The sequence below is a fragment of the Dysidea avara genome, chromosome 2, assembly GCF_963678975.1.
Source record: "Dysidea avara chromosome 2, odDysAvar1.4, whole genome shotgun sequence".
NCBI lineage: Eukaryota > Metazoa > Porifera > Demospongiae > Dictyoceratida > Dysideidae > Dysidea > Dysidea avara.
The window spans coordinates 45,396,273-45,468,361 of NC_089273.1; the positions used below are offsets into that span (position 1 = coordinate 45,396,273).

Below are 72,089 nucleotides of genomic sequence, written 5' to 3' on the forward strand. Positions count from 1 at the left end.
GCCGTTCTCTATCTTGCGGCACGAGTGTTAATTACGATAATTTCATACAGACTGGCAATAAAATTGAGCTACAAACCAAAATTTGATACTGGTGATCAAGATGCCAAAAAGATTTACGTTTTGGAAGTCGCAGCAAACGCTTATAAAAGCATTAATGAGTGTCTCACTGGGTTGAAGGAAGCAAAAAAATGCTACCTTGAATCTGAACGAAACGAAAAAGAATCCAAAGATCTTTTTGAAAAAATTGACGAAGCAGAACAAATAGCAAACAAGAAGTGGTCACAACACCTTGCTGCTCATGGCGATGAAGTGCAACCTTCCTTTCGTAATTGGATTGTAGCGCTTTATATTATTCCACGGGCTGAGACTATAATCATGATAATACTTTTAACATTATCTTTAACAAGTTATGATCCACACCCTCTAGGGTGCTTATCTCCTATTGAAGTCCTCTACAATGACACACAAATGGCTGTTACTTTAAAGATATCACAAACTGTAATGAACTATCAACAAGCCTGTGTGCTGATATCTGTGATGACATTTATATTGTGGGGAATTCTAAAGACTGTACAATATTTCATGCTACGATGCAAGAAACAGGGAACTGATACTTGCAAGAACAGAGAGGGTTGTGAAAAAGGATGGTCATTACCATGGAAAAGACGTCGACGTGAAGATCGTACAAGTACTATATATATGAACACTTTGTCCCCCATATAGCATCACACAGAAGTATGTGGCTATTGGTAATAAACATTTCATGATGCTTATACCTTTGTAGTTATTTGTTGTTGTGAACTACATCAGTAATTTCCAGATCTAGCTAGTGGAATATTGTTGTATTTGCATTAATATAAATAAACCACTGTGCATGTGTATTATTGCTGGCAGAGCCTGGTCATACAAGGATACCATTGTGTATACAGTGTTAGCATGTGCCTGCCTTAAAGTGTTGTGCAATGGATGCAACCAACCCCAGACTCTTCCTGTGACATACAGTCTCTGTGGCTCATCAAGCATGCCTACTTGATGTTGGTGCTGTACCTACATACATATGCAACACTCACTTAGGATGATAGCAGTTTATTTGAAATGCATCCCTTTAAGGATATTGATATTGCCTGTTAAAGATTTTGCTCAAATCTTTACCAACTAAATTTATGCTGCCTGCTATATATATGCCAAACAAATCGTTTGCATATATGAGAGAGAATTGTAAAACATGCATGAAACAATTGGTGTGTGGTTATAGTGCCTGACTAAAATGCCTTACGTAGTATTGCAGTTACTAATCTAAGCTTCACATAAACCATTTACTTTCTGTCAGATGATTATTGTATGAGTTGGCAGCAGTGTGTAGGATGTCACCTACTCAATAGTTTTCATACATATTTAATTGAATTATTCTATAGTTATCCTGCTAGTCTGCCAGAACTGATCTGTCAGAACTGATCTGTCTAATCACTTCTTACAGTATCTATTTACAAACCTAAAGTAGAATTGGCTCTACCATTTCATTGGAACTGTCAGTAGATAGCTACTAACACCATGCAAGCATTAAGCTGCCAACTCTAGGAGAAAATAGGTTGATCTGATCCACTACTCCTGGACCTTCAATATTCTATCTGTTAAACCTGTTACAGTGGTAATTTTCATGCCTGAAATAATATTTATAATTTTTGAAGTAGCTTAGTATACTGTACCACCTACCAAAATGTTCTTTAAAATCAATTTACAAACAAAGTAATCTCCTGAGTTAGCATTTTTTATACTTGCTTTATTGGAGGTAATTGTATTACATATTCATAATTAACTATCATCTATGCTTTCCCAGTCTCCATTATTCTGTGTACATTTAAGACTAGTATCCAGTAATCATGTGTGATTTATTTTCCCATTTGAAACTATGTTATTGATCAACTTCCTAAATGTTGGAGATTTGTCAGGTAAAAACTATAGCCTCTATGTCCCAGAATTATTTCATTAGTAAACTCTTGGCCAGCTAGGATAGTAGGCCAGCACCTTATAGCAAACTGTAACACTTAAGTACCTGTACATTATAGTATATATGCTTCAATTGTTTTTCCAAGAATCATTTTTTTGGATTCTTTCCCCTACAGTTAACCACTGTTGGGTCATGAATATGGATAGCTACCTGTTATTATGGTAGACTGTTACTATTTTTCTTGTGTATAGGTCACCAGTAATACTATTTACTTCCTTTGCAGATAACCTTGTCAGTAAAATGGGTGCTCAGGAATCAAGTGTACCACCCTTGATCTACTGTACACATTAGAGCAATCACAATTCTAAATATATTGGTTTAATGATCACAGCAACTCAGTGGTGGAGCCATCCATCTTTAAACTAAAGAATTAGAGAACCCATTGATTCATTCAATATCACGATGCCCAAATAAACCAGTCAAATATAGGCTAAGTATTAAGGTGTACAAACAGCATTTTTTTAGCGATATTGTCTTAGTATGTACACATTGAGGCAAGCCCTGAAAAATCAGCTTTAAAATGTAGAAGTTTTCCTCAATATTGCAGCCAACTAGATGATTGAAGGTGTGAAGAGCAGACATGTGTGGTTTGGCTCCATTGCTTTTCTATATAAAAATGAATGGTGAAAACTTTGATTAGTCGTAGTTAAAAATGCAGACATCACAATGAAAAATATTATTAGCAGATCAAACAGTACTACAAAATGTGTCAAATTCCATCCTTGAGTTGTTTTTGAAGGCTCAACTTAACATGTACATAAAATGGCATAGCAAACATTTTCACTTGTTTGGATTTCACCTGTTAACTTTGAGGTTGAGTCATTGAGATATTTTCCCGTTGATGCACACCAAACAGCTAATCTATATACATAGCGAAATAATATGCATACAGTATTTTGATGATATAATAACATAGTTATACCATGGCTGCAAGGGATTTTGCTGATTCATACACCTGAACCCCAAGGGTGGTAGACCCAAGGGGTAAGGATGTATATGATCAACAAAATCCCACTGGTATCTGACGATCGATTGTGGTATCAGTTGCATGGAAAAATAGCTCTCAGACTGTTATTCCAGCATCATTTTGTTTCAACACATGCCAGGAACTTTCAATTGTGGGATTGATTTTAGCGCATAAAGTTTTTTGAATACCACTTCACTATTGTGGCAGTAAGTAACTAAGTTAATACATTCAGTTAAATACTTAGGACTATAAGCTACTCACCTAGTTGTCATATTCTTCTTGTTTCATGGTCTGCTCAATGGCTGACACTCCCCCACGCAGTGGGTAGAAATATGCATCCACACATCGCCAAGCAATCGTTTCACAGATCATTTATCTTAGAATGTTACAGTAGTTTAGTTACTGTCAAATAATGAACTTGGCAACTATACTGAGACTTGCCTATTGTGTAAACTGAAACCCACAATGAAATGCTCTGTGTCCCTCAATAAAACGAGTCAAAGCATTTTGTATCTTTGAGCTGGTTGGGAATCAAAGCCATGAGCAAACCGTGTTCCCATAATATTACCCAGGTAATATCTAGATATTTCCCAGTGAATATGTGAGTTAAACCCTGAGTGGCGCCTTTGAATTCCCACGCTAAAGTGGTGCGTATATAGTATACAGCAAGGTGAAGTCCATTATCATGAACATCAAACTGCACAAGAGACAAACTAAGCTGAACAACACCAGGATAAATTTCTTCACCGCCAAATGATCAATCCTTGGAACTCATTACGGTGCCAGTATTCAACTGACTTACATGATCATTCTGAATTACATATAAATGAACAGAAAAGATATTTTCCTACACTCAATAATGTTAGGTATAATTACAGTATGTGGCTTTAAATGGTTTTGAAAAACCTGTGCAATACTGTATACAGTGCAAAGTTTAAACTACAAATAATGTCAAAGTTTAACCTGAGACAACAGCTCTGAAAAACAGACTCAAAATTGATTATGACTGAGACAAAACTGCAACACTTATATTGTGTAACCAAATTATTCTGTTCAATGAAGATCAGTCAGTATTTCACTATGAAAAGCTACACATTCTGTACATATGTGACATTGCCAAATAGGCAATCATATTGTATGTATAAAAAGTACACACCAATCATTATTCTTGTTACACACAAGTAGTGTTTAGGTCATAAATGCATTCACAACTATTACATCTGCTACAACCATTATCAACCTGTACAAATATAGTCTGAAGGATAGTTCCAAGAAAAAGCCTATTGTATTATTCATTTTCCTGGAATCATTGTTGTGCTATTTTGTGGACTATGAATAATAGACATTGGCAACCACTGGTATGCCAGGTACTTTACCTTTGAAGCAGTATACAACCTTCCTAATACTGCTGTACATATATGGAGATATTGATTTAAGGCAAGAAAACTATAGGGCTGGCACTGAAATCACGTAACTGTTCATATCATCAATAGCATAAGAAAGCTAACCCTACAAATAGCACTGAACTGTCTTCATTCAAAGCACAAAATATTTTATAACATGATATGGCCACTACTGTACTAACAGTGTCAGTACACATCTCTAAAATCAAATTCTGAATGGGCTTTATCTAGCCATTTTTCTCATACTACATAATAAGGCTATATGTACAGAGAGCTGTCAAGTTGAGCAATCTGGAGATTCTTAATTAATACCAAGATGAAACCACAGCATGCAATCAACTGTCAAATTATAGCCAGCAGCTCTTATTTCCATTATCAGCATGATTTCCCTGTTATCGCAAAACTGTTGAGAAGTAAGCAATACATTTACACTGTATATATAGTAGCTAGCTGTTATAACTACAGCTACATTTGGATAAACTGTGCTTAGCTATAGCTAAGCATTGTATGTGTTATCTGAACTAGCTTATCCTACCTGGATACTATGACAAACTGTCCTTTTGTATCTCATCCTACGAAACCATATTATGAATCTTGCACCAGCATACTGTATCTATATCTCTGAGCTATTCGGCCTATTTTATTCCACGGACTGGACTGGACTGGACTCGTGGACTGAGCTGGAAACAGCTTTTAAACAATAATCCAAGAATTATCCATCTCTTGAACACTGGAGACACCACTATCAAGCTACAACTGCTGCTGCTGGCTCTTCCTTACAAATCAAGACACTAGCGCATGCACTAATTAATTAGAATACACTTACGATACATGCCGTACTAGCAGTGATACAGCGTGATAAAGGCTATTCTTGTAGCGTAGATGCTGTTTTAGCACTAGTGTTACAGCTGTAGAGATGAGCCAGTAATTATTCTTAGTAGGTAGCTAGGTGGCAACACCAGGCAAGGTGATGGGGCCTGTCACGCTGCAGATGGTCCCCCGCCGCAAGTGGTCTGGCCGGACCAACTACCGCGCCTCAAGTAGTCTGGCCGGACCATGTAAAGTTGCTGCAGATGGTCCGCCCTGCTGCAACTGGTCCCCCCAATGAAATCTCCACCATCAACTTCCCAGTTCAACGTCTTGATCAAAACTCACTGCCCTCCACGAAATACGAGTCCTGAAGCGAAATTTGAGTAATGCATGCCACCTATTAGTAAACATATAATTCTGAACATTGCATTATTTTGCACGTCGTTCCTCGTGCAACGCGTTGTGGGCACGTGTCCCTTTCATTTAAAAAAAATACAAACAAAACAGCAGTCAATCAAATACTTTAACTGAGTAGAACAGTCACTACTTTTTTCCCGGCCGGGATAGATTGACTGCCCTTGCCACCACCCCCAGCACTAGGTGTTAAAGTACTGGACAGCTGGAAAGACCAGCAATCAAACAAGGCCACTAGACTCCAAGCGACCCCCGGAGTAGGTCAGATCTATATTTGATATTGTTGGACTGCGATTCAAAGAGTGATGACATGACTTAGTGTCATGTAGTCATCCACATGCAAGATGCATCTCTGGAAGAGGCTACAAATAAAGCTTCTGGGAACTTCGGTGTAACTTGTAATGCTCAATTTACCACCTCCACCTACCAGCATGCTCGAGATACCAGATATCATTTTCAAGAATAAATGTTCATAATTACTTTCCGGCCACCACTAGATTATGGAACAGCCTGCATGCCTGATAAAATTGTTAAATTAAAGAGCATATAAGATTTCAAAACTGTCTATTAATGAGATCATAACTAACTTACTTAAAATACTTACACTTAATTTAGAGTTTTGCAACCTTGAGTGGCCAGTACAATCTTCACAATGAATGTGTGTCAGTGTTTTGTGAAGTATTGTTGTGAATATGGTGAAACCTTTCTTATACAACCATGTAGCACCCACGATCCTGTGCAAAATGGTGCAGTAATTTTAATAGCTGCATGGACAATAGCTGCTTAGTTGCATTTTAATAGCTGGAATGAATCTTAACTCACCAACTGAATATATGGTTGAAAATTAGAAATCTTTTTTTCAGTTATGTAGATTCTCCAATTTAGAATCTGTTATTCACTTTAATTCTTTGATTTTGATGTGCTTTTCAGTTACTTGGAACAACTGATTGCGACAACCAGCAATTAAGGATTAACATTTTAGGACTTATACTTATGTAGAATATCAGGTACAATTACAGCAGATACTGTATACTCAGTAATGTTACTTAGCAGTTGTCAGTAGACTTGTGTGTGTGGAGCTAGTTGAGGTCACTGATAAAGACAAGCTGATTGAGTAGTACAAGATATTTTTGGGACGAAAAAGTGGTACTGGAATTTATTTTATTTTAGTTTCAAACTATTGTGATGATGAGTCAGTGCTACATACTTTCAAGCTTTACATTTCTTGAATCCTGTAGTACTTGATATATGACATCCTCTTCTTTTGCATTATACTCCTTGCCTGTGCAGGATATGGTCAGTAGCTGTAAAGAGCTCAAGTACTTTAGTTATAGCAGGTGAAATTACTATTGTTAATTTGCAGTTCCAGTTTACAACTGCTACATATTGATTCAGATGGCATTGACCTTCCTGGTGACTATATATGACTATGATATCAACTCATTGTGGACTGCATAGTGTTGTGCAAGAGATCAGTGAAGGTGTTACTGTACTTGTAGGGAAATCCGGCTCCTAATGTAATCATGCTTCATGTCAATGGTATAGGATAACCTTTCCAAGAACTTCTTATAACTACATTGACATTTCATGTATTAAGCCATTATACTTTTCATCATCATTTAGATAGCACTGTAGCTGTAATGTGTGGATGTGGGTACATTATGCTCAGTTATCACAGCCTATAAACCTCCAGTAGCCTCTTGCTTTGCCAGTGGATTGCACCAATCAACTTCAATACTGTGAACACTAATAGTTAGGTACTAATAGTGGTATCAGCTAAAGTTTTGTTATTATGTGTGATTTATCTTATCGGCATAAAACTACATTGCAAGTTTTATTGTATAATTATGTACTAGCTAGCTATAGTGTTTTTACCCCTAATGTTTACAGAGCCTGATCCACACTGTTAAAACTCAGGTGGTAACAGCACACTTAAACAGCAGCACACCCTAGGGGTGCAGTCACACTTTCAGGATATGGTGTGTAAAGCACATAACTGACATAAGACAAGCAGTGTGACTGTACATTGGTGTGTATGACACCAATATTTATACATGAAAAGCTATTCTCTGCCATTATAGATGATTCTAGTATTTAAAAGAGGTATTTTGTGGCATCCTTTATCATTGAGGGATTGTAAGAAGGATCACAAAGTATCAATTTCATTGAATTTATGTGTTTAAAATATAATTATGACAATAAAATCATTTTATGCTAAGCCATTACACACAGGCAGTTCAGATCAATGCACAAAGCTGGTATATATGTTTGTATCAAAAAAATTAATTTCCATTAGCTCATCGCTAATTCAATTATATCATCAGACATCAGAATGTAAACAACAGTAAAGGGATAAGCAATACTATGTACTAATGATCAGTGGGGCCAGTACATATCGTGCTGTAGAACATGTAAGCCTTGGTTGAGTGAAATTAAAACCCACAATGAAACTCCATGCTTGGTGATATAGGTTTTAAATACATTTTGAAAACAATGTCTAAGTAGAGATGTTAAAGTAGGTAAGTTGCTAACTGACACATAGTGTTGTGTACTGTTTGTAGATTGTTGACATTCCAGGATTGTAACACCAATTGGGAAACTGTAGATGATGCAGCATTTCACAAATAATACTGAGATTAGTACATTATTTCACTACTGGGATATTACCTGTTGTGTGATGGGGTGCAGTTTGTGCCCCGCATGCCCTATTTTCACAGGCCTGGTCACAAATAATTAAAATTGTTTGGCTAATTGAATCATACATGCATACCTGATTTAGAATTAGCTCCACGATTTTATTGGAACTATTTGTGGATACTAATACCATGCAAGACTATCAATATTTCTACAAGAGATTGCTCTAATCCACTACTAGAGACCAGCCTATTATGTTCATTTTTAAACTTATTATTCTATGCTGCACTGCTCAAATTTTCCCCAATATTATATATGCTCACTTTATTTCATTGCGCTGATGTATACAGTAACTTAGTAACATTGTCATTATACTTCACTTTTAAGCTATATAACTCAATAATGGCAATTACAGTTGCTAGTAGGTTGCAAATTTGTTTATGCACACAATTTAATAAGCCTATGGAAGGTGCTTGATTGCTTTATTAGAATGAATGACTATTGTATTGGAGTATATTGAACAATAAATGCATCTGTGTCTGGTCTACAGACAAAGTTTGCTGGAAATTGATATTATTTAGCCTATTATGCTAGTTGAGGTTTCCTGGTGCCTATTATGCTCTACATTATGCTGGAATAATAGGCTGGTCACTATCCACTGCTCTTGGACCTTCAATATCCTACAGTACAATGGTAATTTCATGCCTGTATTATAGTAACAACTGTAGTAATACTGTACGTATATGTATGTATGTGTATATAAAGTAAAAGTTTTATTATTAAATTCATACAAATTTACAATGATACAAGTATAAATCAAGGTTAGAAGTAATAGTATTCTGAGAGTCCACTGGCAACCTGTGCCAGTGGCCTGAGTAAAGTAGTTAATCATAATAGCAAGATACTACATTACAATGTGTGAAAAAGGTACCTTTTCACAAAGTGGGTAACATAATACATTTTAGCATGCTTTGGCATAACAGTGTACGTAGTAGACATCCTTTCCAAAATTCTCCATCCAAAATACCCTTTCCATAGTCTCTGGTTAGAGCATGTTACTTAGTTACAGAAATGACTGTTAAGACAGCATGTAATATTTCAAAATTTGAAGGACATATTAAAATGGCTAGAGGAACATATAATTATGTGTATGTGCAAGCATTATCAGAATCAGAAATAATTAATTTCAAAGTGATTCCAAAGGTAGTCAATGGGATTCTTCTTGATGGTAGGTACATAAACTGAGATTGCAGTCAACAAGTTCCAAACTGTGGTTTTTAACTAAGTATATACCACCTAGCAAAATGCTCTGTAAAACTAATTTTCAAAAAAAGTAATCAAGTTAACATATCAGTCCTAACTTGGAAATGTTCATGCTTGCTTATTGGAGGTAATTATGTCACTGAATATTAGACATTTACAATTAACTACTGTTATATAAACAAGCAAAAGGAAAATTAGGAATTTTAAGTTTTGATAAGGATTATTTTTAAAAAGGTAGCAAAACAAGGGAGGTCACCTACACCTGCAAATAACTATACTAGTGGACATTTATTCCCTAATTCAGTCATGGTATAGACTGAATTAGGATTTTACGTCCACTAGTATTTCTAGTATCTGCAGATGGACTTTTATCTGTGTCATAAACCACAGTAGTAGTTCATAATAGAAATCACCTATGTTTTTTGCCAAAATAGTAATAGAACACTCACCTAAGCACCACCTTAGAAAGCTCTCCCAACCACAAAAGGAGCCCTAGAAGTTAATTTAGAAGAAGTATAGGTCTGCTAGAAGACATGAAGTCAAAAGGAAGTAAATAAATTAAAAGTATTTTAATTAGAAAACTGAAATATGCCATTTTGTTCATGTCTTATTACATAGCATATACATCATATAAAAGTATAAAAACATGAAAATTAAATTGTGCTGGATCTATACCATAGATACAGAGATGTTCAGTCACAGATTTTCTTAAAATGTGACAGGAGCTTACACTCTTCTGCAATTTAGAAACCAATATTGTGGTAAATGTTCAAAGTCTTAATGTGCTTAAGTAGACATGTGGAAACAGACCCGAGACAGCCAATCACAAGTGGCATTAATTAACATGTACATTCCACATTCTCTGTACCTCTATGATATCTTCAGATCTAAGTATCTCTCATACTTCTTGTTAATCTTTTGGGTCAGTCTGCTGTCATCAGGTATGGCAATGTCAATTATAAAGACAGTCTTTTGTTGATGGAGTTATGTTATGAGATATAGACATCGGTCAGTCTGAATGGCACAAGGTCTTCATAGTAGCATTCTCCAGTACAGATGGCGTATTGTCATACCACCATTTATCTTTCACAAAAATTCTTATACTGTAGTTTTGCAAGCTCGTAGTGGGTCAGTCTTACACTATCGTGCCTTAATTTGTATTGTATTTGGGCAATAACACTACAACTGCTCAGAATATTATTCACTGACTCAACACGACACCCACACAGACAACACTGGGTAGAGCCAGGCTAGTGAAAAATGTTTGCTTTGATACAGTTGGTAGATATGGCCTTGTCAGGGCCACAGGGGCTGCCATAATGAGACCTTCGATCATTCCTTCTTTAAATCACCATTGAACAGCCACCTCCATTGTTGTGATACATCAATGCAACCATCGATCTCCTTTACAAACTGACCATGCAATGGCTTAGTTTTCCAAGTATCACAGTGATCTTGTTTCCTCTTTGCTTTACACTTAGATGGGGATTATAATGGAGAAGACCTCTGCGAGCACTATAATAGGCATTCCAGTATCCGAGATTTTTTAATAAAAAAATTCTCCGTATATTCCCCAATAGAACCCTGGCACAAAATGACAACTAAGCCATTTTGTGACAACTAAAATGACAACTAAGCCACAAAATGACAACTAAGCCATTTTGTGCCACCTCTAGCACTTCAACATCTAGTGCTAGGGGTGGTGGCAAGGGGTGCTGGTTACCCCGGGAAAAAAAAAAATGACAACTCGTGTTTAACTTGGGATTGTTCCGTCGTCCGAGCTCCAATCAGGATGAAAATCGCTATGGGGTTTGTCCACACGCTGCTCATCATGAAAATCTTAGTTTTATCGTTCGCATTACATATAAGTAAGTTCTGTGTTGTTTTGTAATCTTTTCAAACCTTGTAATGTATGTAGAATACTTTAAAACTTTAAAAAACGTACTGTCGGGTGGAAGGTAGTCACTGGTGCTTACTTTAAAGTGCGTAGTTACTTCACTCGGGTAAGCGATTTTCAGCTCCAGAGCAATTTTCTGATGGCTGTGTCATCAGGTCAAAAGTATAAACCACTTCAAAGTCGGCATAACAATGCCATAATTGAAACCACAACTCCACCTTAGGTATTGTTGCATCATTGTGGCACCTCCACTTTAGTTGTTTACCTTTATAAGTTGCTAACTTGATGTTTTTACCAACTTGAGATAGCCACTTGCCTATGGGTACACACCACTGTATTGAGAAGTGTGCAGTAGGTGAAACATATTTGCTCACCACAAAGCATACAAAGATCGCTGAGATCCAATAAGACCTGAAGTTACTCTCATTACATGTACAAATTTGCAGCTAGGAGCAACTGCAGTTTCAAGATAGTCCAGATTGCTAGAGGGCTTCCTGATTCAAGTGTGCCATTTTTCCTTGTAAAATGTATGGGGAGCCCTGGAGAAAAAATGTACCTTTTTTCAGATTTTAAGCGCTGTGCATTCCAAAGTAGCTAATTCCAACCCAACAAACTATATATTTCTGAGATCGACAATCAATACTCTATCTATTGAGCATATAAAAAGCCCGCTTTTTCAAAATTTAAAAATCAGTCTGGAATGCCTAACTATAAACACTGTTTGTAACAATGGCTCTTTACTGGAAGCCAAATACATGGTCAAAGTATGCTGTTCGTGGAGTACTGTTTCCTCCATCAAAAGAAACCCACAACCACCACTTTGTCTTGATATGTACAGTCTGTCAATGTTGTTATTAACGTTAAAGCATCTAAAAGAGCAAGTAGGTTTCAAGTCGAAATTCCCAACTGGCAGTAACCACTTTAATATTCCAGCAGTACACTGTTAAAATGAAATGCTATGGTAGCACCTCTAGGTACAATTTTTTGACCGAAGCAGTCAAAAACTAAAAATTTAGCACTTTTAGGTGCTACCATAGTATTTCTAGGTGCTACCATAGCACATCAGTTTTAACAGTGTATAATGTAATAGCAGAAATGCCCACAGTTTGATGGCTGAAATTAAATTTTGTTCACTAATTTAAGAGCTGACTTTAACAGTGTCTGGAGTATGCGGCAATGATGAATTGTTTCACACACTTTTTTCTCAAGCTCAAATACTCCTAGGTATTTGTAAGAATCATAAACATTCAAACCAAGTATAACAGTATCTTCAGAAACATCATTACAAACAGTCAGGTTTCCTCTGGTTAGAGAGGCCATTGCACATTTATCATGCCAAATTTCATGTGAATAGTATTACTATAAACAATTTAACTGTTTTGACAAGACATTCCAGCTCACTCCTGCATTTAGCAAATAGTTTCAGGTGAATAGGCCTGAGTCAAATATGCTCAAATTATTCCCAAAATGCTATCAGGAATTTCCCAAAATTTTCACATAATTATTATGTTCTGCAGTGTTCCCATAATGCTTGTACTATGCTCCTAGGTTAGCAACAATTCTTGCAATTATCTTGGAGCACTTTAATCAGTGAATGCTCTATTAGAGTATTTCACTACAAAGTGACTGTTCTATTAGAGAGAATTGATCTAAGAAGCTATGCACAATGCATTTGAGTGCTCTATTGCGGTTTGCAGTTTCCACTGACTGCTCTACTAGGGAGTATCAATCTGTTTTCATGAAATCCAGCTCCACAGTTTGAAACATCCACCTAATATGCTACAATAGACAGGAGTGATTGGCATCAATATACCCAGGTTGTACTCTTTCTCATTCATTTATATGAGTGATAGGGATGCAGCGATTATGCCAGTATAATTTCGGGAATAATAGGTATGTGTGGGAATCAGGAATTATGCTAGCATTTTGAGGTGATTATAAAGCCATTACAGTAGGAAAATCTGCAGACTGCACAATTCCGTTAAAAAAGATCGAGATACTCTAATAGAGCAGTCAGAAACTCTAATAGAACAGTCACTGAACTCTATAATAAAGCAGTCACATTGAAATGAAATACTACAACAACCAGCTAAAGAATCCAAGACTATGTAAAGCTTAAACATCAATGAAAACGGTCTGGTGCAGCAATAAACTGGCATTATTAGCCAATTATGGTGGCATAATTTTGGGAATAATGGGCAATTCTCAAAAGCATAATGGGTGATTTATTGAGCACTGCTCAAAAGCATAGTGCTCAATTTTTGGAGCATAATAGCCTCATGCCTAATGAGTGAATGCTGTTTGTTTATTCGATCCAGAGTGAATCATCTCCTCGATGTATTAGCCAAATTCATTGCCTTGTATTGTGATTTCATCGTATTTGCATGGTTTCATCTGATGTCTTGAACTAATTAGTGGCCAGTCTGTGTGGCCAAATGACCATGTTACAACCATTTGTAAACTGGTTTACAACTGATTTGAACACTAGCAGCAGCCTTTGATCTGCCCACACACCATATATACTGCAAACATAACGTGACTGGACCTGCAAAAACAGGGCATGTGTACACAGACTGCACCTCTAATAAGTGCTGAAATTTGTAAGGCCACAGCATAATAGTACAAAAACCTATGCATCATGAAAATTTGAAAAAGTAGGTAAATCCACATGCCCTCTTTCTACAGGCCATGTCACAATTATTCTAATGATACAGACTTAAGTATGAAGCAGTCCATTGTCATGAACATCAAATTGCACAGAAACAAACCAAGAATGGCACTTCAGTTTTCACAGGATAGATTTTTTACCTACAAAATGATCAATCCTTGGAGGCATCAGTATCTGCTAGACTTGTATTGGATGTGATAGAATATTCTGAATTACATGTTTTTCAGGTATACAAATTATTTTTAGAGCAAATGTTAGACGGGAGAAAAAGTATTATCCTAAGACTACATGTTAGTTTCTGGCTATATGTGGCTATGCAATAACAGGTAAACCATGTTGATAAAAATTAATGATATGAACTGCGCGCTGGTTATGAATTTGATAGTTGGTTGCATGTTGTATCATGTAACATGGGTACAGGTGTTAGGCAAGAGTTGGCTGAGATGCCAACAAGGTGAATAGTGATCTTAAACATCATAATAGCTTTCTGTTCTTCTCTACATTCAGCAAGGGTTGGCCAGTTAAGGTTCGTTAGCATTAATTTTGTGTAATGCTGGCATAAGAAGAGAAGTTAGTCATCACAAATCTTGCTGCTTGTCTCTGACTTCTTTCTATCATATTAATATCCTTTTGTTTAATTTCAGGTGGGCATGTTATGCAAGTCATGTTGCAGAAAATTAAACCTTTGGTTCTGTTAGGCTTGTTGGTAATTTGTTTTATAGTTCAAACCAAGTAAGATTATGACTTATTGTTACACCTAAGTATATTTATCATGGGAAACTTCCTTATTTGAATTTTATAATTGTTTAGAATTGAATGTATTTTGTTGGTTATTCTGAGAAACTCACACTTTTGAGGGTTAAATACCATTTAGTATCAGAGCTTATGACACCAACAAATTCCAGCTATATTGCATAGATGTCTGACCATTCCATTTGTCATGAAAACATGTCCCGATATTGGCCATCAAAGCATAAGGAGGAAGCCTGTAGGCTCAGCTAGCATGTCTATTGATTTTAGAATCAAAGTTCATAATTTCTTATCATTAGCTCTATAGCATCTATGGCCATCATACCGTAGCATTTTAAACTTTTTGGCATAGAGTGCAACACAATAACATGGTAGTTACAGTTGTATTGTATGAGTAATGTACAGACTGGGCTTAGATGTGTTTACAATTGCTTGTACTGTAGCTTTGCTTTTACCAGCTTCAAACTACACTTTACCTACCCAAAAACATTCAACTACACTATGCTACAGTATAAAACCATTAAATACAAATGTGAGGCTGAAGAATGAGCCATAACACTATTTATCTGCCTCAAAGTTTTTCTGATTGCCTTTTTGCTATGTATCATATATATATATAGCTGTGTGTTTGGTTTGCATATGGGCACACAAAAATTGCCTACATTTTCAAACATTCACCACTCATAACGTTTTGTTCTATTAGGCTATGATCATACAATTTTCAGACCTACTTATAACACAAGTTATAAAAAGCAAATATTTTATTCTAATACTGAGATATGACCTGTTGTGTTACCGGGTACATGTACTTTGTGCCCACATGCTCTGTTTTCACAGGCTTGGTCACATATTTGGCTGTTCTTAAATAGTACATAATGTTTCTTGTTTGGTGTGCCGCATTGGTGGTGGTGGTAGTGGTGGTGGTGGCCGCAGCCGCAGCAGCGGAAGAAGAAGCAGCAACAGAAGCAACAGCATTATACATTTGTAATGAACTCATCTTATACAGAGTACTAGTAAGTACTGTCACAATGTATTATGCACTAGATACGTAGGTTCCCTAACTAGTATATGTACTTGGTTACATTATGTGACTTTGTCTTATAGTATGTTCACGTTGAGCTGAATCCTCAAAAACATTTAATAATTCATGGATGCAATTACACATGATCTTGAAATTTGGCTCATTTGTGGCTCATTTGTAGTACTGCTTGACCCGCTAAAAATATTTCAAAATCCTTTTTGTTCAAATGTTTGACATAATATTTATGGCCAATTAAAATTTTCACAATACATTTCCTATGGGGAAGCCATATAACTACAGTGTCCATTACAGTTCTTTCCCGAACTTGTAATGGAGCCAAACCGTACGTGTCTGTTGTTGACACCTTTGCTGTTACCACTAATCATCTGGTTGGCTGAAATATTAACTCTCTTGAGAAAATATCCACTTTAAATTTTTAACTGTTTTTCAGGATTCAACTGAACGTGAACATACTATAGTAGTCTAAATAAATCACACACTTTACCAATGCTCTGGAAATCTGTACAGTACCTGTATTTGGAAGTGAAATTGAAATTTCCATTCATATTTAATAAACAAAGTAGTTTAATGCAATAAAGTGCTAATCAGTACAATAAACAACTGGACAACAACAAAAACTTTGTTGAGTTTAATACATAAAATAATTTAGATCCACTACAAACTACACATGTTTAACTATAGTCAACATATTATGCTACTTATGTGCACTGCATGTGCAAAGTCACACAATCACTATCAAATTGTTTGTATATCAAACTTAAAATTTTGAGTTGGCGGGTCTGTAAGTTCCCTCACACTCACTGTTGCTGTATCTCTATTGAAATACAAAGCAAAATTTGTATTTCTAGCAATCATAATGACACCATTTGAAATATTGAACAATGAGTTTGAATCTGCACTCTGTGTATATAACAAAAGAAAACACACATCATGAAAAGTGTCACATATGATATACATAGTACTGTATGTGCAAGTTGAGTTGAGCCCTGAGAACACAGTTAAAACTGGAGTTTTTCTCAAGAAAAATAACATTTCAGCCAACCACACGATTAGTGGTGACAGTAAAGGCATCAAGAGCAGATATGTATGGTGTAGTCACATTACAAGTTTGTAACAGGGGTGTAACAGATGACATAATTTATGGCTTCCCCATACAAAGTGTATAGTGAATAATAATTGTAATTAGTCATAAACATTTTGTCAGAGATAATATTGTTAACAGGTCAAACACAGAGTCAACACAAACACAAATGGAGGGATTGACTGGAGCAGACTCAAATATTATTCAGATCACTCTAGACTTCACGTAAGCTTTAAGGAGTTTTGCAAAGAGCATAGTGTTTAGATTGAAAAAGCCAAACCACCTTTTCATGTGTATAACTTCATCAGACTGATTGTGTACATATTCATAAACAGAAATGACAATGTCTCACTCTTTTATATTAAGAGCCGAGATTACTATTACTCTACTCCATAGGAACAGACTTTTGCATAATTTATTTTAGCTGTGCTTTAATTAGGGTGTCCAACCTTCTCTGTACTACAAAATAGCCAAATTTCAAGACCTAATATAATTCCATTCAGTAGTTATTAAATGTTTTTTAGGACTCAGATCAACGTATAAAAATAGCATAGATTATGGATGTAAACATCTATTTAACTATATATAGGACATCTCAAGTAAACTACGTATATTAGTAATTCCCAAGGGGGAGGTGCTATATTAGTAGGGGCATCTAAGTAGTGGAGGCCACGAAAATAGTAACTGGTCGATACAACTAATAGTTAGCTAGTACAGCATGCAAAGCACACTCAGCACACAAAGCATGCTCTACCTGGCGACATATCCCCATAGAAAAAATTTGCAAATTTAACTTTTTGAATAGAGGAGTTTAGCATAAGTGGAAATATTTTAAATGATCTGTTAATTGCTGTTGCGCAACTACTGGATGCTGTGGTTAGCCATAAAAATGTACAGAACCATTGGGAAATGGATGATCACGGACACTAAAACCTTTGTTATCAGGAAACAAAAGGAGATACGCTAGTCTTGTAAACAGCACCTGAAACTACATTTATTTCTACACCTTTTGGTGGTTGTCTGCTCATCATAGGGTATGTGGTTAGCTAGTTACAAGCTTCTGAAGTTGAAAACGCCTGGCAAAAAAGTGTTCTGGCATCGAGGAAAGCAAGCAGATGCTTGTTTCTATGTTTTGATTAAAGAACAACAAGCATTAGGATCACCTGGATAGTGTTAATATATAGGCGTGCTAAACTTCATGTTTGCTTGTCGGCCCGTCTAGTCGATTGTAGCATTCATAATCCATGGAATCAATGAAATTATCTATTACCAAGCTTTGCCAAACAGTTCTGAGTGATTTTCCAGTAGAAACTCAGAAGTATCAGCCTTGGAAAGCGTTGTATTGTAAAAATCTTTAACTTTACAGCTCCATAACTCGCTAACCCTTTATCCTATTAACAGCAGACAACCACGAAACGAAAGGGAGTTCCTATCTATGTACAGAAAATTGGAACATACCGTATACTTTGTAAGCAACAGAGGTTTTATTGTCGGTTATCATCGTTTTCCCAATGGCTTCAATACATTTTTATGGGCATCCAGAGTATCCAGTAGTTGCACAATATGCAATTAATGCTAATTGCATTCCTAGATGTTTATACTAAACTCCCCTATTCAATTTGGTTTAATTTTTGCAGAACTTTATTGAACAAGCAAAAGTGTTGTGAGCCACTTTCACTAAGTGATATCATCATATACATACTAAATTGTGACCAGAAATTTCCTTAAATCTATGTTACAACTGCTTTCAAGTTTGAACAGTTTTTTTATTTTCATCACGAAGGGCAAATACTTATGGGAGAGAATTGCTGTTCAATCTGTGGCTACTGTGAAGCATCTTCTTTAATAACTTGGAAGGTGATGGTGTATTTTTTATTGTTTATGCTGGAAAAGAAGTAGGCCTATGCCTAATATGCTGGCATAATTGTGAGAATAATAGGTCACCAATTTCATGAGAATAATTCTGGAATAATAGGATGGTTACAGGCATAATTTTAGAATTGTTGGACGTCCACGGGAATAATGAGTGGAATTAAGAGGTGTGCTTATTCTTGATTAGCTAGAAAAATTTACTAAACTACTAAGAATGATAGATAGCTGGCATTATTATATGAGTGCTGGCTGAAAGGAGCTGAAAAACTTCTAAAAGTTCGATATACTCTAATAGAATGCTCAAATACTCTAACAGAGCAGTCAGTTCGTTTCGTGTTAACAATCTGCAGACAGCATCAGAGATTTAACTGCATGATTATCTGCAATTCTGAAACTTGTACACCTTATACCAGTGTATCTTCTTTAAGTCTTTCAACAAACATGTTGATATCATTATCCACTAAACTTAGCATGTAGTTTTAGCTACAGCTTTAATACACTGATAATTAAAACCTTTTGTTAAACTCCCGATAGCTATTTTATGTCTGTTGTAATGGTTATAACTGTTATGTGTAAGGTGGAATGCTTCATTTATGGCTAGCTATTAATTAATTAATTCTGACAAAATTACTTACATCAGCATCTTGAGAATTAAGTGACTATAGCTAAGTTAGGATTATTATGGAATAATAGACTAAATAAAAGAATCAAAAAAAAGGAGAAAAATTAAGGGAAATTCTGGAAAGAATAATAGGTAAAATTATGAGCATATTAGGCTCAGGCCTAAAAATAAGTTTACATTTACACCTACGCATATGCACTTTCAAATGCTACGTATATACAAAGTAGAAGGGATATAATAAAAAGTGGTCACATGTTTTTTTGTTCTGTTACTATTAACAATAGGAAAATTTAGGAAATGTGTACATGTAAGTAGAGCTTGATCAAGTAAGGTTCAGCCCCTATCCCTGTTAACTTTACAGATGTTTAAAATTTTACTAGAATAGTGGCAAAAGGAAGTATTTCAATGAAAGTATCAAGTTTAATTGTGCTACAAATAAATTGCATTGCTCACTATACATTTAACCATACAAAGTTATTTTCTTAATAGCATTTCAAGAAGAATTGGTGTCTTATGATTCATGGTACATTAAAAGACATAAACTTCTAACTTTTAATCACTAGTATGGCAAGATGTTTGACACAATGGTGAAATAGTGGTACACCAAAAAGAACAGGCGTTCAATTTCAGCATACACACTGGTCTTTGTTTTCTCAAGAGTTTTAATGATGGATTTTTTATAGTACTTGACTGTTCAATTAGAGTGTTTTGATTTTTAGCAGTATTGCCCTTAAATATAACTTTGACCCCCTCTTTGGTTCCTAAAGTTTTGCTCTTTCCATCTTTTCATTGCTCATGTATGTTTAAGATGCAAATGTACTTGTTTTGTTGCTTATATTAGCTTTTTAGCTATAGCAAAATTTGTGACCGAGCCTGCGAAAATAGAGCATGTGGGCACATGATTTTTGCCTACTTTTTCAAACGTCCATCACTTGTAACTTTTTGTAACATTATGCTATAGCAATGTAACTTTCAGCTCTTAGTCAGTATGTAATTGGCTTTATGATACAAGTTACAGAATTCAAGTATTCTGTTTCAGTACTGAGATCTGACCTGTAGAATGACGGAGTGTAGTTTGTGCCCACATGCCCTATTTTCGCAGGCCCGGTCACATTTTGTTCAATACCCTAGATTCACCTTTGAATCATTCCCTTGCAGGGATGTTCTGTTGCATTATTAATTTGAAATATTGAAATGTGTACAACTGCAAAACAATACTATAAAATTACTATAAAATTTTTAGGTAATAAAACGGTGTATGTAGTTGGTAACATTCCTAAAGCATTATTCAGTTTTTTTTCAATGTAACTGTTGCAGGGTGAATTGATTAGAATTATTCTTTGAATAATTCCCGCAACGTTATGGCAATAATAATGATGATGCAGGTAAAGTAGTATTTTAACCTTCATCAAGCAGACCAGAAATAAAGCTATTCATTATAAGGGCAGGAAAGTTTAATTTGTACCTTTCACTAGTAGATCAGAGGGCTACCAAGAGAAATTAGGGAGTTCAATGCAGTAGCTAAGAACAAGTAATAGATGGATTTCATAATAAGGGATAATAAAATTAACGATTGCTCAACCACTATAATTGCCTCTAGTAATCTAAATTGTACATTATTGTTGGTGTAAAGTGTGTAACCTCTCCAATTATAAAAAGTAGCACTTAGACTCTCTATTTAGGCTGTTTTGGGTGGGTTATAAATCTCATATACTCCACCTTGTTTTCTAATAATACTCCATGCCTTCAGGCACAATATATATATATATATAATATATGCTCAAAATCTAGGTTTATCCAATTGCTATGCATTGTTCACGTGCAGTGATTTAACGAGCGCTATTATTTTTGTTACGTGAAGACACATAGTTGCCATGGCGCTAGTATTATCACAAGAAAACCAGCCGCTTTTGCCAAGCCTACAGCAGAAACAGCCGTGGATGAGGTAAGTAATCTGAGTGTAATGTGAAATAGAGTCTAAAGCAGTTATACGGGCACAATGTGGAGTCTATGGAATTTATAAACCCTCAGGCCCTTAGTAGCGCCCTTGCTTCGCTCGTGTGCTACAACCCAGGCCTTTGGGTTTATAAATTTCGTAGACCTCATATTGTGCCCGTATAACTATTATACAGATCATTATATATAATAATGTAACTTTGGAAATTTTGTAGTTGTCCCATTATGTATGTCATATTTTAAAAGCTTGGAGTATAGTTATTTTTGAAATTCACACTTACAAAATTCGTATAATATTAATTTGTTGTTTTATGTGATTACCATGAACGGGCAACTCCTACTCCCTCATGTATGAGAATATTATGAACTTTATAAATATCATATTTCATGACCTATTATAGTTATGCTATCCTTTTAATAATCAGAGAGATTACTTACGACATTTACACCTAATGATAGGAGTAATGGTTTTTGCTACATGTAGGCTTGCATTAATTATGCCGGCATAATTTTGAGCATATTAGGCTAGCAAAAGCATCAAGCATTATGCCAGCATAATAGGATGACTTTCAAGAATTTTAATTAAAACGTGCAATGCGCGCTCCAAAAATACCGCACAACATGAACACACTGCACATTATTACTGCATTTCATATCAAAAACCTTGCAGTGTTATTATTTTTACTATTTCTTGACTGATTATTCACACTTTATGGATATAAGATCGAGATACTCTAATACAGCAGTCACTTACTCTAATACAGCAGTCAGGAAATGCAGGTATACTCTAATAAAACAGTCAGCTCTCAAGCATAATCTTGATTTTGAGAGCATAATTGTGAGCATAATAGGCTGCATTTTTGAGCACTGCTCAAAAGCATAATAGGCAGTTTTCAAACCATAATTGGCTCAAGCCTAGCTACATGTGATTGTGAAATTCATCTTCGAAGTGTCTTAAATGTTGGTATATTTGTTTATTGGGAACCACCTGTTGTTGGAGGTACAAATATGCACGCTATGTACTAGACCCATGGGAAACAACCAATGGTACAGTACACTGAAACCTCTCTAATCCGACATCTCTGTAATACAGAATACCTCTATAATCTGACATTATTTTGTATGCCAAAAGACTTTTTCTGTGTAGTAATACTACCTCAGTGATCTTACATCCTTGCTAATCTGATACAATTTTCTTATCCCAATGAGCATTGGATTATAGAAGTTACATTGTATCAGTAGTTAAATGCTGAGCAGTTGTAGCATTTTGCACAACAAAATTAATGGTATATGAAGTTGGCAGTTCCAATGCAAAAACCCTACCGGTATTATGCACAAACTTAGGTCATTTAAATTCATGTACATCCATAGAGCCACTTGACAACTATGTTTAGGATTAGCATACCGGTAATAAAATCTATGGCATACCATCCCCTTCACCCAACTTCTATTATACCGATTACTTTAATGTATACGTAGATTACTTTTAGGTTACGGTATAGTCACGGGCAATCATTCAAACTTTTGAATGCCTATCGATTCTTTTTGAGAAGCCCATAAAACCAGTCTAGCAGCATGAAAAGTTTCAAATGAAGGTGAAGCCCTTCATATTTAATGTTTTTATGTAGCTACAGTGTAGTTCACTGCTTGAAGTTTCTTAGTTTACTAGAGTGGTATATCCCCAGTATATGGAACAGTTAACTGTTTGGAATGTTAGTAGCTTTTCAGTAAACCTGCATTCACTGATGTTTACTGAGAGTTTAAAACTTAGTAAAACAATTATGTTCCATATACTTAAAGTTACTGACATTTTACTATCAGTATAACTGGGCATAACTACAGTAAAGCAGCTTAACAAATTAGTAAACTAAGAACCTTCAAGCAGTGGTTTGAGGCAGGTGGAACACTACAATTTGTTGTAGTAACACAAGTAAGCCAGTGCGTACATCACTCAGCTCCAGCTGTCACTACCATGTTTTTCGCCGCCAAATACAACAAAAGCTGTAGGCTCTATTGGAATTTCTGTGGCATAGTGATACTATATATTAAATTTATTAGGTCCTGTGGAAGCGTGTTTGGCATGTTTCTTCCCAGTGACTCAGATACAAGCCTTCAAAGAGCTTGTTTCATTCGAAAAAACTACTAAAAGTTCAATAAAATGTCTATACAACCAGTAACTTAAAATTGCTTCCACAGGACCTACATATTTTAGTTGTTCAGTCACTTATGTTGAAATTATAAGGATTCAGTAATCTGTTAGTCTGTTTTTTGGCAGCACATTTTTATAAAACATTGCTCTATTGTGGACCACACACCCAAGAACAGTCGTTGTTCTGTAGTAAAAACAAACAAGCACAATTAGTTGTATTGCTAACACATCACAGTTGTTGAAATTATTTATCCCTACCTGGGTTAAAGCAGGTTTTGTAATTTGTTCTTCCCATGCATTTTAATCTATTCCGTAACCTTAATGTAGATAACTTTTTACTACTATTTAGACCACAGTAAGATGAAATACTCAAATTTCATTGGCTACTTACAGGAACAATGCTACAGCATTATACTTACATTTCTCCTATAAGCAACTCTCACAGTGTATCCAGATCCTTGTGATATGACTCTTAAGTAAAGCCCAGTTTGTCCATTGAACAATTCTACATGACTATCAACAGTTGTTCCAGATCTTGTTATAATACCTACATGTAATACACATACATATGAAGTATCATTTCCATACTCCAAATGAAATTAAAGGAAAACTACTGCATAATACCATGTTTCCTGGAGTTACGTGTATAAAAATGTGACAATTCCTTGACATTTTGAGATAGTCAAATGTCACGAATATGTAAAATTTTATTTTAAAGAAAATGTAAATAGAATCATGTAACTAAAACAGTGGTCAGAATTATATTTTGGAATGTGCCTATAACATAATTATATACACTGGATCAATGCCTTTTCAAGGGTCCAAAGAAACTTATTAAGTCAAGAGGTTGAGCCACATGTGTAGCATTTGGAGGCAAGCAGAAATGAACAGTATTATTATTCTCTGCAGCTACCTTGATAGCTTCTGGCATTAGTGGGACAAGTGTTCATCCAGAAATAGTATCACAGGATGGGTATAAGGAGCAGAGAGGGATTACAGTATAACTAGTCTTCATTGATCTGACATTATACTGTCAGATCAAAGTCAAAGTTGATCTGACATAATCTGACATTGTATGGCAATGCTTGTGCAAAGCAGTAGCAGTAGCACGCACGCACTGAGCTAGGGGGATCTGGGGCATGCCCCATGAAAATTTTTGATTTTCAAATCTTGGATGTGAGTATTTTGACACCCAAACTTCTTTAGCAACCATGCAATGCATCATTTTTTAAGCCACACACATAATAAATCTGTAGTAATAACATTACAATGAAATTATCCCACATGGTTTGTATAATCTCCTCTAAAAACACCTTGACTATAAAAAGACGAGCCCAAGTTACTGAATAATTATAATGAGCGACCCAAAGATGTGGTATAACAATAAGTAAGGCCAACAAATGTTGTCAGACTGCAAACAAGCTTTGTTTATTACTAGCTAAGGGTTGTATTTACCTAAATATCATCAATAAAGGCCAATAATTCTATACTCAGCCGCAAATGCAAAGCTGTGTACAGTCTGTAGTATAACCAGGTACTGATACATTGGAAGTGTAATTGGTTTCAGTGGCCACCCTTTTGTAATATTAATGTTCAAATTACACTACAACACATGCACCCTACTTAGCTGAGGTAAATGAAAATAAGTTTATAATTATACTGAAACCTGTCTGCTTAGTGGTAGGCTTGTGCCAATTATGCCAGCATAATTTCGAGCATAACAGGCTAGCAAAAGTATTATGCCAACATAATAGGACGATTTTCAAGAATTCAAATTAAACGCACAATGCGCGAATCAACAATCACACACTGCACATTATTACTGCATTTCATATCAAAAACCTTGCAGTGTTATTATTTTTACTATTTCTTGACTGATTAGACACACTTTATGGAAATAAGATCGAGATACTCTAATAGAGCAGTCACTTACCCTAATACAGCAGTCAGGAAATGCAGATATACTCTAATAAAACAGTCAGCTCTTGAGCATAATTTTTATCTTGAGGGTATAATTTTGAACATAACAGGCTGGATTTTTGAGCATTGCTCAAAAGCATAATAGGCAATTTTCGAAGCATAATTGGCTAAAGCCTACTTAGTGGCCACTTTTAATAGAAACACCCCATCTCTAAAAGGTCAACTGTGGGGCAGTTACTTCTTACGAATGTGTTTTTAGCAAATCCTGTTTCAGTAGCTACCCATAATATTATAAGATTATTGGTTTTTCAATATAAGTTGTTTTTGAGAGCTATAAAAAGAAGCTGTTCTGTGTGTTATACAGAATGACTAGAGATAGGTAGTAATGCCTAGCCCTGACCCTGATCCACACTGTCAGACAGGCCTACTCCTTCTCGATGTAGTAGCCGAACAAGCCTGTCCTCCTAGGGTTTATATTCTACAGTCTTGATAAAAAACTGCATAGTCTTCACTTGGACTATTTAGCATAAATTTACACTTATCATGAAGGTAAAAGAATGAATGACCATCATCGCATCGCGTCATGTCACGTTTTACATGACCATCTTAGGCTCACATCCTTTACAACTTTTATATTTCAGTTATAGGGGTCCAGGAATTATGTCTGTATAATTTTGAACATAATGATGGGGTGGGTAAAAGAATAGGGAATTATTCTGGCAGTTTGAAGTGATTTAAGAACATGATTGACATAATAAGCGATTTCACATAAGTTGAGATACTCTAATAGAGCAGTCACCTACTCTAATAGAACAGTCGGTGGAAAATCTTTACTGTATTGCAACAGTGACTAAGTAAATTAACAGCTAAAAGCTAACTTTCCTGTCTAATAGAACAACATAATTACTGTACCAAAACCCTGCTAAACATTACAAATTGCAAAAGTTGAACACTGTTTATAAAAATTGGGAATAATATTAGAATAATGTTGGGAATAATAAGAGCATCAATGATAACTTTTTTGGAGAACTTCGGAATAGAATAATGTTGAGCATAATTCCCTGAGTCCTACTCAGTTATATCCAGGCTAATTTCCTGCATAGATAGTGACCGTTCCCGGCTCAACATCAGTACCTAAACCCAGTCCTAGGTATTATAGACTACGTATCCAGTAATAAAGGATCGTCTAATTTGTCTTCATCATCTCGTGTCGCATTGAAAAGCTCTCTTAGCCCCACATCCTTCGTATTTGCAAGTTAAGGGATTTCTATTTAGACATAAATGCATTGCTTAGTTACAATATTTCTTTCATATTTCACATAATGACATTGATATTATCAATTGGATTTGTTTAGATTAGGAAATTTTTATAATTTGTCACAGCAAATAACTTTAAACGACAGTTGCTGTGTTTAAACTACAATGTCAAAGCCGGTGATAGCCAGAGTTTTGAGCAAATGTGACAATGTAATTGGGAGAAAATGTTGGCGAAAGGATGCGATTTCGGTGTCAAAGAAAAAATAAAAATGAAATTCATGTAGGTGAACAATGTTGGGATGTGCAAAGCTACTTCACTAATTCTCTTCAACTTTGGTGAGCTATTTAACAATGAAATGAAGGTTGTATATCTGTAATGTGAAGGCAAAAGTCACGAAGGCACGGAAGATATCATACAGTGCGGTAGTACTGTATATTAGGGATCATGGAGATTTGGGTTTTCCTAGCCAAAGAATTTACCCAAAAATCAGCTTCACAACTCCATCCTGGCACCTTGGCAGTATTGGTTAGGTATACCCAAGCCCAAAAGTGCCTTCAGTATGATCCTAAAGGCTTCCAATAAATTGTTCTGAAATCTAAAAAAAAATTAATTAATGGAACTTTCTACTGCCTGCCTGCCTGCCTGCCTGCCCACCTGCCCGCCTGCCTGCCCGCTTGCCTGCCTACCTTCAGGCAAGCGTAGCTTGATAATGGCTAAGGATATGGGCTTGATTTTTTCACTGTTCAATGTTGCTTCGTCCCGAGACATGCCTTTTGGCATACCACAGTACATACAATGCACGCATCATGGATTTACCTTTGTCCTCCTTTGTGTCCCATTTCTTTTGGCTGACAGCCCAAGGTGTCGATTCGCGGTAGCGAGATGCATGGCTTCCCTACAGTAGTACATTTGTAAACAGGAATCATCCGTATTTTCTGTGGTGACTAGACTGATCGCAGAGACCATTCTAGCACTGTTCTTTGTATGTAACGCTGTGTGACGGGCTGAATATAGCTGAAAGCAAAGTGTAATGGCTGCTGCACTTTCAAGGCAGTAATTGATACTTGGGGTGGGGGGGTGGTACGCGAATCATCGTAATTTCATGGTTTCTGGATTGTTGCAGAGGCACTATTTTTCATCTACATCACTGTGTATTGAGCTGAACACATCTGAAAGCGAAGTGTAATGGCCACTGCACTTTTGAAGCAGTTTTTGATTGCAGGGGCGTATGTTCAGATGAAAACATTAACTCTGATGCCATCCTTTCTTTTGATGCAGTATGCATGGGTTTACCAGTCATAATAATGTTACAAAAAAAGTAAACAAACAAGTTTAAGGAAAAATTAGAAATTTTAAGTTTGATTAGGGATCATAGAAAAAAAAGTAGGGAAACAAGGGAGGTTTCCTACACCTGCAGATATACTAGTTAACATTTAATGCCTAATTCAGTCTTGGTCTTTGGTATAGACTAAATTAGGGATTAAATGTTCGCTAGTATATCTGCAGGTGTAGGAGACTTCCCTTGTTTCCCTCCTTTTTTTCTATGATCCCTAATTGAACTTAAAATTTCTAATTTTTCCTTAAACTTGTGTTGAGTAGGAATGAGCAGGAATGACATCATCATTCCCTCAAGTAAAAGACTCTCAGTAGTGGTTCGCGTGTTTTTGTTCGCTTTGTACTTTCTTGGCCTCGCGACTCACTACCATGAGTCTTGATAGCAATTATGGTCATAAAATACCACAGAACATTTCAAATTTCAAGAACTTTTAAAACAGTGGGTGATATAATACACTATGTATGTATAACTCTTGGTGATCTTGTCATTCACAAATAAATTTGATGTGTTGTGTAGTGGCTAAATAGCACTGAATGACCAATGAAATAACGAGCTACAACACATGTTCATGCCTTGTACCAGCCTAATGTATTAGAATCACACATGCTCATATTTACAATAGTAAAAAGTCTACAACTAGATAAGTAATGTCAATCAGTGGGGCGTGCACTATTTTGAGTGGAAAAAATTGCAACCCCCTGCATGTGTCTGCCACTAACTCTCCTATTCATGGTGAACACGATGATGCAAGTTGAAACTCAGTGCTGCATGGTGTTTGTACGTTACAGCTGTTTTTGTAAGCACCTGTAGTCTATTCTGTGTCGCCACTTTGTAGGGCTTAAACCCTAAAAGCTATTGGAGTACAAGGCTGAAACTTGGCCAGAACGTTCACTTAATTGGCTAAGTAGATTATAAATATTTAATTTGAAAAATGTGATATTATGCCAGGCTTTCACAAATTGGTTACATTGATATACACAAGTTAACAAGTTGATGATATATGACATTGGCCATCAATATTTGAAACTGTCTTTGGCCAGATGCTACTGAAGAACACTACTGACTGGGAAGCTGGTATGTTGTGGACACCTAGCTTATTAAACTATCTATCACTGGTAGCTAAAAAAATTGTGCTTGTCTTGTTGTAAAAATCCCATAGGTTGGCATACAAATTCCCAATAATTGATTGCTTACACTACAAAGGATGCAATGATTAGCTACCTCTTTTAATAATCTCACAACGTGAAGGTCCATTTTTATAACCCAAGTTGCTACGCTACTTCATCCTTTTTCCTATCTATCAAACACAAACCTACAGTATAGTGTCAAATGAGAGCTGTGTTCTAACAACACAACATTCTGTTTCAGAATAATGAACTGCATTTATCAGTCAAAAAGCCAATAAAGTGCTCAGCTTCATGATGCAGTATCCTATCCACTGAGGGAAGAAAAAGACATGATGCACTGTTTTACTTCAAAAACCAAACTTATGAAACTGAATTCTTCTGGTTACGTAACTTAACTAAGCTACTGTCTAAGCCAACATCATTAAGTTCCACTCAGAGGGATGGTAATTGTACAATCAATCCCAACCTCAGAATAATCTGACTGATCTATGAGAGTATATCTATATTTAACATTTTCAAATTTTAGTAGGTTGATTGGTTTCTGGAATCTGATGGAACTTCCCTAGAACTGCATCTGGTATTATTGGCTGGAATTGATGTGAACAGATAAATTATTAATACAATAACTAATGCATGTACGTACGTAGGAAAGTGCTATTTTTTACATGTGATACATTAGTAACTTGTGACCATGCAGATCTGCAAAAACTGGACCAGCATGCTTGTTTCTCTGAATCCATTATTACATCACAATCCTTTATCTACAGTCAGTTATATAGCTAGCCTAAATATAGTCAATCAAGGCTACAGCCCTAACCTTGAAAAATATAGGTACAGACAAAGTGCAGTTGAATAGCTAAAAGAAAATTTGCATTATAAGTCTAGGGACTGCCAGCAAAAACAGGCAGTGAGTAATTTGATCATGAATTGCCACAGGGTCCACAACAAGAACATTGCCTACAAGATTTAAAGGATTCCAGACTCCCACATCTACCAAATTTGGAAATACCTTGAATACTGGCTACATCACTGCTTAGAATCCTCTTCGTATCCATAACAAACAGACGTAAGATGTAAAACAATCAGAAACTGGCAATACAATAATGACACAAAAAAGGCTTATATTATAATGTTGTATTTACTGAAAAGAGTACTCATAATAATATTCAAATTTCCTTTGTCTGAGCGAACATGTAGGAAATCACTTCAGCACCTTACACCCTGTACTTCATGGCAAAACTGGTGCTCAAAACTTTTAATAATTTACATTTACTATAGCTATAATGCATTATGTTTCCAATTATAATGTATAATGTAACCTGGAGGAAACATGCGTAGGTTACTTGCAGATCTAGTCACAATTTTTGTTGTACAAGTAGTAACTTACGAAGTCCATTAGCAGCATTAGATGATAATGCTTGAAAAGGACCTAGATATTGGAAACCCAGCTGATAAGTTTGATTCTGTGATGTCCACTGTATGGTACCAGGTCGCACCGCTTGGTCACGCTGGCCAGTTATGCATGGGAACCAACTTCCAACTGTGTTGTGGTAATACTAGAAAATTAGAGACAAAGATAACTTCTCATGCTGCTGATATAGATACACAATCAATTCAACAAAATTAATATCAAGACATACATGTAAAATATGTTTTGCAGCCACAAAGCTAAAATGCAGACACCACTGTACTCTTAACATGACCAGGGATAAAAATGTTATTTCATTATATTTATCAATACTATAGCCTCTACTAACAACTATTCCCCATCTAGTATGTATTCCTAATCTAACCAACACTGCAGATCTTGAAACATTTAAACAGTTACAACTCACACTTTGCAATTGTAACATAGAACTTTAATTGTAATTGCATTATTGCACATAGCATAAAAACCCAATCAGTTTTTGCTAATTGTTAAATCTTTACGCTGTGTAGGTAGTAGGAATGAGCCTATTTTGCTTTTTTTTCTCACTAATTTTTCTTTCCAGCAATTCTTTTATTTCCTACCTATTTTGCTCAATTTTTTTTATTTTGCTGAGCATCAGTAAAAATTAATTGTAGTATCTCAAGCTTAAAAGCATGTGTGACTACTCTATTAGAATATTCGTACATAGTGACTGCTCTATTAGAGTATCTCAATCTTAAGTCACCATTTCCTATGAGCATGTGTTGTCCTAATACTATGCGTGACTGTTCTATTAGAGTATCTCAATCTTTTTCATACAAAATGTGCTAAGTTGCCATTCCTTGGTGCCTATTTTTCCTATTTCCTCCAATTTTTCCAGCATTTTGCTCTTTGCTTTTACCAAAGGATTTTTCCAAAAAAATTGTCGGCAAAATTGGCACATCCCTAGTTGGTAGTCAGGGAAGCCTTCAGTGATGCATTGGTACATACGTATATATACAACGCATGTACGGTAGGTACCATACAAGACCATGATTGTTGGATAAACATAGGTAGCATTGTGAACAATATCAATGTCTCTCGGAACTACATGTGTATGTATATTCTAGATTCCCAGTGTTATAAAGACTGGCTATTGGACAAAATGTTTGAGACTTACACTGCATGTAGCACATAATGACTGTGGTCCTTGAGGAGAAGGAGGAGTATTAGTCATTAATGCTTGTTATTAAGTCTTCTAAATCTTTTCCAGTACTATTACCAACTCCTCCTAGAGTTGAAGTACTAAAAGTTAATGTAGGATTTACATCTCCAACTGTCAACTATTTAGCATACATTCCTCTCTATGAATCTGCTGATTATTGGGAATAGCATTTCTGGCAACCTAGTTTTGCTAGGTGATTGACATCAACTGGAACTATAGACTTCTCTGGTTAGTTCCCCATCTCTTCAAAATTACTTTTGTGTTGTCACATTTGATCTCAAGAGCCTACACACATTGTTGGCAATATCCTCAATCTGACTAACTAATGTTCTGGAGAATATTGTAATTAATAATGAACCTCCCATTCCAATTCATTGAGATCATTTTATAATAACCTTTAATGTAATTGATTCAATTACTAAACTTTCCTAAAGTAAACTATGATGGCCTTGGCAACTTTATCTATCATTCAGAATTTGCACTCGAATTTGTGTGGTAGTACTTGAGTAATCATATTGTGTAAGATGAAGGCCTTTAGGAATTTTATTCCGATCACAGTGCATGACATTACACCATGTGATATCAGGAACCACATTATATAATTGTTTCCCACAAATATAGCAAACATCATACTGATTACTACTGTACCACACTAGAAAACTCTGAAACACAGCTTTAATGTGTGATGCAAAAAAATAGATATGGATGTAATCCTGTTTCACATTTTTCGACAATAACAAGGTGAACTAAGGCAACGTCTTGAATACGTAGTTATGCTTTGAGAGTAGCTACAAGAATCATTCACACCAGATGCTACTGGAAGTGCTCAGTTAAAGTACAAAATAAGCCAGCTACTTACCTAGGGTATACACTTTGCCCCCCCCCTTCGAGTTAAAGCGGAATAGACACACTTCAAAGCACACATAAACCTTTACCACAGCATGTACATTCATATTTACGTGCTATGAAAGCTTCCAGTGCATGGTGGTAATCCAGTCCAGGCAGTCGGTCTAACTAGAGTAGACTTTGGCAATGAAAGCATCAAGTCTTGTCGTATTATAAGCCTACTATTTTGATGTAAACATGGGTAGAATTGATCACAGATTCCCCTTGCTATAATTATCTGTAATGTGTATTTTACTTTTTCAAGTTTTTAAAATAATAACAGGGAGCAGCATTGTTTCCATGAATGGTACAATCAATGTATGGTGGTCATTATGTAAAATGTTTCAATATCTCATATCTGTGGTAAATGTTTTAGACACCGTATGCGCAAAATTAACCTGACATAATTGGCAAGTGCCTAGTTAGTTCAATGCAAACTGTTGCTCTAACCATCATGCTATGATTTAGTAACTCGCAGTGTCTGTTAACCCTACAATATACATCCATTTTCAAAAGTATAGGTGAACGTTATCAAACTCCACTTAATAAGGTATTAATTTTAGGTCCAAAAGTGTTGGAAAATCCCATATGGGTGTGCATGAAATAATTGATTGGGTTGCTAATAAGAACAGGCTGCAGTTTTGAAAATATTTCAAGAATTTGCTTTTAATTTAAGGTATTGAGAATGGCTTAAAACTATCAACAAGTAGATTTGCAATATAAAGTTTGCAATTTGATCATTAAATATTTTAGGTGTCAGATGCACCCATATGGGAGATTTGTGAATTAGCTACTTTGGCATGCACAGTGCTTTAAAACTTAAAAAGGTACGTTTTTCTCTGAAGCTCCTCATACATTATTTTTAAAGAGAAAATGACACAATTGAATTTTTGAGGTCATCTAGCAACCTGAACTATCTTGAAACTGCAGCTGCAAGTTTTTTTAATGTAATGAGAGTAACTTCAGGGTTAGTTATTGGGTCTCAGCAACCTTTGTATGCTTTGTGGTAAGTAAATATGTTTCACCATAAATATATGAGGGAATGGAAACAGCATCAGATGCCTAGTATACTACCTGTACACTGGTGAAATATGAGGTGCGTTTTGCTTGTTACTGCTTTGAAGAGCATGAAAAGACTAACATTTCTTTTTACTGTAGACTATCAGTGTAGGTTTAGTAGAATATGAAAGTTCTCCAAGGTTGAGTGACGCAGGTTGCTTTGGTGGAAGTCTCTGAATGGCCTTTCTCACAGAGAAATGCATCATATTGTGCTGTTTCGGTATCACTTCTACACCATAGTATGCTTCTGTTCCTGTAGCAGCTGTGTACACCTTCTGGTATCAATGATACATAGCTTTTTAGAACCCTTTTGGTCATTAGAATTATACAGTATGCTTTGCAAGCCACACCTCCTGTTTAAATGCTGCATATTTTCCTTGGTTACAACTTGGCTAGGTGTTGTTGTACCGTTGTGTTTCTCTTCTCCTAACTCTGCACAGCTGCATGCTGTCTAGTATAACCATTTGTTTTTCAAGCTTTAATCTAATGCCAAAGCTGTGAAACAAAGCTAGTAGGATGGTAGCACATTTCACTCTTAGATTCTAAATCATTCTCGTAAAACCTTTAAAACTTCATTAGGGGCAAATTAAGTTAGCGTACAATACAAATTATGGAAACTACCAATAACATTCGAAACAAACCTATTTCTGGTATGTGACACCATTTCCAATCCTTATTAGGAGTCGTATAACTATAGTTTCACCTACTGCATACTTATCAATACAACGGTGTATACCCAAAGGCAAGTGGCTATCTCAAGTAAGTAAAAATACCAAGTTAACAACTTATAAAGGTAAATGACTAAATTGGAGGTGTCACAATTATGCAACAATACCTAAGGTGGAACTGTGGTTTCAATTATGCATTGTTATGCCGACTTTGAAATGATACACTGTTGAGTTGGTTACATAACCATTAGAAAATTGGTGTGTAGCTGGAAATTGCAACAATGCTAACCCAAGCAAAGTAGATATAATGCACTTTAAAGTAAGCACCACTGGATGCAGTTCCTTCCATCTGAAAGTCAATCCAACAGCATGTTTTTTAAAGTTTCAAAAGTACTCTGCATGCATTGCAAGGTTTTAAAAGGTTACAAAATGACACAAAGCTTACTTAAATGTAACAGGCATGATAAAACTAAAAATTCATTAGCAGAAATGTAGTGAATACTCTATTAAAGAGTTCCGCCATAATTCAAAGGCATGTCCACATGACAAAAATAATGCAAATTGAATGCACATTGATTCGAATTACTTGTATCCACACGGAATGCGCATTAAGGCAAATCGAATTGAAAGTGGATTACACGACTCCACCTCCACAGGTGGTTTGAATATGAATTGGCTGTGAATTGGGATTTGCTACATCATAATAATGCAATGCTAGTTAGCACGTGAGGGCTTGACGCTTTCGTGTGTGACCTTTATAAACAACACAGGGTAAAAATACAGAAGCACTTGGTGTGATAAAAGCACAGGGACGTTTCGAAGCACTGTTTCATCATCATCCCGTTAGTTCTTATGGTTTCTTAGTGGTCCAGCTAAGGCTACCTGGCAACGATCATTGAAAGACAATGATAAGGCATCTTGGAAAAGATTTGTTGAAGTTTACCGTGGCCAGTATGGCATCTATTTGGATCCCCGTACAGCCTACCAGCGATGCCATGAATTACGTTATGAGCAATTTGGTTCAGCCCAGGGCTTGTTAGATGCAATGCATGATTATGAACGCATAGCACCATGGAAACTGACTGATGAAACATTTGAGTCGATACTCTGGAATAAGGTGCCAGTAGAATTACAGAAGGAGGTAAAAGAGATCACTGATGGATCTGTACAGGAGTCACTCCATAGACTCCTAAGAGCTGAAGCTGTGTTACAGGAAAGGGCAAGACGGACATCACAACAGACCTCCAAGAAGTGCTTCACTGGAGTAAGTGTCAAATTCCAGAATTATCCAAGTCCCAAAGTGGGACAGATGTCACAAAGAAAGCAAGAACAGGTTGCAAGTATTTCTACTACTGAAATGAGTTTGAGAAGGGTTAAATGTTTTAATAGTAATCAGAAGGCACACCTGGCAAAGATGTGTCAGGAAGTCTAGTAAAAGGGTAACTATAGAAACTGACGATACTCCTGTAGATCCATGGTTTCATGGTGTGTTTATCATGGATGCTACTGTTGGCAAGTGTCAAGTGAGTTCTAGAGGGCCAACATATAAGGTAGACATTATTGTTGGTAGTGTGCCAACAAGAGGTTTATTGGACCATGGAGCCCAAGTTACATTGGCAAGGAAAGAGTTACTGCCAATGATAAGAGAGAAACTAGGGTGGTCCAAGGAGCAATGTCATGCTCATAATCTCTCTCTTGATGTGCAGCCTATTGGAGCAAGCGTTAAACCTTTGGGAGCAATAGCTCTAGTGTCATTGCCAATTGAGATAGAGGAGACAGGAGCAAGTGAACTAATTCCTTGCTATGTGCTTGAAGAAAAGGATAACATTAAATTGTTTACAGAAACTGAGTCATCAACATGTGTAGATGAAACCTTATAAAATGACCTAGAATCTACAAAAGTGATGTCATATGACAGGTCAACAGATAGGATAAAAGGACCTTTTTAACAGGAATTCAGTCTGTCTATAGCCAGTGGTAAGAGTGTTGTTTGAATAGTTCTTTGAGTAAAAGGCTTTTGTTGTTGTTGCAGAATAGAGGATAGGACTCAGTACAGCCAGGCTGAAGATACAGCAGCTAGCAGAAGATTGGACTAAAGTGACTATTTTTTGTTACTTCTAATTACTGATATTGCTGTCAATAAAATATCAATATTCTTTATTTATTGAACAGGTCTTTAGAACAAGGAACTTTCTGGTAGCAGAGGATGGTTAAGGATGAGTGAAGGTCAGGAAAAAGGTCAACAACAAGAAGCTTCTTTACTGCCAGAGAATGGCCTTTCTGATGGAGGATTTCAGACCACACAGCTTGAACAAACAGTAAGTGACTTAAAGAGGGAAAAGGCAACAGCAAAGACAGGGTTTACAAAGGTTAGAAGGTGTTTATTGACAGTGATTCAGAGAGAGGATACAGACAGTGTAGAAATAAAAGGTATTTGTGAGGAGTTAGATGTAGCTTTAGGATGTGCTATGAATGTTATGGAGAGGTTATATGATAGGTACAAGTTAGACAAAGATAGTAAGAGTGCAGGCAAGCTTAGTGATGAAATAGAAAAGATTGAAATAGAATATAGCAATGCGTAGAATCGAGTGCAGGAAGTCTTGGATTCACTAAGCACACCAAGGAGGTATGACAAGTTCCTAAATAGATTACAACAACAAAAAGAAGATAGACAACAGTCAAATAGAAAGGAACCTGGGCTACCTCAACAAGAAGCTCCTCCAGATCACCAGCCACCACAAGAGAGCTGTCCTGAGTCAGTTTCCGTGAGTAATGTTAGTCAGAATAATTGTACAGACCCCGGGCTTATTGGGTTAGATTTGTGGAAACAGCAAAAAGAGTAACAATCCAGTTTTTTCAGGTGACAAAAGGACTTATCAAAATTGGAAAGCTGCATTTACAGCTTGTGTGGACAATGCTCCTGCTACACCAGAGTACAAACTGCTACAGTTGAGGCAGTGTCTGGCAGGGGAGGCACTAAAGGCCATTGATAGTTTGGGACATTCGGCAACAGCATACCACACTGCTAAGGAGAGGCTAGAAAGAAAGTTCGGAGGACAGCATCGCCAAATAGCTTTGTATTCGGAAGAAGTGGATAACTTCAGGCCTATTAATCCAGGCAGTCACAGAGATATAGAAAAGTTTGCAGATTTATTAGATGTTACCATTGTTAACCTAAAGGAAGCCAATCGCTTTGAAGAACTTAATGATGGCCTGTTATATTTGAAATTACAGAAGAAGCTACCCACAACAATGTTATCAGGTTATCATAGGTGGATATTTGAAAACCACAAACGAGAGTCAGTTGAAAGTTTGAGAGATTGGGTTATCCAGGAAGTAGAGTTTCAAACAAAAGCCCTGGAAGCAGTCCATGGATTTTCCACAGTTAAATCAGGAAGGTATGAAGTTAAGAAATTTAAGAAAGATGTACCGTATAGTTTCTTTGGTAAATCCAATGTCAAGCAGGTTACTAGTGAAGACAGACGGAGTTCAAGAGTCTGTAGGGTGTGCAGTAAACCCCATGGAGCATGGGCATGTCCTGACTTTAAACAGATCGATTTACAGAACAGGTGGGACTGTGCTAAACAGTGTAAATTGTGCTTCCGTTGTTTAGGCGATGGCCACTTGGGACAGTATTGTAACCGAACAAGAATATGTGGAATTGACAACTGCATAGAAGTTCATCATAGATTACTACACAAAGATCGAGGTCCTCGTTCCAGTAGTCAAAATAAAGGAGTGGTACATGGGAAGGAAGAATTACAGTTACTGAGTAAACATGATGTGGTCAGTGAGAAGACGATTTGTGCTCCAAATGAGGGGGAGGCAAAAGCTACTAGTGACCCAAGTCAAAACGAATCATACATCACAATTACAACAAATCCAAGTACCATTGCTCTGAGGACAATTCCAGTGTATTTGGGAAATGGTAATAGAAAGATTAAGGTGAACGCATTATTGGATGATGTTAGTACAAAAACTTACATCAACTCAGATGTTGCAGCAGAACTTGGTCTACAAGGACAGTTACAAAAGGTTAATGTTAGCGTATTAAATGGTCATGTTGAAGCATCTCCTGTGGAATGTACTATTGAAAGTTTGGATGGAAGAGCTACTGTGACAATTACTGCCCTTACAGCAGACAGAGTTACTGGGGAGTTGAAGGCCATTGATTGGAAATCATGTGCTGCAAAATGGGCTCATTTACAACATTTGGAATTTCCTAAACTAGGATCATGACCAACAGTGGATTTGTTGATTGGCCTTGATTGTGCAGACCTCCATTTTTCATTCAAAGATATTCGTGGAGCACCTGGCCAACCAGTGGCACGTCTTATCCCATTAGGTTGGACATGCATCGGTGCCATGGATGACAATAAACAAACAAAACTGAGTAATAACTTTGCTTGTACCTTTTCTGTAGGTCAGACAGATCCTGAAAAGGTAAATTTGATGTTACAAAAGTTTTGGGAAGTTGATACTAGTGGGACAGAAGAATTTCCAATATTGAAAGCTGAGGATAATCTGGTTTTAAATATGACAGAAACATCTATAGCCTACAACAATGGTTGTTATAGAGTCGTTATTCCTTGGAAGGAAGAATTTATTAACTTACCAAACAATTACGAGATGGCAGAGAAGAGACTATACAACCTGGAGAGACGATTGTTTAGAGAACCAGAAATTGCTGAAGAATACAAGAAGATAATTGGTAACCATCTTGAAAAGGGATATGTGACAAAGGTACCTTTAATGGAGGATAACCAAGCAGTGAGATGGTACTTACCTCACTTTCCTGTTGTGAAGAAGGATCGATCAACCACAAAGGTACGAATAGTATTTGATGCTTCAGCTAAGTACAATAATGTTGCCCTAAATGATGTTATACACCAAGGTCCCAAATTACAGAATGACTTGTTTAATGTTTTACTCTGGTTCAGAAGGTATCCCATTGCTTTGGCTTGCGACATCGCAGAAATGTATTTAAGAGTAGAATTGTATCCTAAGGATAGGCCATATCATCAATTTTTATGGAGAGACATGGATGTTAAGAAGAAACCAACTGAATACCAATTTAATCTCTTAGTGTTTGGGATAAACTCATCACCTTTTTTAGCCCAACTTGTCTCTCAGCATCATGCAAGGGTTTATGAAAAACAGTATCCTAGAGCGGCAGAAGTTATATTAAAATCAACATACATGGATGATAGTATGGACTCAGTAAGTAGTGAAACAGAAGGGATTGAGCTTTATAAGGGATTGTCTGAATTGTGGGATAAGGCAGGCATGCACACTCACAAATGGTTGTCAAATTCTCCGAAGGTGTTGGAAAGTATTCCTACACAGTGCAGAGCATCTGAAATGAATTTGGACAGTGATAAATCTTTACCAGTAAAAACTTTGGGTGTTTTGTGGCTAGGTAATGATGATGTGTTTACTTTTAAGTCACAGGTCAATGACAGGGTAATTATACCAACTAAAAGAAGTTTTCTAAAGTTAATGGCGACCCTTTTTGATCCCCTTGGATTTTTGTCTCCATATATTATCAGAGCCAAGATTTTGATGCAGGAAATTTGGATTTGTGGTTTAGATTGGGACGACACCCTACCTGATGAGTTGTCATCCAAGGTGATATCGTGGTTTAGTGAGTTAACTATGTTGACTAAGATCAAGGTTCCTAGAAGCCTTCAGTTAAGTAGAAATGTTGTATCTGTTTCATTACATGTGTTTGTTGATGCATCTCAGGATGCTTATGGAGCAGTTATTTACATGAAATCAGAATACAGTGATGGAAAGGTATCAGTCTCATTTGTAACATCTAAAACCAAAGTGGCTCCTTTACAGTCAACAAGCATTCTCCGTTTAGAATTAATTGGGGCAGTGACAAGGAAGAGATTGGCTTTATCTGTGGCAGAAGCATTGAATATTGACAAACAGTTTATAACGTTCTGGACAGACAGTACCAGTGTGTTGTGGTGGATAAAAGGGCACAGCCGACAATTTAAGCCATTTGTAGCAAACTGGATTGGAGAAATTCAAGCATCTGTTAGTCCAGATAAGTGGAGATATGTACCCACGAAAGAAAATCCTGCTGACTATTTAACAAGAGGTACTACATTGGAAGAGATATCAGAGTTGAGAGCCTGGTGGGAAGGACCAGCATTTTTGTCCGACAGTCAGAGCAATTGGCTGCAGCTTAACATGGTATTCAATTCAGATAATGATATGACAGAATTGAAGAGAAAATATGCTATACGTAAGAATCCAAGTACATGTATTGCTACGCATTTATCATCTACTGCTACACTATTGAATGATGGTGTGTGCACTGGGAGGCTACAGCCAAACAGATTCTCAAGTTGGAGAAGGCTGACTAGAGTTGTGTCTTGGATTTTGAGATTTATAAACAACTGTAGAAAAGAGAGTAAGTTAGATCAAGTAGAGTTAAGTGCAGAAGAGATGTCAGACGCTGAGCATTACATAATCAAAGAGATGCAAAGGAAAGTGTTTAAGGAAGAGTATTTGTCTTTGGCGAATCATAAACAATTGCCCACAAGCAGCAAGTTACTAGGACTCTGCCCAAAACTGGATAGTGAAGGTGTGATGAGGTCAGATTGACGATTGACATATGCAGAGTTCCTTTCATATGATATAAGGTATCCCGTAATTCTGCCTCGCAAGAATTAGGTAATGGAGCTCATAGTCAAGCACCATCATGAACTAGGGAATCATTGTGCTGGTACAAATCAAACTTTATCTTTATTGTCCACTAGATTTTGGATCATTTCTGCATGAGAAGAAATTATAGAGTGGGAAAGAGAGTGCGCCATTTGTAAAAGGAGAAAAACTAAGGTAGCTCAACAGATTATGGCACCGTTACCACAAAACAGACTTACTACATCATTACGAGCCTTTACCAAGACAGCTGTTGATTTTGGGGGACCATTCATGACAATGCAAGGAAGAGGAAGGCCACGACAAAACAGGTATTTGTATTTGTTTACTTGTTTGGCTTCCAGACCCATACATTTAGAAATGGCATATGGTTTAGATGTGGACTCTTTTGTAAATGCTTTAAGCAGAATGATTAATAGAAGAGGTATCCCAGAGGAAATGCTGTCAGATAATGGAACAAATTTTGTGGCAGCTAATAAGGAATTGAGTGAGTTGTACAAGGATCCAAAAACTAAAGCAGCTGTAGCTGATAAGGGAATTAAGTGGACATTTAATCCACCTTACGCTCCACATTTTGGAGGTGTCTTTGAAATTATGATAAAATCAGCAAAGAGAGCCATCACAGCAATTTTGAAAAATGCTGAGGTAAATGATGAAGAGCTGATGACAGCATTTTGTGGAGCAGAAGCACTAATCAATTCACGACCACTGACCTATCAGTCAGCCAGTGTTAAGGACAACATTCCCCTCACGCCAAACCATTTTTTACATGGCCAAGTTGGAGGACAATTTGCTCCAGAGGTAATCGATGAAGTGGGATTTAATCCTAAGAAACGTTGGCGGCGGATACAAGAATTAGTGAGACATTTTTGGAATAGGTGGCTCCAAGAGTGGATACCCAGCTTAAGTCCTAAACAGAAGTGGTTCAGGTTAAAAACAGATGTCAAGCCTGGAGATACAGTGTTGCTAGTGTCCTCAGATACCCCTCGTGATCAGTAAAACAGATGTCAAGCCTGGAGATACAGTGTTGCTAGTGTCCTCAGATACCCCTGGTGGTCAGTGGCCTCTTGGAAGAGTATTGGAAGTGTATCGTGGTAAAGACCAACATGTTCGATCACTCAAGCTACAGGTTGGGGACAAACAGTACATAAAGCCTATTGTAAAGGTCTGCCCACTAGAGCTGGATTAAGAATATTTACATATACGTAAGTATTAAAGTGACCAAAATTATGGAACATTAATCGATAAATTCAGTATGTGTCAATTAACTTTAAAGTTGTAATTTAACCTAAAAACTTGTCATGTGGATCATGACAATGAGGGGGAGGATGAAGAAAAGGGTAACATTAAATTGTTTACAGAAACTGAGTCATCAACATGTGTAGATGAAACCTTATAAAATTACCTAGAATCTACAAAAGTGATGTCAATGACAGGTCAACAGATAGGATAACAGGATCTTTTTAACAGGAATTCAGTCTGTCTATAGCCAGTGGTAAGAGTGTTGTTTGAATAGTTCTTTGAGTAAAGGCTTTTGTTGTTGTTGCAGAATAGAGGATAGGACTCAGTACAGCCAGGCTGAAGATACAGCAGCTAGCAGAAGATTGGACTAAATTGACTATTTTTTGTTACTTCTAATTACTGATATTGCTGTCAATAAAATATCAATATTCTTTATTTATTGAACAGGTCTTTAGAACAGTGCTCGACTCCAGTAAGCCAATTTGGCAGGGAGAGGTGAGAAACTGTAGTGTTATCTTGGGCACTAATACCTTAACCAGTTTAGGACTCACTGTAACACACATAGATGGCACAGCAGTGTCACTATAGAAAGTAAAGCTGAGGCTGAGCAGGAATCAATGTTTTGTGTTACCCTACAACAATCATTACGACTTGGCCCATATCAAACACAAACAACAGATGTAAGTTTGTCTGATTAGGTTACTTTAATACAATGCAAACTGGTGTGTTGTCTCCTTCTGATGACCTTATGAAGGAAAGGTTATGTGACTTCCCTGATGAATTATGAATGGTAAGAAGGCTTTTAGTGTACCCCTTACCAATTGGACTCGGGAACCAGTTGTACTAGAGAAAGGAATTGTTGTTGGGAGATTAGAAGAAGTATCTCTAGTTGAGGAGCAAGATCCATTGTGGACAAACACCAGTGATGTACCTAGATTATGTAGAGTGGATTCTACTCAGACAACTAGTGATGGGAAAGTCAGAAGAGAAGAGTTACAGAGGCAGTTAGATGTGGGTAATAATTGTGCTGAAGAGGAGAGAATGTCTCTCTTTGAATGCTTGTTGTCATTGCATCACATATTTGCTCTTACAGATGAGGAACTAGGTCAGACTGGACTAGTAGAACATGTGATTGACACAGGGTAAGCCAAACCAACCTGTACTACCCTAGAAGATTGCCATACTCTCTAAGAGCTGAACTAGAAGAAGAGTTGAGGAAGCTACTGCAGACAAAGTGCATTGAACCGTTAAACAGTCCGTAAGCTTCTGGTTTAGTTCCAGTGCGCAAGAAGGATGGGAATTTGAGGATATGTGTAGACTATTGTGCACTTAACAGAGATACAATTGCTGACAGATATCCGATACCAAGGATAGATGAACTCATTGATGCTGTTGGAAATTGTAAAGGAAAGTGGTTTACTTCCTTAGACTTGATGAAAGGTTATCATCAAGTTCAGATGGCTGAGGATAGCAAGTGTAAGACATTTACTTGTCACCTTAGTTTGTTTCACTACTGTCATATGCCATTTGGGCTCACCAACACCCCAGCTACACTTCAACGACTTATGAACAAGTTGTTTTGTGGTGATGAATGGAACTTTGTGTCTATATATTCAGATGACATTTTAGTGGTTTCTGCTACAATGGAGGAGCATATAGCTCAAGTGAGGAAAGTATTGTGTCGCCTGGATGAGGTTGGACTGAGACTGAAACCCAGCAAGTGTAAGTTTGCTCAACAGGAGATAGAATATCTGGGATTTACTCTGTCACCAAAAGGAGTGAAACCAAACAGTCTGAAGATTCGAGCTGTTCAGGAGTTCCCACAACCAAAGTGCTGTAAGTCTGTTAAACAATTTCTTGGTCTTGTTAACTTTTATAGGAGACACATTCCTAATTTAGCAGCTATTGCCAGACCTCTCACAGCATTGACCAGAAGAGATAAGAGCAGTGGAGGATGGGTTGCTTTTGATTGGACGCCTCAGTGTGAGCAGGCATTTCAGAGGCTTAAGAAGTTACTAATCACCACTCCAGTACTTTAGCACCCAGATATGTCTAAACTGTTCTTCTTGTGGACAGATGCTAGTGAAGCAAGGTTTGGGGCTATTTTAGAGCAAGAAGGTGAGGATAAACTGAGACATCCTATAGCTTATGCCAGCAGACAGACCAATGATGCAGAGAAAAGTATGCTTCCACTCAATTAGAGGTGGCAGCATAAGTTTTTGGAGTAGAACACTTTGAAGTATACTTATTAGGAAACAAAGTCACCGTTTTTACAGACCATCAAGCTTTAGTATCTGCTTTTCTGACTCACCTGAAAAGCCTAACAAAAGTATTATTGGCACGTTGGTATCTCAGGTTTTCTAGATTTCTTCCTAACAATTGAGTTACAGTTTAAGCCGGGCAGCTGCTGATGCGTTATCACGATCACCAACTGAAATGGCTAACGTATGTTTAGTGAGTGTTACAGATGGATCAGATGATGTGTTGATCAAAGTGCAAAATGAACAGAGGAAAGATGAAGAGTTAAAGAGGCTTATTGCTTACCTGCAGGACAAGATTTTACCAGAGGATCCAAAACAAGCTGTCCAAGTTGTCAACTTGGGAAAGAAAGGTTATTACCTTGTTGATGGAATATTGTATTATGAGAGTTCAGATGTGCCTGATTGAAGAAGGATAGTGGTACCTCAACATTTGAGACAGCAAGTCCTAGATGAGAATCATGATGCTATATTTGCTGGCCATTTCTCAGCTAAAAAGTTGAAAAAGAAGCTTGATCTGTTGTACTACTGGCCAGGCATGATGGGAGATGTATGTATATAAGAAATATGCATCTAGTATTGTACGTGCTTCTGTTCAGGGTCAAGGTGGACGATCCAAGCCACCATTGAAGAATATTCCTGTGTCAGGTCCTTTTGAAGTTGTAGGAATGGACTTTAAAGAAATGGATCTGAGCCGGAGTGGAAACAAGTATGCTCTTGTGTTCCAAGAGTACTTAATGAAGTGGCCTGAAGTCTATGCTGTGAAGGACAGATCAGCTCAGACAATAGCTAAGTGTTTAACTGATTTTGCATGTAAACATGGTGTGCCTAACCGTAATATCCATGACAGGGCAGCTGAGTTTATGAGTAATGTATTGCAGGAGACTGCCAAGATATTTGGTTTGACCCAGTTACCGACTTCAGGAGCACACCCACAGACAGATGTGCTCGTTGATAGATTTAACAAAACATTGAAGCAGATGCTATCTAAGGTTGTTACCAAAGGAGGCAAAGACTGGGATGAACTGTTGGGACCTGTCCTGTTAGCATATCGAACTGCACCTGATTCATTTACAGGTGAGACACCTTTTTCATTGTTGTATGGTCGAGACTCTAGGGTTCCTATCAGTATGGACTTTTATCAGCCAGCAATGTCATTGCCAGCAGTAGAGTCTGAAGCAGATGCTATCTAAGGTTGTTACCAAAGGAGGCAAAGACTGGGATGAACTGTTGGGACCTGTCCTGTTAGCATATCGAACTGCACCTGATTCATTTACAGGTGAGACACCTTTTTCATTGTTGTATGGTCGAGACCCTAGGGTTCCTATCAGTATGGACTTTTATCAGCCAGCAATGTCATTGCCAGCAGTAGAGTCTCAGTATGCTAAGGAGTTATTTAAGGAGCCAAAACAGGCTAGACCGCTTGCACAGAAATGCATTGTTAAGGCTCAGCAGAACCAAAAGCATCACTATGACAAGAGCAGTAAGGAATTTCCTATAGTGTGTGCAGATCTTATAATGATGAAAGTTGAACCCAAGTTCCGTTTGGACCGCACTTACAGAGGACCTTGTCGAGTGTTAGATGTCACCTCTACTAATGCCATCATGCAGAAGGTTAATGATCCTGATTCTGAGAAACTGATTGTCTCTTTACAGAGGTTGGCCAAGTGTGACAGACAGTTATCTGAAGAAGTACCGTGGATCGGTCATGGTATATATACGTAGATCCTGGAGAAGGAGACAAATCAGGAAGACAACTAGACCCAACTCTACAGATCAGTCAGTAGTGAGTGAAACACAGCAACAGTCTACAAACGTCACAGTCACTAGAAGAGGACGAGTAATCTGCCCACCAGCACGATTTAATGAAGTGGCATCTCCCAAAGGATCAGCCAAAAAAGGAGGAGGGAAGTGTGGAGTCCGGACAGTTGGATCCAAGAATATCTGGAAGTGTGGATCACATGAAGGGAAGTCTTAGAGAAGACTCATGATAGTGGCAGCTTCAAACTGACCTCAGTCTCTGTGTTCAATGGATTACTGTATTTTAATTTATTGAGCCACTCAAATAAAGTCATTGTTAGTATGCGCAGCAGGTGGTGGCAGTCACCGGGAGCATCTTACAAATCATTATGTTTAAATCATTGAAGCTGTAATATTTTAGAGGTGCTTATTGCATATGGACAGGTTGCCTTCCGACTCTGATAAAAGATGGTGCATGCAGAATGACATCAGCAATTAACTAGGTTATTAGCTATACATAGAGCAAACGTAATTTATGCACTTGGCTGCTAATCTTCACCTGCCTGTCCCGCCCTGTTAAACTGACTTTGGGCACGTGCCTTATTTTCAGTAAACCAATGCAACACCCGCCCCCTCCTCCTGTATCTGCCACTACTTAGTAGCACTGTAACATGGCTTCTAGCTAGAGCTTAAACTTTGGTTGACTACAATTTTGGCTATCTAGATAAAGAAAATGGAATTCTAAAAATGCACTAACATATTTTATGGAGTTATTTGCAAATTTGGTCACAAATTAAGAGGGAATCTCCAAACTGTAGTGTTGTTTTAGTTCTAAGGAACTAGAACTAAATCTAGTTTTAGTGCAGCAATTTAATTCTAGTTCTAGTGTAAACTAAAATTGTGGACTATTTTAGTTCTAAAACTAAACTAAAATTCATTCAAGTTTTGGTTCAAAAACTAGAACTAAACCAAAACCTTTAAAACTTTTAGGACAAGAACTAGAACTAACTAAAAGTTTTCTCAAGCAATCCTACATAAAAGGGTATTGTACACTATAACCACTTAACACTTTTCTTTGAAGATGGTGATGCCTGCAAATGCTACCATAAAACATTGTTATTCAGCATTAATTCTGCTGATTTAGGTTATTTAAGCACAATTCTATTAGACCTTTTGCTCATTTGTGCACAATGGCAAGTGGAAGTTGTACTGAACCAGGTGGAAGGCCTAAGTCAAGTGGAGTGTGGAAACTTCAGGTACGATAAGATCAAGGACAAAAGTGTGTGTACTGTGAAAAGTACTGATGGTTTGATTTGTGGTATATAAAGAATTTAAAGGACAATATTCTATAAACTTGAAGAAGCATTTGAAGACATGCCATACTGATGCTTATAAATATTTTGAAGCAGCTGAAATTGAAAAGACAAAGGAAAAAGAAAGGAGAGGTTCTTCTAGCCAGTTAAAACAGTCCTCCTTGCCAATACATAGTTTAGGATCTAAATTGTGCAGCCCTAACAACAATAAACATAAGGCTATTATACATTTCATCTTGCAACCTTTATAGGTGCTAACAATGTACCACTGAATTTAGTAGATAACAGTGAATTTTGTGCATTAATTGAAGAATTGGATTCTCGGTACAGTTTGCCTCATTGATATAAAATGGGGAAAATCTATCAAAACACCAAATCTAAAGTTTCTGAAAGTCTAGGGCATGCTACCAAGGTTAGTATATGTGAAGATATCTAACACTAAAACTAACACAAACTAAAATACTAACTAAAATTACAGAAATATGGGGTACCAGAACTAAAACTAACTAAAACTATGGTGGAATTGGGGCATTAGAACTAAAACTAACTAAAACTGTAGGGGGCTATGGAACTAGAACTAAACTAAAATGAATTTGCTGTACTAAAACAACACTACCAAACTGATTTTGGTACGCTTAACCATAATGACGTTAAGGGGAGGGGGGATCAGCCAATGACATTATTAATTTTTATTAAAGTAGTTATAGTGTAAACAGCTAGGAACAGAGAAAGCGATGTGTTTAAGCAGCTATACTGTTTGTAGACTATATTTTCAGGTTACTGAATAACATAACGCTTTGTGTTTCTATTGCCAATGTATTGTTTTCATAGTGTGACGTTAAGGAGGGGGAGGGAGTCTGAAGTTAGCATCATTCTGACATTAAGTGTACCAAAAGCAGTTTGGAGATGCCTGTAAGGTAGCTAGTTATACAGTACGGGCATCTCCAAACTGATTTTGGTACGCTTAACGTCAGAATGACGCTAACTTCAGACTCCCTCCCACCTCCCGCTTAACGTCACACTATGAAAACAACGAAAAACAACGCATTGGCAATAGAAGCACAAAGCGTTATGTTATTCAGTCACCTGAAAATATAGTCTACAAACAGTATAGCTGCTTAAACACATCACTTTCTCTGTTCCTAGCTGCTTACACTATAGCTGCTTTAATAAAAATTAATAGTTAGAGCTATAGCTACATACTTACTTCCCACTTTGCTAAAGTGTTTAAAACATCATCCACGATGATCTTGCCTTTAACCTGAACAGTAAGTGTCTTGTATGTGATGTAGGTATAACCATCACCATCCTTGTTAGTTTCGTCTAGAGTTTCATTCAATTGTTCTTGCGGAAGCTTTAACAAATGTTCGTATATCCTGCTCCACCCTTCGACATCGGTAGATTTCTGTCTCCAAAGCATAGGCGGCGGAAAGGGGGGGGCTAGGGGGCTAAAGCCCCCCCTAGGTCTGCTGAGGGGGGGCTTAGCCCCCCCTCAGAATGATATCACACGAAATTATCTTTCTTGGAGTGGGGCTGAAAACCGTGATAAAGATCGAGATACTCTAATAGAGCAGTCACTCTAATAAAGTAGTCAGTGTGTAGCGAGCTATGTAAGGATTTTTATGTAGTTTATCAGCTAGAAATGGTAGCTGGTGAGGTGGAAAGTTCTTGTGAGTTGGTTGTGACCTTTTTTTTTTTTTTTTTTTTTTTTTGGTCTCACCTTACCAAACTATAGAAATAAGTCTGGGTCAGCTCAGCGGAGCCCCCCCTCATATCAACTACTTCCTCCGCCGCTGCTCCAAAGGAAACATCTGCGATAACAACAGGACATTCTCACGGTATGAAACTGTCGAATTAACTGCACAGATACGACTAGAAAACAGTCATGGTATCACACTGATTGTACCCAGTAGTTCTTACATGCGGTTTATGATAGCATGCAATTTTACGGCTTTCGGGGAACGGGACTTTACGGAACGGGACACGATTTTATGCGTTTGCGATTCTATGCAATTCTAGAATTAAAATCAATGATGGCAATATAAAGATGAAAAGCACACATACAGTCAGTCAGATACTTAAAGCCTGGCCTCGCTAACTGCCAGGGAAATATCACCAGCAGCCAGCTGTGGTTTGCCAGACGAAGAATGTGCACCCCCCGCGAGCACATGATTAAGGATCGTAGGAGTGAAAAACTCTTAAATGCAACGAAGCTAACGGATTGTTTGACTGTATGACTGGCTCGACTTATCTGACAGCAGAGAAGCTAAACGTTAATAGAAAGTGGTCCTGAGGCATTATTTTTATGATCCTGAGGCATTATGTTATTTTATGATCCTGAGGCATTATGGTATGATCCTGAGGCATTATGCTTATGCCCAGAAGATGGCATAGACTTGTTGAACTAAGTTATTAATTAAGGTTGTTTTGTAGTTAAGGTAGCTAGTTTTGTAGTTAAAGTACTTAGTTTGGTAGTTAACAGAGGCATTGCTAAGGGGGGGCATTTGCCCCCCCCATCACTAAATGATTTTTTTTAAACCTTCGTCACAAGTTTACCAGTATTAAACCGACACGCAAATGCCTGTAAATTATGTACACTACTACGCGGTATCACCAGGGGTTGCTAGTGAATGCACACACTAGTTAAGCTAGTTAAAATTTTGTATTTAATATATCTAACAATATCTGTATAAAAAAATAAATAAAAAATTATAGAAAGTTGTGGCGATTAGTCCTATAGTCCCATGCCACCAGCAACAGAAAAAACAAGTGGTGAAAGTACCGCGACTCTAGAATCGCAGTTGCCATAACTTCCACATAAGGTAAGTATCCCTAATATGAGACAGTACATATTATGGGATACTTTGATAATTTGAAGTATAATTACTATTAGGCACTTACTTCAGTGTGCGTAGCATGCTATAAAGGTGTTTTGACATACCAGTTCTCACAGCCTGGTGTGTAAAATTTTTAGCATAAATCATTAGTGTTGAAGATGTCAATATAGGTTAAAACTATGTAAATCAAGCTTAGGCCATACCTATTTGATCTCATGTTGCGCGGGCAAAATTATTTTAAATTTGGGTAGGTAGGTCGGTTTGAAAATGAAAATGATAAAAATTTTAAACACAAGCATACAAAATACAAATAATGAATGTAGCTATAATAGTACATACACAGTTAAAAATTTGGCTAGGTTTCATACTCTTCTAGTAGCATCAGATATCTCCAAAAGCTTTCCCATCGTATTCTACAATTTTAGAGCATTGGACGATCTTCAATGGTCCCTTTTGGACTATATCACGAGGGTGTTGATGATGTGTTGTTTTTAATTAACTACACGTGAACTGCACACGTGATTTTCAAAATTATTTCATTTGAAGAAAAATGTAGTCGGTCGGGCCCGCGCAACATAAGATCAAATAGGTATGGCCTTAATTTTGCTGTCTAAAATTGACTCTGTAAAAAGCTGGTAAATATGACGAAATGTAATCGTGTGTAACATGGTATTTGAAACATTATATCTATGAGTTTAGAAAAGTAATCACTAGCTAAGGAGTTAGTTTCAGCATATTTCAGTAACATCTGAAGTGAAGGAAACACAGATATCTGCCTCTGCATTGGAATTGTACTGCACTGACTGTCGATATACTTTGAAGATGTATTAGTAAATGTTTTAGTCTACACATTCACATAAATTAGAAGCTATTTGCAACTGTCAGTGTCTGAAAGTAGAACTGTCTCATAATATGATCAGCTGTCTCATAATTATGGACATTTACATGCCTGGAAGCCATACAAAGAAATTCTGTTTTCTTGCAAGCAATATCCATTAAATTTCAACACTCTATATGGAATATATTGGTGCATACCTGGTCCAAATTTTATTGTTTTACATGCTTTAGAGGATATTGAATAGTTTGCACATTTTTCTGTCTCTGTACACTGTCTCATCATTATGTATACCGACAAAATTGAGACACCTTACAAGTTCTCATCATTGGATTATACTATATGGCTAATTTTTTGACTGAAGTTAATAGACACATTGATGAGTCTTTGGTCCAAAATTTAAGTCCCTATGAGTTTTCTCTGTAGAGTTATATTCAACCATCCTTAAGTGTCCCAAAATAGAAACACTTACCTTACTTTTGTTTTCGGAAATGAGGTTGAATTTATTAGAATCCTCGATGACGAGCAATTCTAGTCATATATAAAGTTTTGTTCTTTAACCTATGGGAAAGGCCGGAAAGAGTGCTGAAAGGTTAAATTATGTGTTTGGTATGTAATATTATGCAGCAAAAACAAGATTTTTTCGTATGTTTTACAAAATATCTGTAAAATAACTAGTTAGGCTTTTAGTTCACACAGGTTCTTAAGCAGTAAGCTTCAACACATTTAATGACACCAAGTTTAGCAAATTTTGTTGAGAACAGGTTGTACTTTCATGGTTTGTATGGTAAGGTGTTAAATTCTCCCATAGAGTTTTGTATGAAGCTTATATTAATATGTTGTAATCAACTGTTAGTATAGTAATGTTACAACAAAAGTTCTAAGAACTAATGGTAAAAATCAGTGTTTTGTGAAATCTCTAAGAACCAGAGCTCCAGCTGCCTCTTGGTACCGCCTAGGCTCCTTAATTGCTTATTTCCTGTACATTTGTATTAAACAATAAGTAGCATAAATCAATTTTACAATGTCTAATTGTGATTCTACGGTCTATGCTACTGTAGCTATGTCATAATAGTTTTTTATTGGCTAAACAAATGCATAAGTACGAATCGTTAATACTGATGATACTGCACATGCATGCTATGTACAATGCATTATGTATATTTTTATATTTCACACCTAGCCATGCCAACACCAGTGTTTATTTAATACTTCTCTGTGATTGCATGTGACCAAGGACACATTCAAACTTTTATTGTATGCATATATGTACATTCTCTCATTGTTTCAATGATGGTATCAATCAATCTAGCTATTTGCTTTTTAATGCTGGAAAGCCTGCATTAAAGGTCTATGGGGAACGTGTGAATGCCCACATCCAGAGAGATAAGCGTATACCTTACAATGACATACAATAAGTAACTATAGTAGCTACAAAAGCAACACAAATGAAGCAGAACAAAGATACTACATAACTGTAAGTTAGCTAGTACCAAAGCTTCATAATCAACTGCCATTGGCTAGCTGGAGCACAAGGCTAGAGGAATAAACACCCTTTGACAGTTGCCCTGATAAAATTTTTCTTTCAGTGGCACTGGTGGTATTTATTTTGGAAGGATACTCTATTATATTACCTGCTTGACCATTATTTTTCTTCTGGTGTTCCAATTGCCTGCCCACCACCACTGGTGGTGTACCTGTATTATAGATACCATTATGAAAACATCACAAAAAATAAGCCATAATAATATCACCAGCTAGCTAGCTTGCTTGCTATGAACTAAAGTGGTGTAATACTATGGTAGCCTGTATTCACAGTGAAAATTATTTTGATAAACTTGTAACTGTTAGCTTTCTCAAACTATAACTATACATTGGATTGAAAATACTGTTTAACTTTGAATGCCTCACATTCTATTGAGGTTATGTAAATTATATATGAAAGCCAGAAAATCTGATGCATTTAATGTTAGTAACTATGATAATTATTATTATTACTAGGACCGGGTCACATACAACCAAGTACATACACCAACATTGCAACCTACCCATTGGGCAAGCATAAACACATAGCCAGTACTCAAAGCAGTGTGTGTGCTGGTGGAACATATGCATATGTACACAGGCAAGGGAGATTTACTGCATGGCATCAGAAAACCACACAATACTATAACACAACTTACACAAAAACCAAGTTAAGTTAGCTATATTGAAAGTTAATATTGTAGGTATGACATGTCTCTGAAGATGACTCAGCAGTGAAAGGACTCAACCAGCTGATGCAGTCGTGAACAACCAGATGTCTCTGGTTTTTCACGAGTGCATCAGCTGGTTGATCACGAATGTATCAGCTGGCTTTTCGAGTGTATCAACTGGTTGTTCACTGACGCCTGGAGCGCAAAGCTATCGTTCATACAAATACACTGTTACAAAGATTTAAACATACTTGTAATCTTGTTGTTTATGTGTAAATGGCTTCTGGCTTTCCTGCAATCATACTGCAGACGTTTACTGATCTTCTCCGTCGCACAGTCTGTAATTAAGCAAGGGTGTAGTATAGGGCACTATATAGAAGTACACATATGGTCTTATTATATGGTTGTGCCTTCATTTGCAGGCAAATCTATCCCCGCTTAGTTCATGTCTCTAGACCTTGTAGTTTTCGAGAACATTAATCAGTATTTAATTATTTATTTATGACATACTTTTAACCACATTTCTTACTATTCTTAGTACTTGGTTGTATAATTACAGCTTTGCAGTGTGACCAGCACTACAGCAACTTGTGCTGGCCTTTAAATTGCCTAACCTAATAGACAGATACTGGAAACTTAAAGACAACTTTAAACCAGCTAGTACTGTTAAACAGAAAATGGGCCAAAGAAAGGAAAAAAATTAGTATAGCTACTGTATAGCATTACAGTATGTGAATATTGCTATCATCACATTTCCTTGTTCTGCCATTATGCATGCAATGCCACATTTCCTTAATTGTTCAGCCATTTCCTTGTTTACACACCTGATTGAATGTATAACAGGTAAGTGTGATTTGAGAAATATTTTCATTGTTTATATACATAGGTGGCATTTTTGGTTACCAGGTGACAATGACCAAACATATGTTATAGCAAAATGTGCATGCCCATTAGCATGTAACAGTCTACAGTAACTCTATCGTTGGCAATCAGAAGCAGTGGACTGGAAATGGAAAATGGAAGTGGTCAAATCTATGGCCAGTTGTTCATCGCGATCTTCACGGATACCCTATTGTGATGCTGTCTAGTTCAAAAATTACTGACTTGACGTCATGCAGAACAGTGAAGTCTCTGGTCTGATGATTTCTGGTTCCCTTCCTTGTCACTATTTTATGCTATATAGTGGTAACTTACATCCAATGATACTGTTACGTACATAACACTTAAAAATAATGCACGCTTCACGTATTTCATTGCTTACACAAAAAGCAGATGCACTTTTGAATTATGTGAGATCAATGACTGTGTGTGTGTGTGTGAGTGTGAGTGGGAGGGTGGGTGAATGAGTGAGAGTGGGGGAGTGAGTGAGTGAGTGGGTGAGTGAGTGAGGTTGACAAAGGGACTGAATGCATGTGTCATACGCACAATGCATCAGTGAAGCAGTCAGTCAAATATTTTAATAGAGCAGACACTGCATATAACACCATTAAGAACTCTTATAGTTAGTGAGTATTTAAACAGCACCATCTCTTTGCTAGGAATATTTTGCAAATGATGATTTTTTTTGTATGCCATTTTCAGGTACATATAAACTGAATCGAACTACTCATGACTGTCACTGATCCCACAGACCACTTAGTAAGCATAACATAATATTATCTGTCCATATCAGTCTAGAAACATAACATATGTACCTTCAACTCCTGGGGTACTGCCCACACCCCCACCCCAATTTCATACACTTACTGTACAAGCCCGGTGCACTCCATTTGCCAAACCTTTGATCTGCCCCTGTGCACAATAGTGAAATGTATGTATGCATTGTCAAGGCTATCTAATACCTGCCACATCTTGATTAAAGATCCAATTAGAAAATAAAATGCTAGTACAGCTTCTTTCAGTTGGATACAAGGCAGAAACTAAAGCATGCATGAAAAGAAATAGTTCTACTGAAATGACACTAATCATATAACATTTTAAATCATATTATGCCACACATTTATAATATGTAAGGTGTTTGAATAAGTGAATTTGTTCGATTAATTTGTTCAGAATGGTCATTCATTTAACATACAATTTGCTGGGGGTTTAGACTGAGCATAAAAACAAAAGCTGCAAGACATAAAGGGTTTTGATAGCAGCTTTAGATTGTAGTATTACCTTAATCTACTAACAGATTGGTCCAAAATCTTCACACTGTTAGAGAGCTGCAGTAAAGGCTTTCTAGATTCTTGGTCTGGTCATTAATTTATACTTACAATCAATATTGCAGTAAGATAAAGTGATGACAATAGGTATTGCTGCAGGGTGTAGGGAGTACAGGATTGTAGGTATTGTTTTAGCACATTATAATTTAGTTGATATGCTTGTCTTTTGTAAAAGGAATATCCCAATTTCTAATATTAATTTTATCCAAAACATACACGTCAAATACAACAGACAAAATAATTGCATATTATCATAGACAGCAAGCTTATGTGGTTGGATTATTTAGCCAAAGGTATAAACTCAAGCTCAGCATATTAGTAGAGAAACTGAAATGATCATTCAGGGAAAAGCACAAAACTTTTTAGTGCTACTTTTCTCTACAATACTACTTATGTCCGTAGCTCTTGATAGGAGCCACTTCATCTAATTCATCACTTGGTGCTTAGTGAATGTTCTGACAGAGTGTTTTGTGATAATTTAAATGTGACTAGGCCTGCAAAAATATGTAGGCACATGGTACCATACTCACACATCAAGTTATGGATACCGAAATACATGCCATTGGAAAGGCTATAAGACCCCTTTAATCTGCAGATTCGGTCAAAAATAGTTTTGTCAAGTCAACCCAACAGAAGCCTTACAAATATACTTGGCAGCTAGAAATGCAATAAATTCCTTTGAGGTATGGACAAAATTTGTATGACTTTTGAGGAAGTGTGGACCTGTCCTCAAAACTTCCTACAATGTGGCTCATAAGACAACATCATTGGATTTGTTATCACATATGGTGCCCATCACTTTATTTCAATAATCTGTACAATACTGAATTCCCACCTCTTCATTAATTACAAAAAATCACATTAAATTTCTAATAGAACATTCACAAGTACTCTTTAAAAGCCACTGTAATACTGCTGCATAATACTTATGTAGCATAATATGTTTTATAAAGTTGAAAAGATTTAATATTTTGTATTCAACAATAGTTGATGAACTTATTGTTTATAAGATTGTGCAACAATTAATTATCACCCACTAAGTACAATGACCACTAGTCATACAAGATGGAATGCCTGAATAATCATTCTGAATGATCATCTGTGGCTGAGCCAAATCCATCATTCTTCAAACAGTGACAATTACAATAATCAATACATTTTCAACTATTAAACTTTAGTAAATACATACATAGATGGGTGTCTGGCATCAATTCAGTTCTTGTAGACTACTGTATCTACACTTTACTATTTTCACACAAACTTTGGCAGCCATAGGTAAAATGTTCCACCATACTTTGCTCTCATAATTCCACCCCCAACTTTCTGGAGATGGTTTGCTGGTATATTGCAGCTTGGTATGCAACTTGCATAAGTATATACCATTATAAATACCTCCAACATTAAAAAAATGGGTCAAATTTTGCTTGTGAAAATAGAAAGATCAGCTAGAAGAAGCCACCTTGTAGAGAGTTCAGTTACAAAGAAACCACCATGTAGAAAGATCAGCAAGAAGAAGCCACCTTGTAGAGAGTTCAGTTACAAAGAAACCACCATGTAGAAAGATCAGCTAGAAGAAGCCACCTTGTAGAGAGTTCAGTTACAAAGAAACCACCATGTAGAAAGATCAGCTAGAAGAAGCCACCTTGTAGACAGTTCAGCTACAAAGAAACCATTCTGTAAAGAGCTCGGCTGCAAACAAATCACCTATACAGAATTCAGCTACAAACAAATCACCCTGTAGAGAGATCAGCTAGAAGAAGCTACCTTGTAGAGAGTTCAGCTACAAAGAAACCATCATGTACATAGTTCAGCTATAAACAAATCACCCTGTAGAAAGATCAGCTATAGAAGAAATCACCTTGTAGAGAGTTCAGCTACAAAGAAACCATCATGTAGAGAGTTCAGCTACAAACAAATCGCCCTGTAGAGAGATCAGCTAGAAGAAGTTACCTTGTAGAGAGTTCAGCTACAAAGAAACCATCATGTAGAGAGTTCAGCTACAAACAAATTGCCCTGTAGAGAGATCAGCTAGAAGAAGTTACCTTCTAGAGAGTTCAGCTACAAAGAAACCATCATGTAGAGAGTTCAGCTGCAAAAAAATCACCTGTAGAGAGTTCAGCTACAAACAAATCTCCCTGTAGAGAGATCAGCTAGAAGAAGCCACCTTGTAGAGAGTTCAGTTACAAAGAAACCACCATATAGAAAGATCAGCTAGAAGATGCCACCTTGTAGACAGTTCAGTTACAAAGAAACCACCATGTAGAGAATTCAGCTACAAACTACTGACACTGTAGATACATCAGCTAGAAGAAGTTACCTTGCAGACAGTTCAGCTACAAAGAAACCATTCTGTAAAGAGCTCAGCTGCAAACAAATCACCTATACAGAATTCAGCTACAAACAAATCACCCTGTAGAGAGATCAGCTAGAAGAATTTACCTTGTAGAGAGTTCAGCTACAAAAAAACCATCATGTACATAGTTCAGCTACAAACAAATCACCCTGTAGAAAGATCAGCTATAGAAGAAATCATCTTGTAGGGAGTTCAGCTACAAAGAAACCATCATGTAGAGAGTTCAGCTACAAACAAATCGCCCTGTAGAGAGATCAGCTAGAAGAAGTTACCTTGTAGAGAGTTCAGCTACAAAGAAACCATCATGTAGAGAGTTCAGCTACAAACAGATCTACCTGTAGATAGATCAGCTAGAAGAAGTCACCTTGTAGAGAGTTCAGTTACAAAGAAACCACCATGTAGAAAGATCAGCTAGAAGAAGCCACCTTGTAGAGAGTTCAGTTACAAAGAAACCAAGATCAGCTAAAAGAAGCCACCTTGTAGAGATTTCAGTTACAAAGAAACCACCATGTAGAGAATTCAGCTACAAACTAATGACACTGTAGATACATCAGCTAGAAAAAGTTACCTTGTAAACAGTTCAGCTACAAAGAAACCACTCTGTAAAGAGCTCAGCTACAAAAACAAAACATCTATACAGAATTCAGCTACAAACAAATCTCCCTGTAGAGAGATCAGCTAAAAGAAGTCACCTTGTAGGGAGTTCAGTTACAAAGAAATCACCATGTAGAGAGTTCAGCTACAAACTAGTGACCTTGTAGAGACATCAGCTGGAAGAAGTTATCTTGTGGAGAGTTCAGCTATAAAGAAACCACTCTGTAAAGAGTTCAGCTGCAAACAAATCACCTATACAGAATTCAGCTACAAACAAATCACCCTATAGAGAGATCAGCTAGAAGAGGTTTCCGTGTAGAGAGTTCAGCTACAAACAAATCACCCTGTAGAAAGATCAGCTAGAAGAAGTCACCTTGTAGATAGTTCAGCTACAAACAATTCACCCTGTACAGAGCTCAGTTAGAAGAGGTTTCCTTGTAGAGAGTTCAGCTACAACAAATCACCCTGTAGAAAGATCAGCTAGAAGAAGTCACCTTGTAGAGAGTTCAGCTACAAAGAAACCACCATGTAGAGAGTTCAGCTGCAAACAAATCACCCTGTAGAAAATTCAGCTACAAACAAATCGCCCTATAGAAATATTAGTTAGAAGAAGTTACCTGATAGAGAGTTCTGCTACAAAGAAACCATTCTGTAAAGCGCTCAGCTGCTAGCAAATTACCTGTACAGAATTCAGTTACAAACAAATCACCCTGTAGAGAGAGCAGCTAGAAGTAGTTACCTTGTAGATAGTTCAGCTACAAAAAAATCACCCTGTAGAGAGATCAGCTAGAAGAAGTTACCTTGTACATCATTCAGCTACAAACAATTCACCCTGTAGAGAGATCAGTTAGAAGAAGTTACCTTGTAGAGTGTTCAGTTACAAAGAAACCACCTTGGAGAGTTCTGTAATAAATATCTAATCCAAAACAGCCAAGCTGTAAAAAAAGAGTGCGGCCCTCACAAAGGCCATGGTGAAAAAAGATGTGAAATCCAAGGTTGCAGCCAAGAAATGGCTGTGATGGTAGGTTAATGGTAAAAATTTTAATAACAACAATTCAGGTGAATTTGGTGCCACTTGAGGGCTGCACTCGTTTTTTACAGTTTGGCTGTTCAAAACTGTTAAGAGTTTCACTGGCATATGGTCTCAGAATTAGTTGTATTAAAGCAACTATTGTACTAGCAGCAGCAAGTAAATATTGTGTAATATTAGCATCTGATGAATTTATAACTACTAGTAAAATTATCACCAGTCGACAAGCCATATAGTAGGCAGCACAGCAATGATACTTGTCTTTGTGACATCCTTGAAACTGATCAAGCAGTGGCTTTATTCTTGTAAAGTTGACCTTGCTATTAAGGAAAGGTTCAAGTAGAAGCAGAAGTGGTAGACCAATCACAATCACTAGAGTAGATAATATTGCTATGATAACATATGGTAGATGACGACCATGAAAATACTCTATGTCAGGTGACAGGTAAGTGTAATCCTTATCCACATTATCAAATGTCAGTGATCTCAATAGCAGTAATGAAGTTGTGGCCACAGAAGTGTATGATATTAGCAACAGGAAGCACGCAACACGAATAATTCCTCTACTCACAATTGATGAAAACTTATGTGATATCCTTGCCAATATGGAGATTATCCCCAAGATCACAGTAACAGCTAGTGGATGTACATAATGAATGAAGTGTTGATCAATTCCACTTAGATTTTTTACAAAGCATAGTTGTCCTAAAATTTGTGGTGTTATTTTGGCAGTACTAGAAATAATGCTAACAGTTGTAAAGAGTCCTTGTGACTTATAAAATATTTGGTTCAGTAAGATATCCACCACACTGTAATAATATGTAATAGCATACAGATAACCAATCCCAACATGATAGTATGTTGCAATGAACACTAGTATAACTATGACTATCCAGTATATCATCGATAAAATGACTACCAGTACTGTCTGTCCTATTGTACACTTGTCAACACTGACACATTCTACAGAATCAAATGAGAGAGTGTAGCCTTCCTCACAGTCACCACCAGCAATACCACATCTGTGTGAACTACACTGATTATATCTACCAGGGTAGAGTTGATAATATCCTTTGGTGGTTTCACAACAGGTAAACTCACAATAATCATTCGGACAAACTGATACAGTTTGCTTACCATCAACCATACCAAACCAGTACCCTTCTTTGATGGTTGATGTACTACCAGAGCAAAACACAATATTACTAGAAATGTAACAAACACACCTTCGTGCTCTATTTTCATACTGAAAATCAGGGTGGCATGGTGATAACTCAACTATAAGCTTAATAGAAATCATAGATCCTTCACTTTCATATGATGTAATCGCTATGGTTACATTAGAAACTTTTGTTCCTAAAATTCTGATACCTTGAAGTGTTTCACATGCTATTGACACAATCCTTGAACCATCAATTTCATGATATTCAGAATTGTCACTAATCAAAAAGTCTGTTGTATGAGCTGAACAGTTGTAGAGACCAAACACACAAGCATTAATTTTGATATCTTGACCAAGCATGATATTGGACAAAAGGTAAGAGTGACAAAGATAATTTGTAACATTGGCTGCACTAGTGCAATGAGCTGGATGATATAAAACTAGGGTTTGTGGAGGATTATTGTGTTCTATATTAAATAACCCAACAATACTCTCGTTTAAACAGGTTTCGTCACATGAAGCATGTAATTTAATATAAACATCGCTGCCATTTAAAGGAGCAGAATTGTTGCTAAAACTACCGTTAGTCACATTGGAAATTATTTCAGACTGGCTATTTTCTATTAACTCTCCATAGATAGCCCCACCAAACTGACCAGCACTATTATGTGAAAATATAATTTCAGAATTCATTATTACAGTAAAGTCCTTGCTAAGATTTGTGACTCCACCATTTCTGTCAGCTTTATTGTAACCGAACTTTGTAAGTGACATTCTTCTGAACATAATGTTGGAATTTATTGCATAGAACACTCCCCCATCCTGGATAGCTGTATTGTTGGAAAAATCTATGAAAGAGTCGCCTGTAACTGTAATGTTGCACATGACACGCCAATATATTGCTCCACCTTGTGTTGCACCATTATTTGGAAATTTTGCAATTGAGTTTTCTTTAAAGAGTATGTTGCAATTGTCACTTGAAAGTATAGCTCCACCTCCACCTGCTGAAGCATTGTTGCTGTAAAACACTACTGTTGACTTGCCATTAAATGAAACAGGACAGTTGCTGTATGAGGCAATTGCTCTTCCACTATCAAATGCGATATTACTTTTGAATGTAACTGATGAGTTCCCATCAAAGGACACATCAAAATGAGTTTCTGAATAAGCAGCTCCTCCAAGTGTGGCTATGTTTTTTTCAATGGTTACCCTTGTATTTCCATGAAATATAAAGCTACAGTTAATAAAAGAGGCAATTGCACCTCCACCTGCACTGCCATTGTTACCTATAAAAAGCACTGTTGAATATCCACCAAAATTAATATTTCAACATTCAGTTCTGAGTAAAGAGCACCTCCATACACAGCACTGTTATTACTGGATGTGACTGTCGAATGGTCATGAAATGACACATCAGAATAACTTGTGGATTTCAAAGCACCTCCATACTGAGCACAGTTGTTATCAAAAGTTATCATCGAGCTTCCACCAAATGAAAGAGTAGTACTAGATATAGAGTAAAAAGCTCCTCCAAATGAAGCACTGTTATCTGTAAATGTTACTGTTGAGTATCCATCAAACAAGATGGTGCAACTACCAATGGAATAAATAGCTCCTCCTTGTCTGCCATTATTACCATTAAATGTAACTGTAGAGCTTCCACTGAATGCTACAGTAATGAATGTATCAAAGAGTGCTCCACCTCCATCACTTACAGCACTGCTATCTTTAAATGATACTGTGGTATTGCCATCAAATGTCACTGTGCTATTAAGTATGGGATATATTGCTCCTCCACCCCATGTAGCTTTATTGGTAACAAATGTAATTGTAGAGTTCCCATCAAACATTAGTTCACCTAACAATTCAAAGTATATGGCTCCACCAAATATAGCAGTGTTTCCATGAAAACTAACATTTGAGTTTTCAGTAAATGATATAAAACATTTATTCTGAGTGGCTAAAGCTGCTCCATATTCAGCAGTATTGTTTATAAATGTTGATGTGATTTTCCTTTGAACAAGACATGACAATGGTTTAAGGAGCATAAAATGCCTCCCGAACTAGCTTTGTTGCTATCAAACATTAATAAAGAGTTTTCAAAAATTGTGATGTAACAATGGCTGGAAGAAAACATTGCACCTCCACATTCAGTGGCACAATTACCTGTAAAAGTTACTATAGATTTTCTTTAAAATAAAACAGTGCACTCTCTTTCTGAATATAATTCTCCACCTCTTGTGTCGGCCAAATTGTATTGAAATGCTACAGAGGAATTTCCATCAATTGTGATTATAGAATTTATCTCAGCAAAAATTGCCCCACCATAGACTTCTGCCATATTGTTTTCAAATGTGATGAAACATGTGCCTTTACTGAACAACACTGTGCAAAAAGTGGGATATAATATGGTATTTCCAGTGGTTTATTGAATACAAATAAGCCTTAATATAAATCCTGTATTATACTCATTTTATACTTTAGTATAATTCATACTATACTATTGCATATATGGTTTCAGTTTATTTACCACATTACCTCAAATAGCTTATATCAAATATAATGCCCACACTATACCATCGCATATACGGTTTCAGTATATTTAACACATTAACTGAAGTCTTACATGAGATTGTTAGTATAATACAGGTTATACCAAGCTTTTTTGTATTCAATAAGCCACTGGAAATACCATCTTATATCCCTCTTTTTTCACAGTGCAAGGTGGAATTAGTTAAAGAGATAGCTCTACCGTTCCTTAGTGCTGCATTGTTTTGAAAGCTAGAATTAGACTTGTCATCAAATGCATTCAACAAGTGAGTTACTACTGAATACCACTCCACCATCAGTTGCTGTGTTGTGGTCATACACCATCTCACCTTTTAGATGGAGGGTACAATGTATAATATAAATGGGAACTCCTTGGTTGTATGTAAACAAAGAATTTTTCAAGTGGATGCAGTCTTTTGATTTCTTTGCGGAAGAATCACAGTACACTATACTTTGTACAGTTCCATTGAAGCTAAACACACAACTGTCAATAATCAATAGTTGATAATCACTATCAGATGTGTAGTGTATCCCTGCACCATGACTGCTGTAATCGCTGTTATTCATAAACTGACAATTTTTAATATTCACATCACCTGAAACTCTTGATAATTTAATAGCTTGTCCTCTTGAGCGATAAAAGGAACAATTTTGCACTACAATGTTACCTTGTAGAGAGTTCAGCTACCTTGTAGAGAGTTCAGCTACAAAGAAACCATTCTGTAAAGAGCTCAGCTGCAAACAAATCACCTGTATAGAATTCAGCTACAAACAAATCACCCTGTAGAGAGATCAGCTAGAAGAAATTACCTTGTAGAGAGTTCAGCTACAGTAAAAAGAAATCACCCTGTAGAAAATTCTGCCACAAACAAATTGCCCTGTAGAAAGATCAGTTAGAAGAAGTTATCTTGTAGAGAGTTCAGCTACAAAGAAACCACCATGTAGAGAGTTCAGCTGCAAACAAATCACCTGTAGAGAGTTCAGCTACAAACAAATCTCCCTGTAGAGAGATCAGTTAGAAGAAGTTACCTTGTAGAGAGTTCAGCTACAAAGAAACCATTCTGTAAAGAGCTCAGCAGCAAAAAAATCACCTGTACAGAATCCAGCTACAAATAAATCACCCTGTAGAGAGAACAGCTAGAAGAAGTTACCTTGAAGAGTGTTCAGTTACAAAGAAACCACCATGGACAGTTCTGTAATTAATATATGTATTATATATAAATAATTTGTACATTTACTGATAAAATCAGAAATATTTAAGGTACATCTGCTTCATCTTTTCTTCTTCCTGTGGTAAAGAAAAAAAGGATAGATTTAAAAAGTCCCAAAGCAGGCCATAGGCCGGCTTTGGGGTATACAAATACAAAAAGAAGTGAAATCTAATCCAAAACAGCCAAGCTGTAAGAAAAGTGTGCGGCCCTCAAAAAGGCTATGGTGAAAAAAGATGTGAAATCCAAGGTGGCGGCCAAGAAATGGCTGTGATGGTAAGTTAATGGTAAAAATTTTAATAACAACATTTCAGGTGAATTTTGGTGCCGCTTGGTCAATTGGCACAAAATTCACCTGAATTGTTGTTATTAAAATTTTTACCATTAACTTACCATCACAGCCATTTCTTGGCCGCCACCTTGGATTTCACATCTTTTTTCACCATAGCCTTTTTGAGGGCCGCACACTTTTCTTACAGCTTGGCTGTTTTGGATTAGATTTCACTTCTTTTTGTATTTGTATACCCCAAAGCCGGCCTATGGCCTGCTTTGGGACTTTTTAAATCTATCTTTTTTTTCTTTACCACAGGAAGAAGAAAAGATGAAGCAGATGTACCTTAAATATTTCTGATTTTATCAGTAAATGTACAAATTATATATATAATACATATATTTATTACAGAACTGTCCATGGTGGTTTCTTTGTAACTGAACACTCTTCAAGGTAACTTCTTCTAGCTGTTCTCTCTACAGGGTGATTTATTTGTAGCTGGATTCTGTACAGGTGATTTTTTTGCTGCTGAGCTCTTTACAGAATGGTTTCTTTGTAGCTGAACTCTCTACAAGGTAACTTCTTCCAGCTGATCTCTCTACAGGGTGATTTGTTTGTAGCTGAACTATCTACAAGATAATTTCTTCTAGCTGATCTCTCTATAGGGTGATTTGTTTGTAGCTGAATCCTGTACAGGTGATTTGTTTGCAGCTGAGCTCTTTACAGAATGTTTTCTTTGTAGCTGAACTCTCTACAAGGTAACTTCTTCTAACTAAACTCTCTACAGGGAGATTTGTTTGCAGCTGAACTCCCTACATGGTGGTTTATTTGTAGCTGAACTCTCTACAAGGTACCTTCTTCTAGCTGAACTCCCTACATGGTGGTTTCTTTGTAGCTGAACTCTCTACAAGGTAACTTCTTCTAGCTGAACTCCCTACATGGTGGTTTCTTTGTAGCTGAACTCTCTACAAGGTGACTTCTTCTAGCTGATCTTTCTACAGGGTGATTTGTTTGTAGCTGAATTCTGTACAGGTGATTTGTATGCAGCTGAGCTCTTTACAGAATGGTTTCTTTGTAGCTGAGCTCTCTACAAGGTAGTTTCTTCTAGCTGATGTCTCCACAAGGTCACTAGTTTGTAGCTGAACTTTCTACATGGTGGTTTCTTTGTAACTGAACTCTCTACAAGGAAACTTCTTCTAGCTGATCTCTCTACAGGGAGATTGGTTTGTAGCTGAACTCTCTACAGGTGATTTGTTTGCAGCTGAACTCTCCACATGATGGTTTCTTTGTAGCTGAACTCTCTACAAGGTAACTTCTTCTAGCTTATCTCTCTACAGGGTGATTTGTTTGTAGCTTAATTCTGTACAGGTGATTTGTTTGCAGCTAAGCTCTTTACAGAATGGTTTCTATGTAGCTGAACTCTTTACAAGGTAATTTCTTCTAGCTGATGTCTCTACAGGGTCACTAGTTTGTAAATGAATTCTCTACATGGTGGTTTCTTTGTAACGGAACTCTCTACGAGGTAACTTCTTCTAGCTGATCTTTCTATAGGGTGATTTGTTTGTAGTGGAATTCTGTTAAGGTGATTTTGTTTGCAGCTGAGCTCTTTACAGAATGGTTTCTTTGTAGTTGAACTCTTTACAAGGTAACTTCTTCTAGCTGATGTCTCTACAGGGTCACTAGTTTGTAAACGAATTCTCTACATGGTGGTTTCTTTGTAACTGAACTCTTTACAAGGAAACTTCTCCTAGCTGATCTCTCTACAGGGAGATTTGTTTGTAGCTGAATTCTCTACAGGTGATTTGTTTGCAGCTGAACTCTCCACATGATGGTTTCTGTGTAGCTGAACTCTCTACAAGGTAACTTCTTCTAGCTGATCTCTCTACAGGGTGATTTGTTTGTGGCTGAACTCTACAAGGTGATTTCTTCTAGCTGAATTATCTCTTTCTATAGTTGCATGAATTCCCTACAAGGTAACTTCTTCTAGCTGATCTCTCTACAAGGTGAATTGTTTGTGGCTGATCTCTCTACAGGGTGACTTGTTTGTAGCTGATCTCTATACAGATTACTTGTTTCTAGCTGATCTCTTGAATTCTCTTCAGGGTGACTGCTCTATTAGGATGACTGCTATATTAGGATGACTGCTCTATTAGAGTATCTCGATCTCGCACTTGCTACACCAAGTTGGATTTCGTGTTATAACTCCGTGGCGTTAAGTCTGATTCTTCTACACCATTGAAGAGCCTTTCTAAGATGATAACTCCATCTGTACAGCGATTTTCAAAGCATTACCCCAAGCGGTTTACCTGGTAGGCGTGGCAAGCAGTCGTATTTTTATTAGCTAATCTCGATTACGTAATTGTTACACACTGTTGGTTTATTCGTTGTATCTTCCTGGTTTTTAGCTCGATTTCTTTCAAACCACAAAAGGTTTGAGGTTCAATAGTTAACCTATTCACCCACCGATTTTCAGCTTCTTCCCATACGCGGTTTACCCTGTAGGCGTGACAACATATTGGTATTATTTTTCGTGAATAATCGCTCATAACTCTTTGCCTGTTTATCGTATTCCAGCCAAAGTTGGTACAGAGATGTGCCTTTATACCTCCCTTCTGTGTGCCAAATTTCAAGGCAATCGGATTAGGCGTTCGCGTTTTATAGCAGATTTTGTAAGTGTGCGAAAAGGGGAAGAAAAATAAGAAGAAGAAAGAAAACGAAGAAACTAAGCCAATTTTTGAAGTCGCATATCTCGGAAACGCTTGAAGCGATTTCGTTCAAATTTGGAATGTGGAGTGCTGTAGGTAGAGGGAGTGTCCACAGCAAAAATGGTCTTGTTTCATTAAAGCAGAACAGAGCTACGGAGGTGCGAAAATTGCGTTTTCTTTCTTCCTGTCAATATACTCACGGGTGTTACGCACCGGCTTCTTGGGCCGCACGACACACTACCGTGTGTCTTGATGTGTATACAAGTTAAAATGTATGATTTATGTAATTGCATCATTATAAATAAGCCTACAGTATGCTGTAAAGAAGAAATAATATTTAGAATGAATCTTCTTTATGTATGAGATAATTAAACTTAGCTAATGAGAAGAATTTATGTTTTATTTTCTTGAAAATATGAAAATGTTGCAAGCTAGTATTGCAAAAATTCTGTGCAGTTTCTTTTATTTGTTTCTTGTTGAATGTAAATAATAGTTGTAGGCTATTTGACTCATTGTTTATACCCATGTAATTTTAACTACTTTCTGTCTACTTTGCAATCTCTTTTTTTCAATATGTGTTGAATTTGTGATTGAAATTTTTCTGTTTTACAATTAGCACACCTGTAAATGGCTACACATGTGTGCTTTCTATCTTTTGAAAAACAGAACCTTTGCCTCCAAGTATATCTCTGATACTCTGTGCATAAGCAAAAGCCTTGTATATGGTCCATCTGCGAGAGTGAATGAAGTACATATTATCTTAAGGATAGCTGATTATTATTGTTCATAAACTGGTGTTTGCGGATATGCGTAAGTCATGAATTTAAATATTGGCATGTTATTTGTGCTATGTAGATACGTAAACAGAAATCCATGACCCATCACTACCTGGAAGAAGTGATTAACCATAAATGGTGAAACCAAACATGTAGTTGAGGGAAATTTGTCTGAGATTAATATTATTGTCCAATATATTCACACAGAATTTACTTGCTTCTGATTTATAGAGTGCACCAGACATTGTTAAATGGTGTATTCAATATTATAGGGTCAACTTTAATGAGTGTATTGTATATCGCCAACAAGTGCATGTTACATAGCAAAACCTGCCTACTGTAACTTTAATAGGTCCCAGCTATTGTAATAATTCCCATTTTTATATAAAATGAGTTGCCTGACATTTTGACCCAACAGTGACTGGAATAAACTAGGTTCACTGTACTACAGTACATCATGTGCATTCAGTAAAGTGTCATCAATAGGGCCACCTATGGAACCAAAATAAGTTGGGGTAGTCTTATTTAGGCATGAGGCTATTATGCTCCAAAAATTAGCATTATGCTTTTGAGTAGTGCTCAAAAAATTACCTATTATGCTTTTGAGAATTGCCCAATATTCCGAAAATTATGCCATCATAGTTGGTTAATAATGTCAGTTCATTGCTGTATCAGGCCATTTTTATTGGTGTTTAAACTTCAAATAGTCTTGAATACATTAGTTGGTTGCTGTATTAGAGTATTTCATTTCAATGTGACTGCTTTATTAGAGTAAATAATATCTAATCCAAAACAGCCAAGCTGTAAAAAAAGTGTGCGGCCCTTAGAAAGGCTGTGGTGAAAAAAGATGTGAAATCCAAGGTGGCGGCCAAGAAATGGCTGTGATGGTAGGTTAATGGTAAAAATTTTAATAACAACAATTCAGGTGAATTTGGTGCCGCTTGGTCTTGGCACAAAAATTCACCTGAATTGTCGTTATTAAAATTTTTACCATTAACCTACCATCACAGCCATTTCTTGGCCGCCACCTTGGATTTCACATCTTTTTTCACCACAGCCTTTCTAAGGGCCGCACACTTTTCTTACAGCTTGGCTGTTTTGGATTAGATTTCATTTCTTTTTGTATTTGTATACCCCAAAGCCGGCCTATGGCCAGCTTTGGGACTTTTTTAACCTATGTTTTTTTCTTTACTACGGGAAGAAGAAAAGATGAAGTAGATGTACTTTAAATATTTTATCAGTAAATGTACAAATTATATATACTGTATAATACATATGTGACCGGATTTGCAAAAAGGGGTCTTCCACACACATCCAATTTTGACAATTGATAACTTCAGATTGGAAACAGCTATTGCCTTGATATTTGGGCAGTGGTGAGCACCACTATAGCTGAATACATGGTGAAATTTTCAGGTTAATATGTTACTTGAACACTGAGTTATGGTCTCCAACATTTACGGAATTGGATGTGTGTGGAAGACCCCTTTTCGCAAATCCGGTCACATATATTGATTACAGAAATCTCCATGGTGGTTTCTTTGTAACTGAACACTCTACAAGGTGACTTCTTCTAATTGCTCTCTCTACAGGGTGATTTGTTTGTAGCTGAACTATCTACATGGTGGTTTCTTTGTAGCTGAACTCTCTACAAGGTAATTTCTTCTAGCTGATCTATCTACAGGGAGATTTGTTTGTAGCTGAACTATCTACAAGGTAACTTCTTATAGCTGATCTCTCTACAGGGTGATTTGTTCGTAGTTGAATTCTGTACAGGTGATTTGTTTGCAGCTGAGCTCTTTACAAAATGGTTTCTTTGTAGCTGAACTTTCTCCAAGGTAACTTCTTCTAACTGATCTTTCTACAGGGTGATTTGTTTGTAGCTAAACTATCTACAAGGTAATTTCTTCTTGCTGATCTCTCTACAGGGTGATTTGTTTGTAGCTGAATTCTGTACAAGTGATTTGTTTGCAACTGAGCTCTTTACAGAATGGTTTCTTTGTAGCTGAACTCTCTACAGTGTGATTTGTTTGTAGCTGAAATCCCTACAAGGTAACTTCTTCTAGCTGATCTCTCTACAGGGTGATTTGTTTGTAGCTGAACTCTCTACAGGTGATTTGTTTGTAGCTGAACTCTCTACAAGGTGATACTTCTAGGTGATCTCTCTACAGGATTCCTTGTTTCTAACTGAACTCTTAACAGGGTGATCTGTTCATAGCTGAACTTTCTACTGGGTGATTTGTTTGCAGCTGAACTCTCTAAATGGTGGTTTCTTTGTAGCTGAACTCTCTACAATGTGACTTCTTCTAGCTGAACTCTCTACAAGGTTACTTGTTTCTAGCTGATCTCTCTACATGGTGGTTTCGTTGTAGCTGAACTCTCTACAAGGTAACTTCTTCTAGCTGATCTTTTTACACTGCATATTTGTTTGTAGCTGAGTTCTCTACAGGGTGATTTGTTTGCAGCTGAACTCTCTACATGGGAGTTTCATTGTAGCTGAACTCTCTACAATGTGACTTCTTCTAGCTGAACTCTCTACAGGGTGACTTGTTTCTAGCTGAACTCTCTACAGGTGATTTGTTTGCAGCTGAACTCTCTACATGGTGGTTTCTTTGTAGCTGAACTCTCTACAAGGTAACTTCTTCTAGCCGATCTTTCTACAAGGTGATTGAGTTTTTTGCAGCTGAACTCTTTGCATGGTGGTTGCTTTGTAGCTGAACTCTCTAAAAGGTGACTTCTTCTAGCTGAACTCTCTACAGGATGATTTGTTTGCAGCTGAACTCTCTAGGTGGTAGTTTCTTTGTAGCTGAACTCTCTACAATGTGACTTCTTCTAGCTGACCTCTCTACAGGGTGACTTGTTTTTAGCTGATCTCTCTACAGGGTGACTTGTTTCTAGCTGAACTCTCTACAGGTGATTTGTTTGCAGCTGAACTCTCTACATGGTGGTTTCTTTGTAGCTGAACTCTCTACAAGGTAACTTCTTCTAGCTGATCTTTCTACAGGGTGATTTGTTTGTAGCTGAATTCTCTACAGGGTGGTTTCTTTGTAGCTGAACTCTCTACAAGGTAACTTCTTCTAGCTGATCTTTCTACAGGGTGATTTATTTGCAGCTTAACTCTCTACAAGGTGACTTCTTCTAGCTGAACTCTCTACAGAGTGATTGATTTTTTTTGCAGCTGAACTCTCTACATGGTGGTTTCTTTGTAACTTAACTCTCTACAGGGTAATTTGTTTGTAGCTGAACTCTCTACAGGGTGATCTGTTCATAGCTGAACTCCCTATAAGGTAACTTCTTCTAGCTAATCTTTCTATAGGGCGATTTGTTTGTAGCTGAGTTCTCTACAGGGTGATTTGTTTGCTGCTGAACTCTACATGGTAGTTTCTTTGTAGCTCTACAATGTGACTTCTTCTAGCTGAACTCTCTACAAGGTGACTTGTTTCTAGCTGAACTCTCTAAAAGGTGACTCCTTCTAGCTGAACTCTCTACAGGATGATTGTTTGCAGCTGAACTCTGTACGTGGTAGTTTCTTTGTAGCTGAACTCTCTACAATGTGACTTCTTCTAGCTGAACTCTCTACAGGGTGACTTGTTTTTAGCTGATCTCTCTACAGGGTGACTTGTTTCTAGCTGAACTCTCTACAGGTGAATTGTTTGCAGCTGAACTGTCTACATGGTGGTTTCTTTGTAGCTGAACTCTCTACAAGGTAACTTCTTCTAGCTGATCTTTCTACAGGG

The 72,089-nt window shown here is 36.9% G+C and overlaps 2 protein-coding genes across 2 annotated transcripts; both read right to left on the bottom strand.

Annotated features, from left to right (window-relative positions):
• Positions 1-16,402: 16,402 nt before the first annotated feature.
• Positions 16,403-49,049, bottom strand: LOC136248141 (uncharacterized). The gene is made up of 4 exons (XM_066039956.1): positions 48,837-49,049; positions 30,565-30,733; positions 23,956-24,083; positions 16,403-16,756 (listed from the first exon to the last, which is right to left on the bottom strand). The coding sequence occupies exons 1-4, from the start codon at positions 49,047-49,049 to the stop codon at positions 16,592-16,594; spliced, it is 675 nt and encodes a 224-aa protein (XP_065896028.1). The 3' UTR covers positions 16,403-16,591.
• A 10,656-nt stretch (positions 49,050-59,705) lies between these two features.
• On the bottom strand, positions 59,706-62,890 carry LOC136248142 (probable outer membrane protein pmp20). Its single transcript, XM_066039957.1, has 2 exons — positions 62,197-62,890; positions 59,706-62,128 (listed from the first exon to the last, which is right to left on the bottom strand). Exons 1-2 carry the CDS (start codon positions 62,888-62,890, stop codon positions 59,706-59,708), a joined length of 3,117 nt encoding a protein of 1,038 aa, XP_065896029.1.
• Positions 62,891-72,089: the final 9,199 nt, after the last annotated feature.

Bases quoted from the DNA above. Each gene is read 5' to 3' on its own strand.
- LOC136248141 (XM_066039956.1), bottom strand. From the start codon at position 49,049: ATGCTTTGGAGACAGAAATCTACCGATGTCGAAGGGTGGAGCAGGATA. The intron at 24,084-30,564 runs GTAAGTTACTAC...TATTACATGTAG, and splicing joins TAATGCTGCTAATGGACTTC to GTATTATAACAAGATCTGGA. The intron at 16,757-23,955 runs GTAAGTATAATG...TTATATACACAG, and splicing joins GAGTTGCTTATAGGAGAAAT to AGTGCAGATTCAAACTCATT.
- LOC136248142 (XM_066039957.1), bottom strand. From the start codon at position 62,890: ATGCTCCTTAAACCATTGTCATGTCTTGTTCAAAGGAAAATCACATCA. The intron at 62,129-62,196 runs GTGCTCTTTACT...TGCTTTTTATAG, and splicing joins TAACAGTGCTGTGTATGGAG to GTAACAATGGCAGTGCAGGT.